Below are 72089 nucleotides of genomic sequence, written 5' to 3' on the forward strand. Positions count from 1 at the left end.
TTGACCTAGGCACCAACACAAGTACACATCAAATATTCTGTGCATAATCCCTACAAATCTCTAAGCAGATACATACTATAGGTCTACTCCATTAAATACTGAAGTAGTACCCATGCAGCGTAGGATACCTCCTGTCATACTCATGCAATTCTTCAATCACTGATCCAGCACTATGTCCTTATTGTATCAGTCTGCCAATACCTAAGCACTAATGGGGCAGATTTACAAACACCCTGGGCCACCAGTACGTCACTTTTTGTAACGTAGTGATGGCGCCAGGCACTCCTACATATTTACAGGAAAGGAAAACCCACCCTGCATGGTTTTTCCTCTCCTTGTAAATACGACCCCTTCATACACAGAACTTTGCGTTGAAGGGGCATTCCATAGGTGTTGCTGTGGGTGTTCCCATGCAACACCCATAGTACGAGACACATCTCCAGATTCATGAGAAATCATAAATCTGGAGATGTGTGTGAATGCTTCGCCATCCTAGAGTTGGTGTAACGAGGAGAATTGTTTTCATTTCTCCTAATTTTTTCCTCTTTCAATGCATGCTGCATTCCACAGCATACATTGAAAGAGGACAATGCCTTTACTGATTGTTTTTGTACAGGAAGGTGTCCCTTCCTATGATGTAATTAAAAAACATGCAGCTGTCTCACACCATACACGGATCCTTCACGACTTTTCTAAAATGGAGGCTAGAATCCGCTCAACCTCCTTGATGTGTACGCTTAGGGTACGTGACTCCAAATTTTTTTAGTAAAAAAAGAAAATAATATAAATATTTTAAAATAATTAAACAAAACATTTTTTAGTTTGACATTTTTTTAAATTTATTTACATTTTTAGAAAAATATATAATGTTATTTCATGAATAAAATATTTATATATAAACAGTTAAAAACTGTAAAAAATCAGTACAAAGAATAGGTATAACTACTATTACACTTAAAAATTAGCATTTAAAAAACCTTTCAAAATCACTGAAAAAACCATAGGTTTCAGAGACGTTATTATTAGAAATTATCATTTAAAAAAAGCTTTGAAATTCACAGAAAAAAACATAGGTTTCAGAGACGTTATAGTTAGAAATTAGCATTTAAAAAACCTTAGAAATTCACAGAAAAAACACAGGTTTAAGGGGTGTTATAGTTAGCTGGACTTCTCACTCGTACAAAACCATAGAAATTCCTCAGTTATAGTTAGTTCTGCTAACTATAACTTCCGCACCCGCAATGCACTGCTGATGATGTCACATATTACATCATTCATGACATGGTCAGTGACATCACAGATGACATCACTGATGACATCTCAAATGACATCTCAGTGCATTGCGGGTGCACAAGTTATAGTTAGCAGAACTAACTATAACAGAAGAATTTCTATGGTTTTGTACGAGTGAAATATTCAGCTAACTATAACACCCCTAAAAGCTATGTTTTTTTTGATGAATATATATATATATTACCTAATGGCGGTCGCCAGTAGGTAGTTATAGTTAGGACCTATTTTCCATAGGAAATCCGCAACATTCTATTTGGAATATCCTTGGCACCGGTTGACGGATCTTCGTAAAATTTTCAAAACTAATGGCCAGCTCCTGAAAGTCTCGGGGTGATTCATCAAGCGGGGGCCATGAAAAAAGAGGGGTCCCATAACATGATTCCCGATGCAATTTTCCATAGGAACCGTTCATCGCTGCTACAGCCAGAACTGCTGAATGGAATTAGACCAAATTTGGCAAAGAGGTAGTCCTTAGTTCAGACTCATGCCTTTTCCTTGAATGGTGTAAATCCGTTCAGTAGTTCCTGAGAAAATGACATTTAAAAATTCATATATATCTATGGCCGCGTTGGATCCGCGCATCCTGAGCGCACCCTAAGCGCACACTCCCGATCGCGCGCTGAATGCTAATTGGCTGGGTAGAAATACCTTGACCCTCTAGACCTGCTTAGGACAAAGTATGGGCGAAATTTGCGAATTTGAGTTCCGCAAATTTGCGCGAAAGCGAATTCGTGGTCCGCGAAATCTGCAAATTTGTGCGAACTTGGTAATTTTATTTTTTTGCCGTGGTCGGGGTTTTTTTTTTCAGCGCGGCTACTGCGAACTTACCCATGCAGTCGTTTTTGGGCACGACCATCTTGTTCGCGGGAGGAAAACAACTTGGCAAACTCAGAATCAAGGTAAGTCAACGCAGCGCGCGTGAGATTGTAACAAACAAGCAAAAAAAAAATTGCGAACTTGCGAATTGCGGATTGTTTGGCAATTTCACGCGACTCGCGGAATGCGAAATTGCCAAAAATCCGCAAATTTCGCGAGCGCAACGAATTTTCAGCCCATGCTTACTTAGGAGGGCCCACAAGGACTCCCAGGGTCCAAAAATGTTTTATTTATTTTTTTAAACGGCAAAGTACTAACCGGCTACATACTATTGATACGCTATTTTAAATACCCAGTTAGTACCTATGCAGTCTAGGAATCCTTCTGTCTGTCCCATGCACTTCTCCATTCACCCATCCAGCACTATCTACGTATCCTATCACTCCACCAATACCTAAGCACTTATAAATTCAGCACGCACTTTCATTGCAAAACTGAAATTTCTCCAGTTATTACTCGTATACTTAAGGAATGGCGTAGTCACTAACACAAGTGCAGGTATAATATTTTGTACACTATGCATGCACACCTCTAACCAGCTACAAACTATTGATACGCTCTTCTAAATACCCAGTTAGTACCTATGCAGTGTAGGAATCCTCCTTTCTGTCCCATGCATTTCTCCAATCACCCATCCAGCAATATCTATTTATCCTATTACTCCACTAATACTTAAGCACTTATGAATTCACTATACACTCTGTTTGAAATACTGTAATTGTTCTAGTTACTAGTCATGAACTTATGGAATGGCTGAGCTACTAACACAATTACAGCTTTAATATTTTGTGCACTTTCCAAGCAGACCTCTAACTAGCTACATACTATTTATACACTCTTCTAAATACCCAGTTAGTACTCATGCAGTGTAGGAACCGTCCAGTCTGTCACATGCACTTCTTTAATCACTTATCTACCACTATCTACTTATCCTATCACTCCACCAATACGTAAGCACTTTTAAATTAAGCGTTCACTCTGTTTGCAGGACTTTCATCATTCCAGTTACTCGTGGTATTCTTATAAATTGACCTAGGCACCAACACAAGTACACATCAAATATTCTGTGCATAATCCCTACAAATCTCTAAGCAGATACATACTATAGGTCTACTCCATTAAATACTGAAGTAGTACCAATGCAGCGTAGGATACCTCCTGTCATACTCATGCAATTCTTCAATCACTGATCCAGCACTATGTCCTTATTGTATCAGTCTGCCAATACCTAAGCACTAATGGGGCAGATTTACAAGCACCCTGGGCCACCAGTACGTCACTTTTTGTAACGTAGTGATGGCGCCAGGCACTCCTACATATTTACAGGAAAGGAAAACCCACCCTGCATGGTTTTTCCTCTCCTTGTAAATACGACCCCTTCATACACAGAACTTTGCGTTGAAGGGGCATTCCATAGGTGTTGCTGTGGGTGTTCCCATGCAACACCCATAGTACGAGACACATCTCCAGATTCATGAGAAATCATAAATCTGGAGATGTGTGTGAATGCTTTGCCATCCTAGAGTTGGTGTAGCAATGCGCAACGAGGAGAATTGTTTTCATTTCTCCTAATTTTTTCCTCTTTCAATGCATGCTGCATTCCACAGCATACATTGAAAGAGGACAATGCCTTTACTGATTGTTTTCGTACAGGAAGGTGTCCCTTCCTATGATGTAATTAAAAAACATGCAGCCGTCTCACACCATACACGGATCCTTCACGACTTTTCTAAAATGGAGGCTAGAATCCGCTCAACCTCCTTGATGTGTACGCTTAGGGTACGTGACTCCAAATTTTTTTAGTAAAAAAAGAAAATAATATAAATATTTAAAAATAATTAAACAAAACATTTTTCAGTTTGAAATTTGTTAATTTTTTTTAAAATTTTTAGAAAAATATATAATGTTATTTCATGAATAAAATATTTATATATAAACAGTTAAAAACTGTAAAAAATCAGTACAAAGAATAGGCATAACTACTATTACACTTAAAAATTAGCATTTAAAAAACCTTTCAAAATCACTGAAAAAACTATAGGTTTCAGAGACGTTATTATTAGAAATTATCATTTAAAAAAAGCTTTGAAATTCACAGAAAAAAACATAGGTTTCAGAGACGTTATAGTTAGAAATTAGCATTTAAAAAACCTTAGAAATTCACAGAAAAAACACAGGTTTAAGGGGTGTTATAGTTAGCTGGACTTCTCACTCGTACAAAACCATAGAAATTCCTCAGTTATAGTTAGTTCTGCTAACTATAACTTCCGCACCCGCAATGCACTGCTGATGATGTCACATATTACATCATTCATGACATGGTCAGTGACATCACAGATGACATCACTGATGACATCTCAAATGACATCTCAGTGCATTGCGGGTGCACAAGTTATAGTTAGCAGAACTAACTATAACAGAAGAATTTCTATGGTTTTGTACGAGTGAAATATTCAGCTAACTATAACACCCCTAAAAGCTATGTTTTTTTTAATGAATATATATATATTACTTAATGGCGGTCGCCAGAAGGTAGATATAGTTAGGACCTATTTTCCATAGGAAATCCGCAACATTCTATTTGGAATATCCTTGGCGCCGGTTGACGGATCTTTGTAAAATTTTCAAAACTAATGGCCAGCTCCTGAAAGTCTCGGGGTGATTCATCAAGCGGGGGCCATGAAAAAAGAGGGGTCCCATAACATGATTCCCCATGCAATTTTCCATAGGAACCGCTCATCGCGGCTACAGCCAGAACTGCTGAATGGAATTAGACCAAATTTGGCAAAGAGGTAGTCCTTAGTTCAGACTCATGCCTTTTCCTTGAATGGTGTAAATCCGTTTAGTAGTTCCTGAGAAAATGACATTTAAAAATTCATATATATCTATGGCCGCGTTGGATCCGCGCATCCTGAGCGCACCCTAAGCGCACACTCCCGATTGCGCGCTGAATGCTAATTGGCTGAGTAGAAATACCTTGACCCTCTAGACCTGCTTAGGACAAAGTATGGGCGAAATTTGCGAATTTGCGTTCCGCGAATTTGCGCAAAAGCGAATTCGTGTTCTGCGAAATCTGCAAATTTGTGCGAACTTGGTAATTTTTTTATTTTGCCGTGGTCGGGGTTTTTTTTTTCAGCGCGGCTACCGCGAACTTACCCATGCAGTCGTTTTTGGGCACGACCATCTTGTTCGCGGGAGGAAAACAACTTGGCAAATTCAGAATCAAGGTAAGTCAACGCAGCGCGCGTGAGATTGTAACAAACAAGCAAAAAAAATTTCGCGAACTTGCGAATTGCGGATTGTTTGGCAATTTCACGCGATTCGCGGAATGCGAAATTGCCAAAAATCCGCAAATTTCGCGAGCGCAACGAATTTTTAGCCCATGCTTACTTAGGAGGGCCCACAAGGACTCCCAGGGTCCAAAAATGTTTTATTTATTTTTTTAAACGGCAAAGTACGTGCAGGGTGCGTGAATCCTGTCGTAAAAAAATAAAAATAAAATGGAGCTTCTTTAATAATTAGCTCCCGAGGGGTCAAATCCTGATGGAAAATTATTAAATTGTATGGGGGGCCCAGAGGGGCCCCCCAGCCCCTGGGACCACCACCCCCGGGGCTACAAAATAAATGGTTGGGGAGGGCTATAAGGCTTCCCATGGTTGGGGGGCTCAATGCCCTCCCAAGCTCTGGGGACCACCACCCCCCGGGGCTTTGTTTATTGTTGGAGGGGGGCCATGGGGCTACCCTCCTGGAGCCTTGTTGTGGCCCTGGGGACCGCCACCCCCCAGGTCCGGCTCCTGCAGTGTCTCGGGGTGCCCACCCAGGGACACTGCTGTTTACTATGGGGGGCGGGATTCGAGGCTTCCGCCCTCCCATAGAAAACTTGGTTTGGATTTTGAAAGAGAGAGCAGGTTTCCCTGCTCTCTCTTTCAAATTCCAAACCAAATTGCTATTCCACACAGGGAGCTGCATGTTAGCAGCTCCCCATGTGGAAAAGCAATGCCAGCTCCCCCCATGGTCCCCAACGTTTTATATAAGCCTCGGGGGATAGGGTCCCCGGGGATAATAGAAATTAGTGATAGGGGCTATTTTTTTCTCTGTAAAATTAGGAGTCGCGCAACCAGCGTGGCGCTCAGCACCGGCCCCTTGGTGTGCACGCAGATGATGCAGGACTCCTAACCTGTAGGGTGCGTGACTCCAGTGCGTTTGGTGCACGACTTCTATGCGTTGGGTGGGTGACTTCAAGCAAAAAAATATATATATTTTTCGGAAATACATCAAGCTTATGTGTTTAGATCTTGGGTGGCTCTAAAAAGAGCCCTTGTGTTTATTTAGAGATTTTGGTACCTACAAGTAAGTACCTATGCAGAGTCTCAAGTTCAAGAGGAAGACTTTGTTACCCTCATCTGTAAAATGTACACCATCTCTCCTATAGATGCCATCCATATTGAAACGCAGATTGTTGTGCTAAATAGACCCCATCTTATAATCTCGGAGAAAAGCAGAAACAGATTTATTGACATGTTTCCTAGCTTTCTCAATCTTTGGACAAAATTTATTGAACCAGTTCCATTTCTGCCTTTGGCGTATGTTAGAATAGACAAAGGCAGTTTGGGGAAAAAGTGAAATCAATTCTGTAAAGGTGTCCTTTATAAGCATTTCCAGACCTACCCCAGTCAAAGTGCCTAGGTCATTGCCACCACAGTGCACAATTATGAGGTCAGGGTGTTGGAGATGCTAAAAGGATTTAACCAGTGGCATCAATTGGTGCCTCTTTAACCCTCTCTGTCCAATCCATTTAATGTCTACATTTGGCAAAGCTAGGTCTTTGTCCATGCCTCAGTTGTCTGCCTACCTTTGGCTCCAAAAAATATAGCTGTGTCCCACAATCCACACTCTAAGCATCTTGAAGGGATGTCTGGACACACTCAGATAGTCTCTGTATGTGAAATAGTAGTTTGAGAAGTGAGATTTTCTAAAATGGTGGATAAGATGCAGTTTTAAAAAAAGAAAAGAAATGATTGGGTGTTTGAGATCATTCTAGTCTGAAAAGTAGGTTGCATGTTTCTGTTTTTTAAAAGCATGTTTCGTATTGGTTAGGAACAACTATTTGAAAGGAACATTACATAGGCTAAGCTGATATTTTAAAAAGTCAGGCACACTTGCTGTTTTGATTAGCAACATTGTGTGCTGAACTTGTGACGTGTGCTCAGTTGAGTGTTGTATGAACTGTTACTATGGTAACAGGCAGTGAGTAGATTGGGGGTAGGGTTCAAACGTATGTCATTTGGAAAGGCCTGGAATGTGTAACCAATATAAATGTGTGTTAGTTTTTTAATTAATGTGGGAAGCAATGTGATTTGATATTTACATGTATATGTGTGCAGAATGAGAGGGAACACTTTTTTTGGTTCTGCTAAGAGCTGCACAGTTCAGAGATTCTGTATAAGAATATCTGGTATGTGACTGACATACTTTTTAATCTACAAACCAATTTGAAAGGTAACATTCATTTGTGAGAGGTTGTATGTGGTGTGTTTGTTTTTAATAAGATTAATGTGTTTCTCTTGGTAATTCCAGGGAGTAGTCTTCTTGTCTAGAATCACTTTGTGAAACTGTGTTCTAATATATGTGGAATGTGTGCAGTCAGTCAGTCATCAAAAATACTTTATTTGGTTAATTTAAAAACTATAAAAGCATTCTATACACAAATTTAAATTAATAAAACAATAATTAGCAGCAAAAATATCAAACATTAAATAATCATCAGAAACGATCAGTGAAATTATAAAAACCTCAAGTTCTTTTAAAATTAATTAATAAAAGCTAGATCATAAAAATCATATACATTTTGTTCTCCTTATTCTAACTCCTGCAGCAAGAAAGCTGGCTATGTTGAAAATCTCCCACACATTGGATAGCAGCTGTTAATACAAAAGTGCTGGTTTAACTTGTAGGAAACCTTTATCTTTTAAGATTGGGAGGATGAAACGCTTCAGAATGTGCAAACAATTATCACAAAAGAAGATAAAGTGCAATGTGTCCTGGGTGGAAAAGTCATCACATGAATATACACCCAAATCCTCCACCCTTCTCCATCCCGGGGGATCAGCAAGGAAAAAATTTAGCTGATTCAACCTAAATCTTACCAGGAGAAAGCCGTGGTTAGGATTCGATACTACATTCAAATAGGGTTCAATTGCACATAATGTATTTAACAATTGGTGAGCCAACTCCCTTTCTTCACTTTCCATAGAAACCATGAATAAATAAGATTCCTTCGCCCATTTCCCATCACCTTTACTAGCCTATCTGGTGAGTTAAATAACTCTGGCTGTCCCAGTTTCACTGCAAGCCTATGGACGTAGCTCAACCAGGGGATACGATTCGCTTGATCTAGGGCCAGACAATCTCTCATGACTTCACGGTTAAATTCTAAGTCAGGGTTTAACCAGGTTGCGATCCATTTCAGAAGAGGTGCAATAGCAATTAGGTCTTCAACAAAACCAGTCCCAGTCTCCTGATGAATTATATAAGCTAGCGTGGATTGTGGGACACTTAACAGGTTTCTTAAAAACGTATTCTCAGCTACTTGAATTTCCCTTGCGTCTCTAAAACCCCAGAAATCTGCACCATATGTTGCAAGAGAAATACATTTTGCTCCATATATTTTTAGCAAACTTGCATTGGTCTGGCCTAAGCATGGGCGTAAAATCCGCTCCGCTCGCGGATTTTTCGGATTTTCGGCAAATCCGCAATCAGCGAACGCTCGCGAATTTGTCGAAAATCCGTGAATCCGCTCGCGGCGGATTTTTTGCTTGGTTGCGGCGCGCGGCGTGGTGCACGGCGTTCACTTTCCGTCATTTTAGCGTTTGCCGAGTTGTTTTTCTTTGCGAGTGACGCGCCATTTTAGATCTTGCTGCGTGTTCCCGCGGGAGTTTGTCGCCCGCGAATACGTACTCGCGGCTTGCCACCTTGCACAGCACACCTCGCGAGAGTTCGCAATTGCGAACACGTAGTTGCGGCGGAAAGGAACAATCTCGCACTTGCGAAATAGAGATTTTGCAATTTCGCACAAGAAAATCACCAGCAAACAGGATAAACCTTCAGAAAATTATGATTTTTATCAGAATCACTCCTCAGGTTGACATTTGCATGGCCTTTTTTTTTTGCAAGGAGTCCATTTTGGGGGGGGGAGGAAGGAAGTGCCCCACAGTCTCCAACTTCCTGTTCCTGTCTAGCAGGCTCCTCCCAGTGCTTTGTCCATCTCCTGGTCACTTTCATTTGGATCTGGAGCTGGAAGGATTACTTTTTGTGGGTGCTGCTGGATATTTGGATTTGAGGCCTTTTTGACTGTCTTTGGATCACTTTTGGATTAGAAATCAACTTTCACAAGTAAGTTTGTTTGGGGCATTACAGTTGCTGCAAGTAAAATTTTGGAACTTTTTCAGAACATTAAATAAATTATATTGTGGGTAGCCACAGTATCCAGTAGGACCAGGGTTGGTTAGGGGTGCATGATACAACTGTTTTGTTGAATTTAAACACCATTTAGGCCATGGATGGGCTGGGATTGTGCTGATTTTTGTCTTTTTTTGGGGACTGCTGGTGGGGCCCTTTGCCCAGGGGTGGTGAGTGTTGCATGGGCCTAGTCTTTCTGTGGGGTGTCTTCTTAAATTTAAACATAATTGAGGCCATGGATGGGCTGGGATTGTGCTTATTTTATTGTTTTTTGTCGTTTTTGGGGGGCTGCTGGTGTGGCCTTTTGCCCAGGGGTGGTGGGTGGTGCATGGACTGAGTGTGCCTGTGGTGTGGTCTCACTCTCTTTAATGTAAACATCATGGATGGCATTGGATTGTGGTGATTTCTGGCTGTTTTTCTGTTTTTTGGGGGTGTACTGTTGATGTGGACTGGCCATGTGGGTGGTGGTGGTGGCCATCTTGAGTGCTGGCTGCTACAGGCAACATGTGCTTGGGGTGTAAGGGGCCATTTTGAGGAGAGGCAGTGTCTGAGGCCTGCACTTATTTTGCCTACTTTTCATCCATTATGCCCAGGGGTAGTGAGTGTTGCATGGGCCTAGTGTGTTTTTGAGGGGTGTCTTCTTGAATTTAAACACCATTGAGGCCATGGATGGGCTGGGATTGTGCTGATTTTATTGTTTTTTGTCGTTTATTTGGGCCTGCTGGTGGGGCCCTTTGCCCAGGGGTGGTGAGTGTTGCATGGGCCTAGTCTTTCTGTGGGGTGTCTTCTTGAATTTAAACATAATAGAGGCCATGGATGGGCTGGGATTGTGCTTATTTTATTGTTTTTTGTCGTTTTTGGGGGGCTGCTGGTGTGGCCTTTTGCCCAGGGGTGGTGGTGCATGGACTGAGTGTGCCTGTGGTGTGGTCTCACTCTCTTTAATGTAAACATCATGGATGGCATTGGATTGTGGTGATTTCTGGCTGTTTTTCTTTTTTTTGGGGGTGTACTGTTGATGTGGACTGGCCATGTGGGTGGTGGTGGTGGCCATCTTGAGTGCTGGCTGCTACAGGCAACATGTGCTTGGGGTGTAAGGGGCCATTTTGAGGAGAGGCAGTGTCTGAGGCCTGCACTTATTTTGCCTACTTTTCATCCATTATGCCCAGGGGTAGTGAGTGTTGCATGGGCCTAGTGTGTTTTTGAGGGGTGTCTTCTTGTATTTAAACACCATTGAGGCCATGGATGGGCTGGGATTGTGCTGATTTTATTGTTTTTTGTCGTTTTTTTGGGCCTGCTGGTGGGGCCCTTTGCCCAGGGGTGGTGAGTGTTGCATGGGCCTAGTCTTTCTGTGGGGTGTCTTCTTGAATTTAAACATAATAGAGGCCATGGATGGGCTGGGATTGTGCTTATTTTATTGTTTTTTGTCGTTTTTGGGGGGCTGCTGGTGTGGCCTTTTGCCCAGGGGTGGTGGTGCATGGACTGAGTGTGCCTGTGGTGTGGTCTCACTCTCTTTAATGTAAACATCATGGATGGCATTGGATTGTGGTGATTTCTGGCTGTTTTTCTGTTTTTTGGGGGTGTACTGTTGATGTGGACTGGCCATGTGGGTGGTGGTGGTGGCCATCTTGAGTGCTGGCTGGTACAGGCAACATGTGCCTGGGGTGTAAGGGGCCATTTTGAGGAGAGGCAGTGTCTGAGGCCTGCACTTATTTTGCCTACTTTTCATCCATTATGCCCAGGGGTAGTGAGTGTTGCATGGGCCTAGTGTTTCTGAGGGGTGTCTTCTTGAATTTAAACACCATTGAGGCCATGGATGGGCTGGGATTGTGCTGATTTTATTGTTTTTTGTCGTTTTTTTGGGCCTGCTGGTGGGGCCCTTTGCCCAGGGGTGGTGAGTGTTGCATGGGCCTAGTCTTTCTGTGGGGTGTCTTCTTGAATTTAAACATAATTGAGGCCATGGATGGGCTGGGATTGGGCTTATTTTATTGTTTTTTGTCGTTTTTGGGGGGCTGCTGGTGTGGCCTTTTGCCCAGGGGTGGTGGGTGGTGCATGGACTGAGTGTGCCTGTGGTGTGGTCTCACTCTCTTTAATGTAAACATCATGGATGGCGTTGGATTGTGGTGATTTCTGGCTGTTTTTCTGTTTTTTGGGGGTGTACTGTTGATGTGGACTGGCCATGTGGGTGGTGGTGGTGGCCATCTTGAGTGCTGGCTGGTACAGGCAACATGTGCCTGGGGTGTAAGGGGCCATTTTGAGGAGAGGCAGTGTCTGAGGCCTGCACTTATTTTGCCTACTTTTCATCCATTATGCCCAGGGGTAGTGAGTGTTGCATGGGCCTAGTGTTTCTGAGGGGTGTCTTCTTGAATTTAAACACCATTGAGGCCATGGATGGGCTGGGATTGTGCTGATTTTATTGTTTTTTGTCGTTTTTTTGGGCCTGCTGGTGGGGCCCTTTGCCCAGGGGTGGTGAGTGTTGCATGGGCCTAGTCTTTCTGTGGGGTGTCTTCTTGAATTTAAACATAATTGAGGCCATGGATGGGCTGGGATTGTGCTTATTTTATTGTTTTTTGTCGTTTTTGGGGGGCTGCTGGTGGGGCCCTTTGCCCAGGGGTGGTGAGTGGTGCATGGACTGAGTGTGCCTGTGGTGTGGTCTCACTCTCTTTAATGTAAACATCATGGATGGCGTTGGATTGTGGTGATTTCTGGCTGTTTTTCTGTTTTTTGGGGGTGTACTGTTGATGTGGACTGGCCATGTGGGTGGTGGTGGTGGCCATCTTGAGTGCTGGCTGGTACAGGCAACATGTGCCTGGGGTGTAAGGGGCCATTTTGAGGAGAGGCAGTGTCTGAGGCCTGCACTTATTTTGCCTACTTTTCATCCATTATGCCCAGGGGTAGTGAGTGTTGCATACTTGCATGTCCGTAGTCTTTCTGTGGGGTGTCTTCAATGTAAACATCAAGGATGGCATGGGATTGTGCTCATTTTTCTGTGTTTTGTCGAATTTTTGGGGTGTATAACTGAACTGATGTTCCTCTGTCTTCCATTGCTTTTAGGTGCACAAGAAGACTCAAGAGAACCACCAGTGCCAGGAAGAAGTCCTGCAGCGGTGTGTGCAGCATAACGTCACGCGACGTCACGTCTGGACACAGAACCCTCTGCAACTCGTGCAACTGCTGCCTGCTGACCTGCTCTGAAGAGGATGGCCCCAAAAAAAGTAACCCGTAGCTCCTCTAGCAAGAAAGGTGCCAGTAAGGAGCAGAAGAAGCAAGTTACCAAGGAGACTGGTGTGCCGCCCGCCCCTTTTTTTGGGAGTAAAAAAAAAAGTATGCCTGCAGCAGCAGCAGCGGGATCTGCTGGGGACCAAGCTGGCAGCACCCCCCCCGCTCCATTGGGCTCAGTGCCACCACCACCACCACCCCAACTTAAGTCCAAGCCCTTGAGTGCTGCAGAGGCAGCCAGTATAGTTCTTCAATCACCATCGACCAGTGATGTTGGCTCATCGCAAGAAAGCAGCAGCAATGTCCCTCAATCAACACAGGTTGTTGTAGCTCATCTGACGAGTGTTGAACAACCACAGCCGCAACAACAATCACATGTGCAAGTACAAGCCCAAGTACATGTGGAAGGAGAGGCAGCGCAAGGAGATGCGCAAGCAGAGGTGCATGGAGGGTCACAAGTGCCCACAATAGTTGTTCCTCCCGAAGTAGGGGCACATCAGGAAATCGACAATCAAGGCGAGGTATCATTTGAGGAAGCCACTCCTCCTGCTGATCCTTCATTGTCTTCCACAACCCTAGCAAGGAAGAGATCAAGGGTGGTGTCTACATCCTCTTCAAGCACACCTCCTTCTGATGATACGGATCAAACTTGGGAACCAGCACCACAGCCGTCTGAGAGTGAGGCACACCATGATCCAACAAAGGTACTTAAGCGTAAAAGGAAGCTCGTCCAAAGTCTCAGACTTATGGAGTGTGATGAGGCTCAACAAGAAGTGGCGGATACTGCTGCTGATGAAGACTCTGCCAACGACGACCCAGTCATCATAAAGGTCACTGCAGCCCCAGCGGGCATGCAGCAAACAGACATTTTGACCCTAGCCCGAAGAGCTGCTGCGCGTGATGATGATGATGATGATGTTGTCGATGAGGAGGCAGTGGAAACACCACAATCATTGGAGTTAAGTAGTACACCAACTCGTCCCGCTTCCATATTTCTTTCTGGCAAGAAGAGACCTGCGTCAACCTCGACCTTAATTAGTGGCGGTGAAAGTGGAAAACGTACAAAAGTTGGGCAATCCAGATCCTCCACTTCATCTGGCATTAGCTTCATGACCACCACCACCAGTATCGCCGCCTCCTCCAGGTCCCACAGACACTTCAAGTCCCCAGTTTGGGACTTCTTTACTGTTTGTCCCAAAAATCCAAAGTTTGCCATTTGTACCCTTTGTAAGCTTGCAGTTAGTCGTGGTAAGTCAGGTACCAACTATGGTACCGGCGGCCAGAGTGGTCATCTTGAGAGAAAGCACGCTGTCCAATGGTTTGCGCACCTAGCTGCGATCAAGAAAGGCCAAAATCAAGGAAACGTTGATGTTTCATCTGATGTTGACGAGCAGGAAGAAGACGTGTCAAACACTTCCCTTACACCCAGTACCCCTGTCAGCAGCACACCCAATGTGAGGCACACTAAGAGTGTTGGAGCGAGTGAGACACCAACGCACAAAAGTTCACCAGCGAGCAAAATTGGGTCAACGAAGTCATTATCAGCCCGTAAATGCTTGGTCCAGGCCAACATTAGAACAATGCTTACTTCAGACGTGCCATATGAACGCAACCACCCACTGACGCGTCTGTATAACACTAAGCTGGCTAAAATGCTAGCTGTGGACCTTCTACCTTTTTCTTTTGTAGAAGCGGTAGGTTTTCTTGAATTAGTTGCAACGCTCTGCCCTAAATGGAAGGTTCCGAGCCGGTTCTATTTTGCCAGAGTTGCGGTTCCAGCACTACATGAAGATGTGCTGCAGGCGATTGGGGCAGCTTTGCAGAAGAGTGCTGTTCACACAATACATCTGACAACAGACATGTGGACCAGTGGCCCAGGCGATGATTACATGTGCATCACTGCACACTGGGTCTCTTTTTCAGGTGTTATAGCAAAGCTAAACGCAGGTGTTGACCCGGACCAAGTTTTCAAAGCTGCTCGGAAACATGCAACACTAGCCATGTTTGGCTTGGAGAAAAGTCACACAGCAGAAAACCTTTTGGAAGAGTTTGACAAAAAGGTCTTGACAATGCTATCCCCCCTAAAACGCAAGATTGGTTATGTTTCCACGGATAATGGCGCCAATGTAGTTAAGGCCATGTTCCTTGGTGACCATGTTAGAGTGCCGTGTTTGGCGCACTGTATCAACCTGGTAGTTCAAAAATTCTTGAGTGATAAAGAGAGTCCAGCGTTCGAGGTAATGGCCACCTGCCGCAAAATGTGCAACCATTTCAGCCATTCTTTTAAGGCCCGGAAGCATCTGCGGAGACTGCTACTTCAACGTGGAATGCCAGTGAAAGCACTCATCCAGGAGGTGGCAACACGTTGGAACTCAACCTTCTACATGCTTGAGCGTCTGCATGAGCAGTATACGGTACTCGATCACTATTTCTTGACAGAGGCTACATCTCAGAAGGAGGACCTGCGGATGAGTAAGGCGCAATGGGACATAGTTAAAAGCCTGACAGACATGCTTCGTCCTTTTGAGTTCTTCACGCGTGCAGTCAGCCAGGAGGACTGTAATTTGGGAAAAGCTATCCCATTGTTGTGCATACTGGAGCACCAACTGATGGCGGTTTCTTCTGAGTTTGCAAAAGATGAAAAAAAAAAAAACCATTTCATTTAGTCTGAGAAATTATTACATCGCCTACGTGGTGATGAACGTCTTCAAAACATCAACTCAGATCAGCATTACATTTGTGCTACTATTCTGGATCCACGCTACAAAAAGGCGCTGGCAGACAACGCATTCTTTCCTTTCGCTGATGCAGATGTTCAAAAGTACAAACATTGGTTAGCCTGGTCAGCCAAGAGGTTTGAAAAAGAACGGCAGGTTATTGAAGGAGAAGCCAGTACATCAGCATCAGCATCAGCAGGCCATCCGCAGTCACAAGAATCCACTTCTGCACCTGTGGCTGGGGCACAAGTGACCTCTCAGCCGTTAAAGACACCGGCAACTGGATCATCTGCACCACACACAATGACAACACTAACAGTGGCTGGGGAGGAGGATTGGCTAAGTTTGATGGGGTATGGTTCTCGAAAAAATGTCACAGGCACAGCAAAAAGTAAGCAAAGTGGAGGAACAGTTGATGACCTTGAGTCGATGGTGCAGGACTATCTGAATGACTCAACAGAGGTCTTCCTTAATGATGAGCCATTGCAGTATTGGCATGGCAAAAAACAATTGTGGCCACAGCTCTTCAACCTGGCTATAAACTATTTGTCTTGCCCACTCGCAAGTGTGTCTTCTGAACGTGTTTTCAGTGCTGCTGGTGGCATTGTAACTCCCAAACGGAGCCGCCTCTCGCCCAAAAATGTGGAGCGGCTGACAATGATCAAGATGAATCAGCACCTCATACCACCAGATTACAAAGTACGAGAAAGCACGCCGCATGAAGACGAGGAGGACAGCAACGTAGATGAGGGGATTTTTTCTCTGTTCGGTGCCACTGACCTCATCCAGCCTGAATTCGCAGAGTATGATGACGAAATCTTGTTCTTATTCCCTGACACCGAGCCCTGAAAATGAGACAATCAATCAAGAACTTTCTTTTTCGTCCTTATTCACTTTTATTCCTGTGTGCTTTGTGTCTCTCTTTCTTTGTTTTGCACAGTTAATTTAATTCAAACTTTAATCACCTAATCCCAAAAACAAGACCATCATCAGAACTGTCTTCACTTGTTTGCTTATTGATTTGAAGGTGCCGCAGTCTACATTCCTCAGGTTCACAAGTTCTGAAGAACATGCTCCTCTATCCTCCTCCTCCAGACTGCGATTTCCCTCCAAGCAGAGTGCTGGATTACGCACAATGAAGAAAGACTCAGCACTTGTGGGGGTGTTGTACTTCTTTGCGGGTGAGTTGACGGTTTTGGGCCCATTGCTGTGAAGCTCTAATAATGGACAAAAGTGTTTTGGACCAAATATGAGGTGGAAATTTCTTGCCGTTTTTGCTGACTTGCTTGCCTTTGAGGTGCTCTTTGGCGGGGTTCCGGGGGTTTGTGTGTAATTTTTGGTGTCTGTCGAAGCACTGCTGCGACAGTCTAATCTTGATTGCATTTGCTTTTCAGGAAATCCGTGGTGGAAAACAGGAGTTATGATGATTGATGATGATGACCTAGCTGAACAGCGCCGCATTTGGAACGAAGGCCGAGAGATATTGTAAGTATGAGATTTAGCTTTTTCGCTGTTTGGGGGTGTTGTCGGGTGTTTTTTTGCGGGTGGGTTGGCGCCGGCGGGTCTTGCCTGGGGCATTCCTGGGAAGGTCTAATACCGGATAGAAGTGTTTTGGACAAAATCCATAAGGAACAGCCTTTTTTTTGCCATTTCTTCAGACATCTTGCTCAATGTAGCGTTTTGGGGGGCTTCCTGCTGTTCGTGGGTGGGTTGCGGCCGGGGTCTCTGTCGAAGCACTGCTGCGACAGTCTAATCTTGATTGCATTTGCTTTTCAGGAAATCCGTGGTGGAAAACAGGAGTTATGATGATTGATGATGACCTAGCTGCACAGCGCGTTACTTTGGACCGAAGGCCGAGAGATATTGTAAGTATGAGATTTAGCTTTTTCGCTGTTTGGGGGTGTTGTCGCGTGTTTTTTTGCGGGTGGGTTGGCGGGTCTTGGCTGGGGCATTCCTGGGAAGGTCTAATGCCGGATAGAAGTGTTTTGGACAAAATCCTTAAGGAAAAGCCTTTTTTTTGCCATTTCTTCAGACATCTTGCTCAATGTAGCGTTTTGGGGGGCTTCCTGCTGTTCGTGGGTGGGTTGCGGCCGGGGTCTCTGTCGAAGCACTGCTGCGACAGTCTAATCTTGATTGCATTTGCTTTTCAGGAAATCCGTGGTGGAAAACAGGAGTTATGATGATTGATGATGATGACGACCTAGCTGCACAGCGCCGCGTTTGGACCGAAGGCCGAGAGACATTGTAAGTATGAGATTTAGCTTTTTCGCTGTTTGGTGGTGTTGTGTCGGGTGTTTTTTTGCGGGTGGGTTGGCGGGTCTTGCCTGGGGCATTCCTGGGAAGGTCTAATACCGGCTAGAAGTTTGTTGGACAAAATCCATAAGGAAACACCAGTTTTGGCACTTTTTGTAAGTTAGGGTTCGTTAGGGTTAGCCCTAGCAGCAGGATTGCATGTGTTTAGGGGGGTTCTATTGCAACGCGGTTCTGTTGTTGTAGAGCACTGTTGGAGCGATGCTGGCTATGGATACTTTTGCTTGCAGGCAAGTGGTTTGAATACAATCCACGGTCTGTATTTGGGCCTACTGTTACTTTCAAAGTACGTTTTGTAACCATTTTTCTGCTAGGCATCGTTTTTGGAGATATGATTGGGTTCTTCTACATTTTTGCGACTGGCTTTAGTAAGGGTCTTGGTGGGAGCATTGCTGGGAAGGTCAAATTTTGTTCTAAAACACAGTAGTACACCCACCTTGAGGGGAAAGATCCGCTATAATATTTTGGCCATACTTATTGATCCTTAAAAAGGTGACTCAGACAGAGCACGCAATTTCAAAAATATTGTACTGTCTATTAGGGAAATCAAAGTGTCACTTTTTGAACCACACAGCGTACATACCTTTTATTTATTTATCAGTGGTATTGTAATAGCACTTCCTGTTTTCCGTTCAATAATTACAGGCCGGGTTTCAGACAACATCCGCCAGGCAGGCAGTGGACAGGGTGTCTCTTCTGTCAGTGGTCACCACCACATTGATGGACGAAGCGTCAGCTGGAATGGAGGAGTGCCGCCAATAAGAGGAATTGTTTGCTGCATGCAACTTACTTACCAATTTCAACAGGACAACTCCAACAACATACGCAATACAGATACAGTATCCATTGTTGTCTTTTATTCTATGAGTGTGACTGCATGTGCTTACCTTTAGTTTGTAACCAAAGATTGTCTGTAAACTCTGTATCTTCAATTATTGTTTGTCCATGCTCTGCTTTTTTTTTCTTCTCTCAACAAAACCTACCCAAAAAGAAACCCCCATTCCCATCCATTTTACAAACCCTAACCCTCTTCCCCCGGGCTGTGTTGTTTTGCTTGATGTCTGACTAAAATGACATCAATAATTCCACACACTTGCTGGGGAGGATAAGGTGATAGCAGCAACAGGCTGGTGAAGGAATACGAGGATATCTTCTAGACTTACTCAGCTTCAGTACTATATCTTCTAGTAGTAGTAGCCAATGTCAAATAAATTCAACGCAAGTACTAGTTATACTTGCAAGCAAATACTTTACCATTTGTTAGGCTACATTATGGCACTGTTCTAGTGTACTGTCACCTGCTATTTTCTCGATCGTACCGTAACCGTTGTAATGCTACAGTAAGGAGGACAAACAAGGTTTCGTTTTCTTTTTTTCCATAGGCATGCAACTGCCACTGTGTCACACCACTAGTACCACCGCAATGAGGAAATGTCACCCGCCCAGGATTGACAACGTTAATCCCCATTTCACCTGGAGCCAGCCCTGGGCCTAGCCCTAATTTCTAACACAAATTACAGGTAAGATAAGCGTTTGGTGGGAGGTAGTATAATGGAGTATTATTTCGGAGTAGACAAGAGATTGACGGTTGTACTACTAAAGTCCTACGACTGTTCAGGAAAACAAAGTTACTGTTACACCCCCGCCCCCCACCCACCAGACTGAAAAGCAGTAAAAAACAGGTATGGTCAGATAAAGTTGAAAAATATATTTATTTAGCCCTAACAAAATAATCTCCCTCACCCACCCTAACCCCAACGATTGTCTCTGAAACGTCCCAAAACGATCCCAACTCCCAAATCCCACCCCCCAAAAGTCTATAAAAAAAGGGCAAGGGACACTCCACTACTGGAGGGTGCTGGTGCTGGTACATGATGCGGCATGGGCATCATACTCCTTGCGGAGGGTGGCAAGCTCGGAGCGGAGGCCCTTAACCAAGTTCTTATACCTCAGGACCTCCTGCTCCAGGTTGGACATGCGGACTCGTAGGCGGCGTTGGCGTTCCTTGCAGCTCCTGTGGGGGGCAGCTGGTATTTCGGTTGCTTGGCGGTGGCGGTCGGCTTTCTTAGCCCGGCTCGGTCCCGCTGGCTTAGTCACGGAGGAGGATGCAGTGGTCACAGTCGAAGATGTTGCCCCGCTCGACTGCGTGTCCTCCTCCTCCTCCAGGGCCACCAGCCGCCGATACTCGGCGACTGTGGCCTCCAGCCTCCGTTGCCGGGCCAATCTAGCCTGCTCCCTCCTTGTTGTTGATTTGGAAGGAGCAACTATATGAAGAAAGAAAGACATAGTCTGTAACCAATGCTCCTTATTAATAACACAAAGTGATTGAGCCAAAAGTTGGGTCACAGAGTACAAGTAGCAAATTGAAAGCACAGTACATAACTATTGAGGACAGTATCTATGTAACCTCCCACTTCTGCATCCTTGCTCTAACAGTAGTGGTAGTTTAATGAACTAATTCTACGACCACTATGGACTTCCATTACAGTCGACTATGACAGTACACCAGTCTTATTCTTCTTCTTCTCTCTTGTTTAGGGAAATGGGTACGTTATCTTATGCAAGCCGGCAGAATGACATGGACACAGCACAGTGAAGTTGCACCCGAGAAAAAAAGTTGCACACCATGATGATGGAGACAGACTTGCGTTACTGTACCGGTCCAGTACATGCAGGTGGTGAAGCTATTACTTTTCTATTACGGGTGGCACTGAGAATACTCTGTTACAAGGGCTACTGCTTAATTAATTTACCTTTCACCCTACAGTGCAAATGAGTACTAGAAAAGGAAACTGAAGAAGCTAACTAATTTGATTATCTATCACTTCACATGGGACGTATTTAATGACAGATGAGATGACTTTAGGTGCTTTGCTTAATATTGAGTGAACAGTGATACACCCACACATGAATGACGTACTACAAGTAAACTAAAGTTATTAAGAGAGGTACGGAGTGTCCACCGTAATAACCAGATATATGCTGTGAATGCAAACGCAATACAAAGTACTGCTACTATTCATGGTAGTATTGGACACATTTACAATTTCTTTTCCTTGCCTTCCCTGCACTGGGACGGACGTGCGGGTGCGGTGGTACATGCTCTTCAAGGTAACACTTACTTCACCTGGCGACCATCTACTCTCTCTAGATACACATGTGCTATGTAAGAGTCAGAGAATACCATGCTCCAGGCATCCATTCAGTCAAAGTATACGCACACATACAGTTTCTGTTTCACCCACCCAGGCTGCTGTCCTTCCACCCATCCTTGCTTCATCATTGACCCAGCCATGCACCATACCATATTCTTTCCTTCCCAGCCACCTCTGGGTCCAAGCAAACACATATCGTTCTTCTTTGCCAGCCATCATACAAGTTCGCGTCCCACTTACTTACACCCTTCTTTCGCTTTTCGTTCATCCCATCCATCACGTTCGTCTAAGAACTTATTGGGATTCTTCTCACCAAAAACTTCACAGCTAAGTCGAAGTACATTTCGAGGAGGCTACTACCTGGTTGATTTGTAATTGTAATACACCCGTGCAGAAAGCACACTATGCAGTCTTCAATCTCAATAAGTAAGGAATATATAGCTTACCTGTTTCCGCCACCACCGTTTGATCCCCCACAGGAACGGCCACCAGCTCTTCTAACGCCGCCTCCTCCCCAGAGGCCTCCGAGTCCAAGTCCAACACAGCCACCTCCGCGCTGGCCCCGTCACCAGATGTTACACCTACAAAGTACATTTAAGAATGTTAGAATACACCACTCACTACTATATAATATTTGGTCTAGGAGAAATGTTAAAAAAACAGAATACAATGTAATAATTTGTGACTGTCTACTCCATAGTAAAAATGTCCCATTTTCCAGGGAAGGCTGTTGTCTTGCTGCACTTTTATGCACAACTGATGAATGCTTGCTTTTGATTTTTAACACGCACCACTTTTTCTCCTAACAGACAGAAGCTTGACTCCTGAGTCCTAAGAACACGACCAGGATCAAGTTCAAACTAGGTGAGAGTTCGGCTCGACCACAAGAAATGTGTCCAATTAATCGTCAGCACTAACCACTTTTCCGTTTACAGTTAAATAGTTTTATGACAAAGTAGATTTTAATAAATGTGTTTACTTTTAATAAAGCTTTTACACTTAAATAGACTCTGTGGTTTTTGTTCCTCTAGACTAGAGTGGATGAGCTAAAGGTTTTGGAATTTTTGCAAGCATGAGTGCCTCTGACACTTCTTGACTGTGCTGTGACTCCGTACTACTCTCTTGTCCTGCGTACGATAATCTAGAGATCATTGGGGATCTATAATCGGTGACTTCGGGAGCTGAATGACTCTGCCACACTATCTAGTCAGTAAGGAGACAGTGCATAGAGGTATTGCTGAATATAATGGGAGTCCAATGGAATTGCCAAATGTCCAATCTTAGTTAGCTACACAGACAGACTAATAAGAATAGTCTAGTAATACCACAGGGAGTCATATTCGAGGCAGGATAAGAATTTATATCCAGTCTACAAGAAGATCAAAGACGATTTAGAAAAAATCGAATGAGGAACGCTAGGAAAAAGTAGGTACTGTTTATTAAAATGTAAACTTACTGGGGCCAGCAAAGGAGCCCTCGCCTGCCCGATCCTGGCCTGCATCCTCAGCACCCTCCTCCTGTGTCCTCTTGCCCTTGGGGGGAGCTGATGTACAACATGAAAGAAAGAAAAACCAGAAAACATGGATGAGATTTTTCAACCAAATCAAACATTTGAAAAGAACAATAACAACATATTTTGGAAAAATAGCAAATAGATAGACAACTATTCCACGGGATCTATCTCATGTGGTATACTACGTTATTCGTATTGCCTGATTTGCGGAACGTTGACTTAGAAAGTTCCTATGTAACTCAAAAAACAGACTACTAAAGAGGTTTGCCTAGGCCTGGCACTGCAGGCAGCAGTGCGCAACACGTGACAGACAAAGTCCATCCTGCTTGCAGATCAGTGAATACTCAAACTATCAATCCACCCGCCACCACCGCCACTATTTCTTCTGATAGCCATGTGACTGTCTAAAGGAAGGACTGGACTTCAGTCTGTTGGGGCTGATTTATAAGTCCCTTGCGGAAGTTGCGGCTGATTTTCCTCCATTGTTGCGTGCCTTTTCTGACGCAGCGGCAGAACAAAAGACTCGCCATGGTGTTGGTGCGGCGTATATATTAAAAAAAAAAACACATATGGGCATATGGGCGATGCATCACGTTGTAAAGCCCTGCGCCATCAGGGGGCGTTCCGGCGCAAGGGAGGGCGTACCTGCGCAGGAACGAATCCTAAAAGTGGCTGAGGGAAATCTACAAGATGTCAATCAGTCACTTTTAGGACAATGATGCATGACTCAAACCCTGCGCGCTTGAAGCCGACGTACGGCTTGATGCATCATTGGGGAGATAGGGTACCCCAGAGCATTGCTGGAGCTGCGCCATCGTTGGCACGCAACTCCAGCAATGCGCTGCCTTTACGGCACAGATGCGTAAGGCTTCTGTGACGTTTTGGGCCAATGGGTGGTGGTGGCATGGCACACAATTACTGCCGCATCCCTGCTACTTTGCAGGGATGCGCCGGTAATTGAAAATATGACCCTTACTGTCTAGCATTACGCAGTTCTTTTCTTTACAGTACACTCATACATAATTTCTCAGGCCAATGAAATGCTTCTGAACACAACATACAAAACAAAGAAGCATAGTAGCAAGCAAGGCTACTGAGAAGGAGAGCAGTGCACCTGAAAATGAAATGCATAGAAGATTTTGAAATATAATTTACCTCAATGTAATCGGCAGCATTATTGCTCTTGGTAAAGAACAAAGATTTGCAAATAACAGAGCAGGATAAAACAGAGTAGTAAATGTACTACTACTACTACTCACCAAGCCCGGGGACCTCTACGCCGAGCGCGTCCAGCAAGTCCCGCTCCCGGTCCATGACATCGGTCCAGCGGTGGGTGGCCTGGTTATATGTGCGCCGGACCCCAGAGATCTTGTACATGGCCCGGCACACCTTCTCCCACCGCTGGCGGCGCTCCCGGATGCCATAGCCGGTCGCGATCTTGCCGCCTCCCAGGATCGTCTTGGGGAGGCGGCGCTGGACGTGGAAGATCAGTGCCGCCACTTCCTCCGCGCTGAAGATCTCCCTCGGGACCACTTGCTCCCCCCTTAAACGCCCGCACGGGAGCCGGGCACGGGGTGCGGGACCCTTCCCCTTCTCAGGGTGCTTCCCGGCTCCCTTTACCATGGTCTGGGCAGAAATAAACTTAAATGATAAAGAAGAAATAGAATAGTGAAGAAGAAAAGAAAAGAGTTTAAAAAAAGTAGTTTAAAAGTAACTAAAAGCTGCAGAAAACACAAAAATATAGAGCTAGAAAAATAGAGGGTTAGATAATAAGTAAAATTAGATCAAAAAAACTTCAAACAAGCAAAGGATGGCAGAGATTGAGAGAGGATAGAGAAAGCATGCCCAGAACCATAGCAATGAATGAGAAACAAGATGGCCGCGCCCGTTCACGACCGCGTGGGTAAGTTCGCGCGAGATTTTCCTTGCGAGTACGCGCGAAATTGTACTAGCGAGCAGCACACTTTGCGAGATTACACATAGCGGGCGGAAACGGAATTACGTCACGCCAACAAGATGGCCGCGCCCGTGTACGACCGATAGGGTAACTTGGCAAACGTATAGCTAGAAGCGCCTCGCGAACACGCGCAAGATCACGCGAACATACACGTCGCAACAAAAACAATTTTGTATTTGCACGTATTCGCGGCTTCCGAAATCGATCTCGCACGGATTCGCGCCCCAAAAAACGCGCGAAATTGCAGAAAAAACGATTTTAGCTAAACTGAAAGCAATGAGCAGGTGCAAAAGTTCAAACTTAACATTAGTAACATTCAAGGTAGTGCTTCCTGATGGGCCCCTCCAGAGTTTGCAACTATTCTATGACCCTGCTATGACCCAAACAGCAGGCTCATAGAATAGCACCATAAAGGTCCTGTGAAAAAAAAATTTCACTGCAACAAAAAGCAAATTACAGATAAGGAAGGAAGCAGGTGCCAGCCAGACTGGAACTTTCAAAATTACTGACACATTAATGAAACACAAATTAATTGATGGCAGTTGAAGAAGGGCAGGTGTGCTTGCTTTTTTCAACCACCATAATCTACAGTGATAAATAAACCTAATAGGTGCCAGTGAGGATGTACTAGAGGGTGGCATGGGTGTCCCAGAGGGTGGCAGTGGTGAAACAGAGGGTGCTGTGAACCTGTGATGATAAACCAGACGTAGAAACAACATAGTCGCGGCCGTTGCAAGCCGAAAAGTAAGTTCGCAATTGCGAACTTGTCCCAAAATCGGCGCGAACACGCGCCAACACAAAAAACGGAAAAATCCGCAAATCCGCTAGAGTTCGCGGATCTTCGCGGATTGCGAATCCGTAAATACGCAAGTTAGCGGATTGCCAATCCGCAAAATCCGCCCATGCTTAAGCCCCTAATCTGCGTGCAAAGCCTAAAACTGCAGATATGGATCTGGCCAAGACATTTCTCTTAGCATGTATTTGCAGAATTCAATTGCCTCAATCATCGAATATAATTCCTAAATAAGGGAAATCAGTGACCCTGGTGATCACATTATCCTCACAATGGAGAGGTTTAACCCTTTTAGGCTTAGGCCAATTATCATAATATGAGATTTTGAAAAATTGACACTTAAGTCCAGGGATTTCATAAAAGCAGCAAAGGTATTTAAAAGGAGTTGTAGCCCAACCGACGTTCTTGGTAAAAGGGCAGTATCGCCCGCGTAAAGAGTGACGGAATCAATCGTTCCCCCACACGCGGAATATCTTAACTTGCTTCTCTTAAAATTTGATCCAAATTATTAATTTAAAGGTTAAAAAGTAAGGGGGGCAAAATGAAACCCTGCCTAACACATTGGCAATACATATTCCCTGAGTGCAATTAGCCTTTTGATCATATCTCACAGTGGCCGTCAGACCTCTATGCAGATCGGAATGGAAATGGACGATATTTAGATCTACACCCAACTTGAGGAGCATAGCCCATAGTTTGGACCTATTCACTCGGTCAAAGGCAAAGGAAAGGTCCATAAACACCAGATAAAGTGTTTCCTTCTTGGCAATGGTATACTTCCCAATTAATAGGTGCAGATTGAGGCATTGATCAGTGGTGCCTCTTCCTTTCCTAAATCCGTATTGCAGATCTGATAGGGTTTTAGATTCAGATAGCCAAACTGTGAGTTTACTGAGTGCCACCCTTCCAAGCACCTTTACAGCAGAGTCAATAAGTGAAATAGGTCTATAGCAGCTTGGGTCCCCTCTGTTGCCTTTTTTAAAGATAGGGACAATCACTGACTCAGACCAAGATCTAGGTAGGCCTATTTTACAAATTCTAGAGTTAAGAACTAATTTTGAGTTTCATGTTGATTAACAAATTTAAAAAGTGACAACAGGTGAAAAGACAGAATACAATGTATTTGCTGTGCTAAGGGTTTGAGCAATATAAATTATCTTGCAAATTGTGGAATAGGCCATGAGGACCTCATTGTACTGGTGTTTTCATCTAGGCAGAGGTTCATCTCCCTTCCAACTACAAGCGACAAGTTCCCCTGAAAATCCCCCGACACTACCAAGCACCATTTAATTCTACGGACCTGGTCTGTGGGTCGTATGTTAAAAATACCAGCCGATCTATTTGGTTTTTGGGTTTTCTTAAATCCTTCTGCCAGTGTCAAACTAATAGGGTTATGGTCACTATACTGGGACCAAGTAGTAGTGGAACCTATTACCCTCGAGGTCAGGGCTGCGCTAATAAAGATATAATCGATGGTCGAATGCATACCTCTGCCTTTAAAAGTCAGAACAACTGAACCATCAGGAAATGTATTGGGATAAATTTGACCATTGTCTGCCACGATGCTCTCCAGCAAAGCTCCCTGTGATGAATGTTCAAAGTGTATCACTAATTGGTCACCAGGACCTAAGCTGTCCCAAACAAAACACTTTAGATGGCAACGATGTACATTAAAATCACCTAAAACAATAACCGCATAAAATGTAGTTTGTTTCTCACTATACAATTCAAGAAAATAATGCAGACTGACCAAATGTTCATTTGTATTAGCTTTGTCAAATGAATTATAAAAATTAACAATATGCAGAATTGGTGCATTAATAAAAGTGATCTGTACCACCAGACAATTTAGTGAGCCAGTGTCCAATTTACAGTGAGTGCCTGCAACTTTCAGGGAAATCAAGGTCAGTAGCCCACCCTTTGCCCTACCCATTACAGAAGCTTTAGCTGGTTCCGTATAGGTGGTATAACCATCCATCCAGAAAATATTATCAGTATCCCAGGTTTCCTGTAGCCCGATGATGTCAAAATCACTTAGAAAATCTTTCCACCTAGCATCATCTGACTTATTTTTTAGTCCTGCTATGTTTCAGCTTAATATCTTAGAACAGTGTCCCAAAATATTCTTCACCCCCTGAGTGGTTTCGCTCAGACATGTCATATTATTTACTCCAACTCCATTCAGCCCTTGAGGACAGGAGTCTAGTCAATCATTATTGTCCAGCTGACTTAATAGGGCAAATCTGTTCGGTGTCACAAACCTACTCTCATTAATCCTGTCATCCACAAGGGTGGTTCCTCTATGATGGTCTCAGGTTTGGCCAACAGTATTTACCCTGGGGAGCTGAACAAGGTTAGGCATTGTTTGAGTGGCGGAGCTGAATAGCCCATTTCCTACCAAATGTCTTTGTGGCCCCTTGCTTTCTCTGCCCCAAGCACCTATGACAGAGGGATAAAAAAGAGCCCAGGGGTAAAGCTTTAATCCCTCTCGATGCTCGATTTAAACTCCCATGGAGAAGCCAACCTGCCACATCCTTCCGGTCAAAATTGATCACTATACAATCGCCATCTTCCGTTTTAAGGAAAGTTCCCACCCAACCAACCCGCCTAGCCATTATGATATGAGTAGATGCTCTTAGACCCCCCTCAGATGCCCTGCTACACCAGAACATGACTTTGCGAATATGCTCCTCAGTTGTCTCAACGCAATTACTTTTATGGGGGGTAGCCCTACTAATACCGCTACTAGGGGGGTGGCCTCTGGTGGCAAGTCCAGCCCCACTTGTTCGGCTCATAAAGGTTTTCGATTTGGCCCTGACGTAGATGGTATATTAGAATTCAGCTGAATAGTGCTTGCGAACCCCTTGACGATACCCCCCATTGGGCCATTACTTACATTATGTTTGCTGAAAGGCCCCGATGGGATCAAGGTCAATGCCCTGTCATTATCATCAGGAACCCTAGCACAAAGTAACTCATACCACCCTCAACATATCCTGAGCTGTTACCCAGAATGTTTACAATAGGGCCAATCTGTTCGGTGTCACAAACCTACTCTCATTAATCCTGTCATCCACAAGGGTGGTTCCGCTAAAGGAAGATTTATTTAAGTATGTTCAATCTGGTTTAGAGCGTGTGTTGGATAGGTTAAATAAAATTGAGTAAAAGCTTGATGGCCACAGCGTGGGAGGGACTCTGGTTCCTAATGTAAACATTCTGGGTAACAGCTCAGGATATGTTGATGGTGGTATGAGTTGCTTTGTGCTAGGGTTCCTGATGATGATGACAGGGCATTGACCTTGATCCCATCGGGGCCTTTCAGCAAACATAATGTAAGTAATGGCCCAATGGGGGGTATCGTCAAGGGGTTCGCAAGCACTATTCAGCTGAAGTCTAATATACCATCTACGTCAGGGCCAAATCGAAAACCTTTATGAGCCGAACAAGTGGGGCTGGACTTGCCACCAGAGGCCACCCCCCTAGTAGCGGTATTAGTAGGGCTACCCCCCTTAAAAGTAATTGCGTTGAGACAACGGAGGAGCATATTCGCAAAGTCATGTTCTGGTGTAGCAGGGCATCTGAGGAGGGCCTAAGAGCCTCTACTCATATCATAATGGCTAGGCGGGTTGGTTGGGTGGGAACTTTCCTTAACACGGAAGATGGCGATTGTATAGTGATCAATTTTGACCGGAAGGATGTTGCAGATTGGCTTCTCCATGGGAGTTTAAATCGAGCATCGAGAGGGATCAAAGCTTTACCCCTGGGCTTTTTTATCCCTCTGTCATAGGTGCTTGGGGCAGAGAAAGCAAGGGGCCACAAAGACATTTGGTAGGAAATGGGCTATTCAGCTCCACCACTCAAACAATGCTTAACCTTGTTCAGCTCCCCAGGATAAATACTGTTGGCCAAACCTGAGACCATCATAGAGAAACCACCCTTGTGGATGACAGGATTAATGAGAGTAGGTTTGTGACACCGAACAGATTTGCCCAATTAAGTCAGCTGGACAATAATGATTGACTAGACTCCTGTCCTCAAGAGCTGAATGGAGTTGGAGTAAATAACATGACATGTCGGAGCAAAACCACTCAGGGGTGAAGAATAATTTGGGACACTGTTCTAAGATATTAAGCTGAAACATAGCAGGACTAAAAAATAAGTCAGATGATGCTAGGTGGAAAGATTTTCCAAGTGATTTTGACATCATCGGGCTACAGGAAACCTGGGATACTGATAATATTTTCTGGATGGATGGTTATACCACCTATACGGAACCAGCTAAAGCTTCTGTAATGGGTAGGGCAAAGGGTGGGCTACTGACCTTGATTTCCCTGAAAGTTGCAGGCACTCACTGTAAATTGGACACTGGCTCACTAAATTGTCTGGTGGTACAGATCACTTTTAATAATGCACCAATTCTGCATATTGTTAATTTTTATAATTCATTTGACAAAGCTAATACAAATGAACATTTGGTCAGTCTGCATTATTTTCTTGAATTGTATAGTGAGAAACAAACTACATTTTATTCGGTTATTGTTTTAGGTGATTTTATTGTACATCGTTGCCATCTAAAGTGTTATGTTTGGGACAGCTTAGGTCCTGGTGACCAATTAGAGATACACTTTGAACATTCATCACAGGGAGCTTTGCTGGAGAGCATTGTGGCAGACAATGGTCAAATTTATCCCTATGCATTTCCTAATGGTTCAGTTGTTCTGACTTTTAAAGGCAGAGGTATGCATTCGACCATCGATTATATCTTTATTAGCGCAGCCCTGACCACGAGGGTAATAGGTTCCACTACTACTTGGTCCCAGTATAGTGACCATAACCCTATTAGTTTGACACTGGCAGAAGGATTTAAGAAAACCCAAAAACCAAATAGATCGGCTGGTATTTTTAACATACGACCCACAGACCAGGTCCGTAGAATTAAATGGTGCTTGGTAGTGCCGGGGGATTTTCAGGGGAACTTGTCGCTTGTAGTTGGAAGGGAGATGAACCTCTGCCTAGATGAAAACACCAGGGACAATGAGGTCCTCATGGCCTATTCCACAATTTGCAAGATAATTTATCTTGATCAAACCCTTAGCACAGCAAATACATTGTATTCTGTCTTTTCACCTGTTGTCACTTTTTAAATTTGTTAATCAACATGAAACTCAAAATTAGTTCTTAACTCTAGAATTTGTAAAATAGGCCTACCTAGATCTTGGTCTGAGTCAGTGATTGTCCCTATCTTTAAAAAAGGCAACAGAGGGGACCCAAGCTGCTATAGACCTATTTCGCTTATTGACTCTGCTGTAAAGGTGCTTGGAAGGGTGGTACTCAGTAAACTCACAGTTTGGCTATCTGAATCTAAAACCCTATCAGATCTGCAATACGGATTTAGGAAAGGAAGAGGCACCACTGATCAATGCCTCAATCTGCACCTATTATTTGGGAAGTATACCATTGCCAAGAAGGAAACACTTTATCTGGCGTTTATGGACCTTTCCTTGGCCTTTGACTGAGTGAATAGGTCTAAACTATGGGCTTTGCTCCTCAAGTTGGGTGTAGATCGAAATATCATCCATTTCCATTCCAATCTGCATAGAGATCTGACGGCCACTGAGAGATATCATCAAAAGGCTAAGTGCACTCAGGGAATATGTATTGCCAATGTGTTAGGCAGGGGTTCATTTTGGCCCCCTTACTTTTTAACCTTTAAATTAATAATTTGGATCAAATTTTAAGAGAAGCAAGTTAAGATATTCCGCGTGTGGGGGAACGATTGATTCCGCCACTCTTTACGCGGGCGATACTGCCCTTTTAGCAAGAACGTCGGTTGGCCATACAACTCCTTTTAAATTCCTTTGCTGCTTTTATAAAATCCCTGGACTTAAGTGTCAATTTTTCAAAATCTCATATTATGATAATTGGCCCTAAGCCTAAAAGGGTTAAAACTCTCCATTGTGAGGATAATGTGATCACCAGGGTCACTGCTTTCCCTTATCTAGGAATTATATTCGATGATTGAGGCAATTGGATTCTGCAAATACATGCTAAGAGAAATGTCTTGGCCAGATCCATATCTGCAGTTTTAGGCTTTGCACGCAGATTAGGGGCCAGACCAATGCAAGTTTGCTAAAAATATATGAAGCAAAATGTATTTCTCTTGCAACATATGGTGCAGATATCTGGGGTTTTAGACACGCAAGGGAAATTCAAGGAGCTGAGAATACGTTTTTAAGAAACCTGTTAAGTGTCCCACAATCCACGCTAGCTTATATAATTCATCAGGAGACTGGGACAGGTTTTGCTGAAGACCTAATTGCTATAGCACCTCTTCTGAAATGGATCGCAACCTGGTTAAACCCTGACTTAGAATTTAACCGTGAAGTCATGAGAGATTGTCTGGCCCTAGATCAAGCGAATCGTATCCCCTGGTTGAGCTACGTCCATAGGCTGGCAGTGAAACTGGGACAGCCAGAGTTATTTAACTCACCAGATGGGCTAGTAAAAGGTGATGGGAAATGGGCGAAGGAATCTTATATATTCATGGTTTCTATGGAAAGTTAAGAAAGGGAGTTGGCTCACCCATTGTTAAATACATTATGTGCAATTGAACCCTATTTGAATGTAGTATCGAATCCTAACCACGGCTTTCTCCTGGTAAGATTTAGGTTGAATCAGCTACATTTTTTCCTTGCTGATCCCCCGGGATGGAGAAGGGTGGAGGATTTGGGTGTATATTCATGTGATGACTTTTCCACCCAGGACACATTGCACTTTATCTTCTTTTGTGAGAATTGTTTACACATTCTGAAGTGTTTCATCCTCCCAATCTTAAAAGATAAAGGTTTCCTACAAGTTAAACCAGCACTTTTGTATTAACAGCTGCTATCCAATGTTTGGGAGATTTTCAACATAGCCAGCTTTCTTGCTGCAGGAGTTAGAATAAGGAGAACAAAATGTATATGATTTTTATGATCTAGCTTATATTAATTAATTTTAAAAGAACTTGAGGTTTTTATAATTTCACTGATCGTTTCTGATGATTATTTAATGTTTGATATTTTTGCTGCTAATTATTGTTTTATTAATCTAAGTTTGTGTATAGAATGCTTTTATAGTTTTTAAATTAACCAAATACTGACTGACTGCACACATTCCACATATATTAGAACACAGTTTCACAAAGTTATTCTAGACAAGCAAGACTACTCCCTGGAATTACCACGAGAAACACATTAATCTTATTAAAAACAAACACACCACATACAACCTCTCACAAATGAATGTTACCTTTCAAATTGAAAAAAGGGAGTAAGCCCGGTCCGGTCTCAGTCGGTCTCTGACGGGCGCGGACGGGCCCGACCTTGGCCCAGACTTTCTCCGGGCAGCGCCGAAGCGCATCCCGTGCTGCGGGAGGGCCGCGCTGAATTTAAAGGCGTCTGGCTCCTTCTGATGACGCCCTCTGCCTGCGCCGCTCAATGCCTGCTGGGAGATGTAGTTACCAGCTTACCTGTGGCAGAGCGGCGTGTGGGCCATCCGTTCCCCTCACGGCAAAGGAGGAGACCAAGTATGCTGCGGTGTTGGCAATGAGAGCAGCCGTTCCCCTTCCGGCATTGTTAAGTGTTTGAGTCCTGCGTCCCGCGCTGCAGGAGGGCCGAGCTGTATTTGAAGGCCTCTGGCACCTTCCGATGATGCCCTCTGCCTGCGCCGTTCACTGCCTGCTGGAAGATGTAGTTACCAGCTTACCCGTGGCCGAGCGGTGTGTGGGCGTTGGGCCAGCCATTCCCCTCACGGCGTTGGTAAGTGTTTGAGTCCTGCGTTCCTGCACTCATCTCACCTGTTCCAGACTATTAAATATTTTTTACCATAGTGCAGTTGGGAAAATTGTGAGAGAAGCATTTGGTTGCTTGATGTGTTTGCAGACACCTATGTACTTAAAAACCTTTCTTGTTAAGTTTTGGTAGAATTAGAAAATAGTCATTGCTTATGTATTTGCAAAATGAGTTAGGCTTTAACACTAAAATGCAGTAATGAAATATCTCGAATGTGTACAGTCACCTTAGTTTTTGTAGATCAGTCAATGTGTTTTGATAAAGTCCAAGGGATAGTCTTGTTTTTCTAGAATCACACTGTGAGTCTGTGTACATTTGGGAACTGTTGTGAGAGAAGCCTGTGGGTATTTCGTGTGCTTACGCATATATAACTGGTTAAAAACGTATCCTGTTGCCAAGTTGTGGTAGAATTTAAAAGCAGTCATTGCTTATGTATTTGCAAAATGAGTAAGGCTTTCACAGTACAGTGCAGTTCTAAAATATGTGGAATATGTGCCGTCATGTCACCTGTTCCAGACTAGTAAATGTTTTTGGTAAAGTGCAAGGGATACTATTATTTGTCTAGAATCACACTGTGAGTTAGTGTGCATTTGGGAAAATTGTGAGAGAAGCATTTGGTTGCTTGATGTGTTTGCAGACACGTAAGTGCTTAAAAACCTTTCTTGTTAAGTTTTGGTAGAATTAGAAAATAGCCATTGCTTATGATTTGCTAAATGAGTTAGGATTGCACACTGAAATGCAGTAATGGAATATGTGGAATATGGGCTGTCACCTTAGTTTTTGTTGATCAGTCAATGTGTTTTGATCAAGTCCAAGGGATAGTCTTGGTTGTCTAAAATCACATTTTGAGTATGTGTACATTTGGGAACTGTTGTGAGAGAAGCCTGTGGGTACTTAATGTGCTTGCAGATATATAACTGGTTAAAAACTTATCATGTTGCCACGTTTTAGAAGAATTTTAAAGCAATCAATGATTATGTATTCTAAAATGTTTGAGGCTTGTACTCTCAAATGTAGTAATGAAATATGTGAAATGTGTGCAATCATCTTAACTCTTCTAGACTAGTGAATAGTATTGCTTCTCTAGAATTACACTGTGAGTGTGTGTTCATTTGTAAAGCAGTGTGAGAGAAGCATTTGGTAACTTTATGTGTGGTTTTACTACTATAATCATTCAGTCATTATCCAAGTACTCATGCAGCGATTCAGGGCCTTAGCACATGTACTGCTTCAAACTCCTATGGACTGCGCATGGAGTAGTCTAACCACCTTCACACTTGTGTTTCAGGCCTACAATTCCCCAGTCAGTATCCACACACTCTAGCAAACACCAAGTGAGTGCTCTTGCAATCCCATAGTGACTCTTTCAGTACCATGTACTAATCCATTCACTAAGGTAAAACTCAACCAATTATGAATTCACCCAGTGTCTCTCTTCTTACAGTACTTTAATCATTCAGTCAGTATGCATGTACTCATGCAGTGATCCAGGCTTTAGGGCACGGAGTGCTTCAAACTCCTATGGACTATGCATGTAGTAGACTAACCACTTTCACACTTCTGTTTCAGGGCTACAATTTCCCAGTTAGTATCCATACACTGCAGCAAACACCCTGTGACTGCTCTTGCAATTCCATAGTGATTCTTTCAGTACCATGTACTAATCCGTTCACTGAAGTAAAACTCAATCAATTATGAATTCACCCAGTGTCTCTTCTTATAGTACTGTAATCATTCAGTCAGTATGCATGTACTCATGCAGTGAGCCAGGCTTTATGGCAAGGAGTGCTTCAAACTTGTATGGACTATGCATGTAGTAGTCTAACCACCTGCACCCTTGTGTTTCAGGTCTACAATTCCCCAGTTAGTATCCATAAACTCCAGCCAACACTCTGTGAGTGCTCTTGCAATCCCATTGTGACTCTTTCAGTACCACGTACTAATCCATTCACTAAAGAAAAACTCAACCAATTATGAATTCACCCAGTGTCTCTTCCTATAGTACTGTAATCATTCAGTCAGTATGAATGTACTCATGCAGTGAGCCGGGCTTTAGGGCACGGAGTGCTTCAAACTCCTATGGACTATGCATGTACTAGTCTAACCACCTTCACACTTGTGTTTCAGGCCTACAATTCCCCAGTTAGTATCCATACACTCGAAGAAACACCCTGTGACTGCTTTTGCAAATCCAGAGTGACTCTTTCAGTACCATGTACTGATCCATTCACTAAAGTAAAACTCAACCAATTATGAATTCACCCAGTGTCACTTCTTGCAGTACTGTAATCAGTCAGTACGCATATACTCATGCAGTGAGTCAGGCTTTTGGGCACGGAGTGCTTCAAACTCCGATGGACTATGCATGTAGTAGACTAACCACCTTCACACTTCTGTTTCAGGCCTACAATTCCCCAGTTAGTATCTATACACTGCAGCAAACACCCTGTGACTGATCTTGCAATCCCATAGTGACTCTTTCAGTACCTTGTACTAATCCATTCACTAAAATAAAACTCAATCAATTATGAATTCAACTAGTGTCTATTCCTATAGTACTGTATCCATTCAGTTAGTATGCATGTACTCATGCAGTGAGTCAGGCTTTAGGCCAAGGAGTGTTTCAAACTCCTATAGCCTCTGCATGTAGTAGTCTAACCACCTTCACACTTGTGTTTCAGGCCTACAATTCTCCAGTTAGTATCCATACACTCCAGCAAACTCCCTGTGAGTGCTCTTGCAATCCCATAGTGACTCTTTCACTACCATGTACTAATCCATTCACTAAAGTAAAACTCAACCAATTATGAATTCACCCAGTATCTCTTCTTATAGTACTGTAATCATTCAGTCAGTGTGCATGTACTCATGCATTGAGCCAGACTTTAGGGCAAGGAGTGCTTCAAACTCCTATAGACTATGCATGTAGTAGTCTAACCACTTTCACACTTGTGTTTCAGGCCTACGATTCCCCAGTTAGTGTCCATACACTCAAGCAAACGCCATGTGAGTGCTCTTGCAATCCCATAGTGACTCTTTCAGTATCATGTACTAATCCATTCCTTAAAGTAAAACTCAACCAATTATGAATTCACCCAGTGTCTCTTCTTATAGTACTTTAATTATTCACTCAGTATGCATGCACTCATGCAGTGAGCCAAGCTTTAGGGCACGCAGTGCTTCAAACTCCTATGCACTATGTACGTAGTAATCTAACCACCTTCACATTTGTGTTTCAGGCCTACAATTCCCCAGTTAGTGTCCATACACTCCAGCAAACACCATGTGAGTGCTCTTGCATTCCCATAGTGACTCTTTCAGTATCATGTACTAATCCGTTCATTAAAGTAAAAATCAACCAATTATGAATTCACCCAGTGTCTCTTCTTATAGTACTTTAAATATTCACTCAGTATGCATGCACTCATGCAGTGAGCCAAGCTTTAGGGCACGGAGTGCTTCAAACTCCTATGCACTATGTACGTAGTAGTCTAACCACCTTCACACTTGTGTTTCAGGCCTACAATTCCCCAGTTAGTGTCCATACACTCCAGCAATCACCATGTGAGTGTTCTTGCAATCCCATAGTGACTCTTTAAGTATCATTTACTAATCCATTAATTAAAGTAAAACTCAACCATTTATGAGTTCACCCGGTGTCTCTGCTTATAGTACTTTAATTATTATCTCAGTATGCATGTACTCATGAAGTGAGCCAGGCTTTAGGGCATGAGATACTTCAAACTCCTATGCACTATGCATGTAGTAGTCTAACCACCTTCACACTTGTATTTAAGGTCTACAATTCATCAGTCAGTATCTATATAGAATGTGTTTGTATAGTAATAGAAAAGTATAATTCATCAAGTTATGAATATACATTTATTTATGTATATTTTTTCAGATATTGTTTATCATCATTAAAATAAAGTTATCATGCCAGAAAAATCAAAAAAGAGAAAAAGAGAGCTAAAGGACAAGTATTGTATGACCAACACAATGTGACTAAAAAGACAAAATGTTCTGGTAAGACCACTAAGGAATTTGTTAAAAATCTTACTAGGCCCAGAAAGAATATTCAGAATGTTAAAACCACTGAAAATGTTCCAACCACAACATATAGTCAAAATAATAGGAAAGGAAAAAAGCCAATGTACAGTCAAAGAATACAACATATAGTAAAAGAAGAGAAAATCTGTATAAAGAAATATGTAAAATATATTTTATAATAGAGTAGTACTTAATTTGCTGAAAGATATGAAGAAATATAAAAAGAGAGCACTGTTTTATAAAAAGAAGATGAATATTGAATCTATTGTTGAAAAAGCTTTTGAAGTAAAGAGGAAATTATTTATTTTAGTTTTAAACAGAATTCGATCACTACATAAACCAATCCATTTAATGAAGGCTCAAAGTAAGAGGAAAAGAGTAATTAATCAAACTAATTTTTGTGATTTTTGGGGGGAATGGAGACACAGTTCAAGTTCAGAGCCTTTCTTTTATCAAGAGAGTTATTTTCAGATCAATGATTTGTTGCATGCAGATTGACACCAGTGGTCGAGCTTATGAGGTTAGAAATGGTTGTCCAATTGATAAAGAGAAAATGGTTCCTAGAAATGATAGCTGATGAAGTTCTAGGCAGACGTCCTAAAGCCCCAGTGTACACTTGGGATTGCAGTAGTATTTGTAGCGTACGACAAGAATCTATTGATCAGTTATGCAATTTCTTACAAGCATATACTAAAAAAAGAGTTAAACAAAAGATTAAGATGTTGCAAGGACTACACCCTTGCAGAGTAGGAAAAAATGCTGGTTTGCAAGGTGATTCTATGGCTTGTCTTTCTAGAAAGGCATGTCAAAGTGTTTTTTCCCCATTTCAGGATGTTGACAGTACATCATACTTAAATGCGGAAGTTAGTCAGAAGATTGTATTATGCAAAAAGTCCAGCACTAAAGTTAAATTAGTTGAACAATGCTCTTTTGCCTGGGTCAGTATCAGATGTGAGGAAGATTTGTGATGAAATTGAATTTTGTTACTTTGGTCCTGAAAAAGAGAGTGCAGAAACCGAGACATTCATAGAAGAAAATGTTGAAGAGAATGTGGAACATACTATTACAAAAAATGTTGATGATCAAATTACAAAGTTTAATGTGATTTCAGGTGAAAGGCCAACTTTTTCTAGTATTTTTTGTTGGCGAACTCACTATAAAAATCACACTAGGAGTGTTGATCTGTATTTAAAAAGTGAAAGAGAAAATAATGATATGTGGAAGGAATTTGCAACGTATTTGTTGGTAGAAAATTGTTTTGATTTGGGTTCTGATCAACGTATTTGTAAATGCTGTTATAAAAAATTAGATGAGAATGAAATGGCCGCTAGAGCTGTCCTTAATAATTTGGAGTTGGTTGCTATTCCTCCAGAACTGATAGATTTAAATACCTATGAGTCTATTCTCATTCAGTGTGTGCACCCGTTTCAGGCTATGGTTCGTCTGGAGCCTAAAACAGGTAAATTGCCTCCTTCAGATTTACAAAGAGGATTAAAAGGAAGAGTTCTGTATTTACCGTTAGATTTAAAGAAAAATATTGAAACTATTGGTGTAGAGAGTGTAGAAAGTGGACCACTAGTTATTCTAGTTAATGGGGTGCCTACTAAGAGTAAGAACATCTGGCAGGAGTTAGTGGATGTTAGGAAAGTATAGAAGGCAACTTTGTATTTGATTAAAAAACAATAAATGCTATAAAAACATTTATATGGGAGAAGATGAAATACTTTTAGAAGAAGATACTGAAACATCAAGTGGACAAATTGAAAAAGTGGACAGGTCAAGAAGTGAAGAAATTTATGAACATTACAGTGTACATCCACTTCATTCAAATGAAGTAATGGGGAACACTATTGAGTTGTTCCAAATGAAAAAAGCAAAGGGAAGTCCCATGAGTGTATGGGAAGAGAGCTTAGAAGCTCGTTGTTTTCCGCAGTTGTTTCCAACAGGAAAAGGTGGACGATATGATGAATGTCCTGTGCAGATTCCTGCATCCGAGTATCAGACAACAAGATTATATGCAGAAGATCCAAGATTTTGACAATGTATTCCTTATATATTTCATCTTTTGTTTGAAAGTGACTTGTCTGGACTTTCGTATGCAGTTAATCACATTTTGAAAGCATGAGTACATCTGCAAAATGTTTCTGCAAAGGATTTTATGGCTAAAGTGCATCAGAGAGATGATCATTTAGAATCTCAGCTGATTAATCTGATGGCATGTCAGCGTGGCACTAATAAATATAGATACAGGCGTCATGGAGAACTTAAATGTATGTTACGGAACTTAGGAACTCCTACATGGTGTCTTACCCTAAGCTGTGCTGAGTATGCTTTGGATGATTTACTTGAATTTCTTTGAGAGGCATATTCCAATATAAAAAATATTGAATACAAGACACCTGGAGAATTGTGCTCTTTGGATCCTGTTAATGTATGCAGGTATTTCAATCTTTTGTTTTTTTCCCTTATTTTTTTATTTTTTTTTATTTTTATTTTTTTTATTTTTTTTTTGTCCTCATAACCTCCGATTGGACCAGTGCCATATAGGAATCGACGGAGAATGACTGACTCAGTTGAGAACTGGTAGGGACACATATCTTGAAGGCCATCTATCCCACAGTCTTTCATCGAACTCCCAGGAGGCACTAAATCCTACTCTGCCATCCCACAGCAGATCACGGAGTAGTTTTGGCAGCCATATAGGGGGCCGGACATAAACCGGATAACAGCTGTTCCAATGGTGCTAAAGACAAAGAGCACCTTAGGATATCAATCATTGGACTCGAAAAAAAAAAAAAAAAAAAAACCCGAATATATCACTGAGACCACTTTATCAGATGCCAAAATGCCCTTTTTCTGCGATTTCCAGATCTAGCCAAATCGATGACTGATGTCCGCAATACAGAGTCTTGCCAGTCTCTAAAGGAAGGAGGTGACGGGTCCTTCCATTTCCTGCAGATCTCTCTTCTTGCGAGCAGGATGGAATAAAAAACTAAACATTTAGGTAGATGTAGTACTCCTTCCAACACTCCAAAGATGATCAAGGACAGATCCAATTTGACAAGATTTCCTAAAGACTCAGTGAGGCAGTTACTGATATTCTGCCAAAAGGTTGTTAGTATCGGGCATTCCCAGAACATATGTGCATCTGTAGCAGCGACTTGACCGCATTTAGCACAAGACACTGTCTGACCTCCTGTAAATTTAGAAAGCCTAGAGGGGGAGTAATATGCTCTATAAAGGGTAAAGACATGATTTCTGCGAAGCCATGATGGCTTAACGATGCTCCACAAAAGCTGGAAAGAAGATTTCCAAAGTGTTTGTAAGTTCACATCCCCAGAACAGAACCCCATACTGACTCTGGTAAAACGAAGTCTCCATCTACCTCGTCCATTATAGAGTTGTACCATCTAGATATTTCTTTCTTTTCTGGCCCTCTACTTAGTAGATCGGAGATAAAGGGGCTTTGACCACCCAGTTTGAACTTATTTTTATTAGCAGGGGACGTTTTATAGGCTGCTGTCCAACTATAAATCTGGATATATTTGAAGCGTGAAAGGTTAGGACCAATCTTGGCTTGCAAATATTCCCATGAGAATAAATCTCCCTCATAAAAAAGGTCCCCCCAAACCTCCATGCCCGCCTCCCTCAAAGGGACTGCCAGGGTGTCATCAAGCCAAACCGGGCTTGCGGGTAGATCCCACAATGGGGTTTTTTCACAAAAGTAATTTACTTTTATAGCTTTCATGATATCTGCCCATGTTCGAGCAAGACCCTGTAGGATCTTCAGTTTAATTTTTTTTTAAAACTTAGGATTTCCAAACTTAAAAAGAAAACTAGAGTGATTGATATTTTCCCCCTCCAACATTGCTGCATACATCATTCCCACCCCCAAGGAGTCGGGATTCTTTAACAACATCCTTGAATGTGATAATTGAAAGGCCCAAGCATAGATTTTTAAATCTGGCGCCGCCAGCCCTCCCTTATCACGTCGCCGTCTTATTTTTTTCCAGGCAATACGTGGGAGATGGTTGTGCCAAATAAAAGAAGAGACGTTTGATTGAAATTTAGCTACAATTTTTTGATCAAAATATAAGGGAATTGTATTAAATAAGAAAGAAATCTTTGGGAGAATAGACATTTTGATAAGATTAACCCTACCTATTAATGAGAGGGGGAGATGCAACCAAGAGTGAAGGAGCTTACGACAGTCTTTAAGCACTTTGGATAGATTAATTTGGACTATTTTATTTATGTCGTTTACAATTGTTAAGCCTAGGTAGCGCATAGAGGTGCTGGGATGAAATTCTATAGGTGGATTCTCATCATTCCAGATAAGTATTTTGGTTTTAGTTGCGTTTATCTCATACCCCGACACTAGTCCAAAGGCGCTAGCCAGCTTCACTATGGCAGGGAGAGCCGTTACGGCCTCTGATGTCAAAATAAGTACATCGTCGGCATATAGTGCCACCTTCCTCATCCAACCTTGATACTGAAAAGGTTTAATGGCGGGCTCCTCCCTTAGACATTGCGCAAAAGGTTCGATGTAAAAATCAAAAAGTAAGGGGGAGAGTGGACAGCCCTGTCGAGTTCCCCTTGAGATAGAAAAGGAGCTTGATAATTCTCCATTAACGAGGAGAGATGCCGAGGGATTGCTGTACAAAAGACTGATCACCCTACGAAACCCACCCCCACACCAAACTTGGCCAGGGCCTCCGACAGGTAAACCCAATTCACCCTGTCGAAGGCCTTGGTTGCATCAAGCGTCATAGCCGCCAGTGGGAGGTTATTAGATGTTGCTATATCTATGGCACCAATTAGATCAAAGGTCAGTTCATATAGTTGTCTTCCCTTTAAGAATCCCTTTTGATCTTGATGAAGGACTGATGGTACGAAATTGGCCAATCTTGATGATAAAACAGTGGCAAAGATTTTATAGTCCACATTCAAAATAGATATTGGCCTGTATGACCCACAATCTTCCATCGGTTTACCTGGTTTTAAGATAAGGGTAATAGAAGCAACATCCCAAGATGTTGGAGGAGACATACCTTCTAAGAGAATTTGGTTAAACAACTTTGTTAGAAAAGGAGCAATCTCTGAGTCTAAGAATTTATATAACTCAGCCGGAAGGCCCTCAGGCCCCGATGCTTTCCCCTTCTTAGATTTCTTAATAGCTGATATCACCTCACTCTCAGTGATGGGGCTGTCCAGATATTGAGATTGTTCCAGAGTGAGGGAAGGTAAGGTGATTTTATCCAACCAGCTCTTAACAGACTCAACCGATATCACTTTGTCTTCTTTATAAATGGCCTGAAATAATTCCCTAAATGCTTTCCTGATATCATCATCGGTAGAGAGATTAGTAGTACCTATTTTTATGGTTGCAATGTTATTCCGGACCTGGTCTACTTTGGTCTTCCAGGCCAGCAATTTGCCTGCACCTTCACTATATTCGAAGTGGGCCAGCTTGCTGGCTTCCCACCTCTGTTGAATTCTCAAACTCAGAGTCGATGCCAGGGTCCCCTTCAGTATCGCCAGTTTGTTATGTAGGGTATCTAATATTGACCTTGAAGATCTATTACTTAGATCTATTTCCTGTTCGATAGCAGCCATATCTGATTCTATAGTTGATATTGTTTCGCTGTAGATCTTTTTCTGAAAGGCTATTTTAGTCACAATCAATCCTCTCAATGTTGCCTTATATGCATCCCAGATAATTTTATCCGATGTTGTACCTTCATTCGATAGGAAGAAGATACGTGTCTCAGTTTTTAAAAACGAAATATCCTCCTCATTGGTAAGTAAGGAACGATCAAAGGACCAAACCGTCGAGGTTTTTTTACTGCGCAAATCCATCACCAATTTAACCGCAGAATGATCTGAAAGGTGTGACGGAAGATATTCTATTGCTCTAACTGAATCGACCAGTCTTTGGGTTATTAAAATGTAGTCTATCCTAGACTTATGGTGATACTTATATTTTCTATAGGAAACCCCCTGTTGGTTTCCTGATCTTTGTCGCCAAACGTCGACAAACCCTTGCTGTCTCATGGCTTCTAACAGAAAGGATCTGGTTTTAGACAAAACCCTGGAACGATTGTTAGGAGACTTATCCAGGATGGGGTCCAAAACAATATTAAAATCACCGGCTAAGATAATGGGCCCCCTCTCTTGGCACTCCCCCTGCTCCCTCCTCCTCTGTTAAAACCCTGGGTATAAAAATCAATTCGCAACTCACCCTTCACTCCCAGGTTAGCTCTGTGGAATCTTCCTCCTTTCTTTCCCTGCGAACTATTCGCAGAGTGTCTTGCTTTTTCACCTTTTCTGCTCTTAAGCTTATAATCCTGGCCATGGTGGTGTCCCGCCTGGATTACGGCAATGCTTTATATGCCGGCATCCCCGCCTACAGCTTGCGGCGTTTACAACAGATTGAGAACCAGGCGGCCCGCCTGGTCTTCAATCTCCCTAAATTCCACCACTCTACCCCCCTCTTGAAATCTCTACACTGGCACCCTGTGGGTGCCAGGGTCCAATTCAAGCTTGCAACTACGACCTTTCTGGCTCGACTCGGACTGGCTCCGGCCTTTATCTCATCCGAGATCACTCCATACATTCCTACTCGGGAACTTCGCTCGTCTTCTCAATCCCTTCTCACTGTTCCCCGTTTCCGGAGAAAGAAGTGGGGTGGATCTAAATTCGCCACCCTTGCCCGACCCTTTGGAACTCCCTTCCCCTTGAACTTCGTACCATTACACAGTACCCTCAATTCCGCAGGCACCTTAAGACTTATCTGTTCAAAAAATCCTTTGATTAATTTTCTCCTACCCCTCTCTGCCTACTAGCTTTGGATCCAGTTAGAGTCAGCGCCAAGAAACCGCTGGTATACGCGCGCTATAGAAATAATTTTAAATCAAATCAAATCATGGGTCCTGGTATTGATAATAACTTCAAAAAAATTGTTTCCAGTATCGTGGGGTCATCCTGGTTTGGGCCATAATAGCCAACTATTGTAATTGATACCCCCGCGATAAGGACTGTCGCAATAGCCCACCTGCCTGAAGAATCCACAACCTTTGAGATTAATTTGGCTTTGGCTCCCTTTTTAAAAATGATTGCAACCCCTCTCGTATGGGATGTGTGTGTGGTAGTGACCATAAAACCAATCCATCTATTCTTTTTAATTATGTCTGACATTTCAGTATGCGTGCGATGGGTTTCCTGCAATACCATGACCTGCACTGCTGATTCTTTCAAATATTGTAGAATTCTATTTGCACGAGGCTTTGTGCGCAGGCCATTGATGGATGCAGGTATTTCAATCTTAGATTTGAAGCTATGATGTCTTTTATATGCAATAAAAAAATCCTCCTCTTGGAGAAGTTGTGGATTTCTTTTGGAGAAAGGAGTATCAAGCAAGAGGTGCTCCTCATATACATATGCTGTTATGGATCAAGGACACCCCCAAATTTGGAACAGATTTGGATGATGCTATTTTGTCATTTATTGAAGCACATGCTACAAGTGCTATACCCAAAAGCACAGAAGAAAATAACTTAAGACAACAAGTCTTTCGATTCCAAAGCCCTCAATGGAGGAAAATACTGTTGACGAAAGTACAAGTCAAAGGATAAGTTCTATACCAAATATCGTTTGGCATTTTCACGTCCTATAATATCCAAAAGAAGAGTGAACAGTTTTATGTCAGCTATGCGACATACCATCACAAGAAAGTCTCCAAAAAATACCTACAATTTAAGAAGAAGCGAAGAATCAAAATACATAAATGACTACAATCCAGTTATTCTGTCCATGTGGAATGCTAATATAGATATTCAGTACGTTGCCGACAATTCCATTTATGTTGCTCGATATGTAACATCCTACATTACAAAATCAGAAAAGACGGAATTGAAAGAAATGTGGGAAGAGATTTCTCACGAGAATACTTTAAGTAAGAAAATATACTGTTTCAGTTTGAAGATGTTATCCCATCGAGAAATGGGAGCATATGAATGCTCAGATCGGTTATCATCTGCAAGTCTATTTTCCAAATCTAGAAGAATAATTTGGGTGAGTCTAGGTCTTGCAGCAATGCGAAATCGGGTACTGAAATCTGTTAAAAAAATTGCATATTTAGCAGATAAAGATCCAGAAAGTACAGATATTTTGAAAACAAATATGTTGGATACATATTACCCAAACAGAAGTCATCATCTTGAGAACATGTGTCTCTATGAAGTGCTGCAAAACGACACTTTTAAACGGAATACTACAGAGAACATCAATGATGGAAAATATGAAGTGATTGGTTCCGAAGGATGTTTGGTGAAACAATCGAAAGGAAATTTGATTAATCACAGGAAGCTGAGTTGCGACACTGCTGATAAAAGGGAATTTTACTATTTAGCTCTTCTGCAACTGTTCAAATCTTGGCGTTCAGAATTGGAATTACTTGGAGAATTCCAGAGCTATGAAGATTCCTTCAATGCTCATAAAGATACCATAGAATGCACTGTTTTTGCAAATTATGTGAAAATGTTGAACAATGAAATTGACCATGAAGTTACTATTGCAGCTGAGATTGCTAGAGACAGTTCTCAAGACTGTCAAAGTTCTGCTACGCTGAGTCACGATCCAATAGGACAACCAATTGTTGAAAATTAAGAAGCAATCACCATGAATGAGGTGAAAGCAGCAATGCATCAAGCTCGAGAAGATGTAACAGACTTAGCAAACTTGGAAGAACAGCTAAATAATGAATAGAAACAAATGTATCAGCAAGTGAGACAACAGATTGACTATAGATTTCTTCATGAAAAGAAAGAATGCACATGCTCATCATTTCAACCTATCTGAATGTATGTGAGTGGACAAGCTGGAACAGGAAAAAGTGTCTTATTTAAAGTAATCACCAGTTATTTACAGAAAACAACTGAGTCACATGTGTCATGTGCTGTAACTGATCCAACTGGGTTTGGTAGCACACAACATTAAAGGAATTACATTACATCATTTACTGATGCTACCTGTGGAACATGAAAACAAATTGGAATATCACAAGCTATCTGGAGAAGCTTGTTGTGAAGTTTCAAGAGTGCTGAAGAAAATTAAACTTCTGAATATTGATGAGGTAAGCATGGTCTCAAACTTAATGATTGCTTTTGCGCATTTAAGAATGCAGCAAATTTTTATGATGTGTTATTTGTAGGAAAACATGTCATAGTTTTTGGAGATCTACTGCAACTTACTCCCATCAAAGGACAACCAGAATTTAAAACACTTGCGCATGAAGACACCAGAAAGTCACTGGGTAGTGTTGGAAACGTTAACATTTGGTCATATTTTGAATACAAAGAACTCATTACATATATGCGACAGGCAAATGATGTTGATTATGGAACTATTCTTCACGCGTCACTCATCAACACCTGGTGCATACGCGAGATGTACGTATAACGTGACGTGAGGGACACATGTTTGCGCACGACATCATAGCATTGTCTGGAAATGTTTCACCTTTACACCAGGCTTACAAAAGGGGACTGCAACAAAAGATACTTGCCGAATATACAATGAAGTGCTTTCAAGGGGAGACCCCCTACAAAAAGTACTTATGTGGAACTGCAAGTATGCGGAAGCACTTGCAATCTAAGCATCTGGTCGCCTTTGCAAAGGAGGAGTTAAGAAGATTGAGAGAGACTCCTCCTGATTCATCAGAAGGCCTGAGTACGAGTGGACCAACACCATCATCCTCTACCCCACACCCTGATATTCGTCCTCAATTTGGGAAACTTAGAATGAGTTGTGTAAAATGTGGACAGCTGATAGCATATGGAGAGCAGTCGGTGGATCTGGTGTGTCAAGCTGTTGACCACCATCATTGTTAGATTTATTTTCTCCTCTCCTCCCAGTTTTTAGTTCTCTTTTCCCAGTTCTCATGCTTTCCCCTGTTTTAAAAAAACAAAAAAATACAAAATCGTTCAAAAATCCCCAAAAAACCAAAACAACAAAAAGAAAAAAAAAGTTATTATCAGGACTAACTACTCAGGTTAAAGAAAGATCTAAACTAGTATGCTAGTGTGTGAACGTTGAGATGAATGTATGTGTAGTGCATAATTGACTGTAAAAATACATTTCTGATGTGTGGTGAATGCATAAGTGCAGAATTATAAGGAAGTGCTGCAGCATGACACTGTAAACTGTTTAACTACAGCGTGCTGTGGTACTTCCGAAGAACAAGGATGTAACATATGTACATAAATATGTTGCAACTCTGTGCTTCCCTCTGCACAGCTGCAGAAACTGCAGGCATGTGGTGACACAGGCACCCTAGCACCATGGTGCAACGATGTCTTGTTTCATGAGTGTTCTGTGCAAACATGCACAACAAAACCTATAGAACACCTTTTCAACGCAAAGTCCTGTGTATAATGAGATTATATTTACATGGAAAAGAAAAGATATACAGAATGCCTTTTCCTCACCTTATAAATAAGAAAGAGAGTTAATGGCTAGGCCAATTGTTATTATAGGAGTACATTTTGGTACTGATAACAGAGAACATATTACATTTACAACTACTTAAGTTTTAGGGAACTGATAGGACATGTTTATATATTACTGAAGGGAAGGGAAGCAACCTAATATGACATTTGCAAAAACACTGACTGATGTGGTTTAAATTAAACAGTTTCATTTCTTTTAATTCTGAAATTATCAAGACCTGCAGAAGAACCATATTAGTCTATTCTGTAGTATACCATATATCTTGCAGACAGGTGTTTGAAGCTGTCCCCTATTTTATACCTTTTTGCATTGCAATTTTCTGACAGAAATCTAGTCCATCTATGTTCCTTTTCTTCCACTGTGTGGAAACACAGTTCATTCTCCATTTTAAGACTTACTAAAACTTACCTCAACAGTAATACACGTAAAAAACAATACACATTTTATTCACTTGTTTTTTATAATCTAAATGGTGGTAAATTTGATATTATAAAATTAAAATCTGTAAAAAAAAAGAAAAAATAGTTAAAACATATAATAATACATTTTTAACAGCACAACATAATTTTAACATTTTACAAAGTAATTTCTTTGCCTTTTTTGCTGTTCTCAGAATATATTGAATTTCACTAGAAACAGTGATTTCAATTGTACCATTAAACATAACAGCAGGCAAAAAAAACCCAATCAATTAGATTGTTTAAAAAAAACAATAATTCATCTATAGAAAAATACTAGATAATACAAATCACACATATATAAAATGATTACTGCTAAGAAAATGGTATAACTTAAATTTATAAACACTATAAATAATGCCACTTAAAATTATACACCGAGACAATGTGCAAAAAAAGTCTATAATTCAAAGAAATACATTTCCTTGAGGCCAAATTGTATTTTTGCAGTAATTTGTATGTCAATTGTTCAATGATAATCCTATAAAATGATAAAAATAAATTCCTCAGAGGCTGAATCATCTTCTCAAAACTTTGGCTTTAAAAATATTAGATAGCAATTTGGCAATTCGAAAGGCAAACGTTGTTTGGAAACCAACTCAGGATCATTACAAAGACTCCAACCTTTCTCACTTTTAAGATATGCAGTGTAATGTCATGATGTTATTGAAGGACCATTGTGGAAAATTATTGCTACTGCTACAAAAGTCCTTCCAGCTATTGATAGTTGTGTAGCAACAAAATGTTTTATTAAAGTGTCCAATTTTCTCCCATCAGCTGTACAACGTTGGATCATTAAAATATATTTTCCATATCTTTGGATATATAATGTTGATAACATTTCTGATTTGCATTGCCTACACTCCATGTTTTGGTTTGCAGCTTTAACTAATTTACTGAAAGACAATGATTTACAGTCCGGTAATGTCAAATATAAAAATCTTTCACTGTCAGTACATACAATTTTCACATTGATGTTCCCATTTTTAACAAATGCCAAACATATTGTCTATGTCTACACCTTCATTTTCCAATTCTGTAAACATATACATTAGAAACTCCTGAGCATCTTGTTGGGTATTTTGTGTAAATTGTGTAGAACCAGAACATACATCCAAAAGATTACGAACATCAGACACGCTTTGTATTTTACTTGTATCTGTTCTCAATTTTTCATAAAGAGAATGTGACAAGCAACAAAATCTTCATAATTTGCTGTTGCAAACCTTCACGAAAAAAAACAACATTGACAACTACATTAGCATAGCAGTTGCCATACCTTCTTTAAACACAGAATTTCCAATGTTCACCAAAGCACTGTCAACACTTGAACCTTGAGATTTATGAATAGTCACTGCATATGCCAGAGAAAATGGAAACTGTTTTCTACGGACATATAAGTCTTTAACAAGCAAAAAACAAACAGAACAATGACCAATTTGTTTCACTTCTTCAATCTGACCAAATTTAATCTTTAAGAATTCAATACCATCTTTATTTTGATAATTAACAAAATCCACAACTTTGCCCATTGCTCCATTAACTAAACCTTTTTCTACATCCAAATTACACCTTAAAATTATCCAACAGTTTCTACATGCATAAAGATTCTTTTCTAAACCAGCAGTTTTAGATATTGATTTTTCTAAAGAATCCAATTTTGTCTTACATTTTTTAGTCAAAATAATAGTGATTCCTTCATGTCTATTTTATCAATGGCTTCCATTTTATTATTTCTTCATTTTCCAGTTTCAAAAAGTTGTTCATTGAATATAGAACACTCACGCAGTGTTGGCATTAAGCAGATTACAGATTTCTTATCTGCAATTTCCATGTATATTTTCTAAGGAACCATTTTTTTAATTTGGAAACCAATTGGAAAGTAATCGAGTCTGTGAAGCTTGTTTGATATGTTCTGTCAGTAGTCCAATTCTTATATCTTGGGGAATAGTTCCATAATCAACATCATTTGCCTGTCGCATATTTGTAATGAGTTCTTTGTATTCAAAATATGACCAAATGTTCATGTTTCCAACACTACCCAGAAACTTTCTGGTGTCTTCATGCGCAAGTGTTTTAAAAACTGGTTGTCCTTTTAGAGGAGTCAGTTGCAGTAGATCTCTATGACGTGTTTTCCTCCAAATAATATGTCATACTCTGTTTTAAGAACTTACTGCATTCTTAAATGCACGAAGGCAAGCAGTAAGTTTGAGACCATGCTTACTTCTTCAATAATGAGAAGTTTCATTTTCTTCAAGACTCTTGAAACTTCATAGCAAGCTTCTCCAGATAGCTTGTGGTATTCCAATTTGTTCTCATGCTCTACTGGTAGTATTAGTAAATGATGTAAAGTAATTCCTTTAATGTTGTGTGCTGCCAACCCAGTTGGGGCAGTGACAACACAAGACAAATGCGACTCAGTTATTTTATGTAGATAACTTGTAATTACTTTAATTAAAAAACGTTGGGGAGGAGCTTGGCGGGCATCCGAGATGGCCGCGTGAGCACAGCGCTCCCCGGACCACCGCCGCTCCCGGCATAATATCCTGCATAAATCCTGATTTTTCACGAGGATTTGTATAGAGGACGTTGGGCTGATCTACCTGGACCTTTCAGAAATTTATTTTGACACCGGGTGCCTGAGTTACGGTGATTCGAACTTTTGGGCTCCGCCCTTGAGGTGCGCCCGGGACTGGGTGAGGTTCAGTGGCCGTCTTGGAGTTGAACAACAACGGCAGGGGGATTGGACTTGTGGGTCCCCTTCTTAAGTTTCGGTTTCGATTCTGCCTCTGACTGGGACATCGGCGAGAGGATCGGGCCAGAGCTGGGTCCAGGGCACGAGTCGGCTGTCGGGCCTTTGGCTGGACTATTCTCCTATTTGGCTGTCCCTATCCTAGTGGTACCCTTGTTGCGGTCCTTTGGTCCCGAGGCCTCCCTTTCTGGTGCCCGGTCCGTTGACCCTGGTGAATCTCCTTGTGACGCATCTCCGAAATGGCGGGCAGAGGGGACCGGGAGACGCGGAAGACGAAGACACCTCTGCGCGGGGGTCCGGTCCAATCTAACGTCATGGACCGTTATACCCACTCTAAGGGGTCCCCCGGAGCTGCCCTGCCCGGTCCCGGTGCGTCTGACCACGTCGTGGATGCATCGACGGAGCCTTCCTTGCAGGACATCATGGGCGCCATTTCTGGCATGAGGGAGTCGATAGGCCAACAATATGAAACCTTGACCCACAAAATTGACACCGTGGCCATCGATGTGAACTTAATTCGAGCCGATCTCTCAAAAACAAACGAAAAGGTGAAGTCACTGGACATCAAATCATCCAGCCTCACGGCGGACGTCTCTGAGATGCAGACGGAGATTGGCAATCTCCGTAGGGTGAACGATTTCATGACCCGGCGCTTAGAAGATTTTGAGAACAGGGCACGTCGCTGTAATGTTCGCGTGGTTGGTGTTCCGGAGAATCCAAAACCCCACTCGGTTGATCTCCTGGTTGAAGACCTGATCCTAAACCACCTTTCTCCGTCTGGCCTTAGTAAATTTTTCACAGTGGAGCGTGCACATCGTGTTCCGGGGGGCCAGGGTAAGCCAGGTGCCCCGTCGAGACCTATTGTCGCAAAACTTTTCCACAATAGGGATCGGGACGCTATCCTGCAGGCCTCACGGGTGAAGGGCCTGGTGGCCTTTGAGAATGCCACGGTGAACTTTTATCCGGACTTTTCCCAACAGGTCCAGAAGCAGCGGATGGGATTTCGTGGTGCCAAGAAGCGTCTTAGGGACATGGGGATGCGCTACGCTATGCTTTTTCCGACCAGGCTGCGGGTTGAGTATAATGACCAAACTTTCTTCTTTGATCGGCCGGATGCTGTGAATGACTGGCTGGACTCCTTGCCTGGCCAACCTCCTGAGACTGAGTCCGATGCCCACCCGGGCGGTGCTGAAGGTGGTGTAGAGAGCTGAACATTTCGTCTTTGCCTGGTGCCTTGTTTTGAATAACTCTTTCCAGGAGTGTATGCCTCCGTTCCTCTACTGCTTATGTGATTTGATGTAGGGTTTTTTTCTCGTTATTGGTCTAGATCGGGGTGGCGGGTGGGACGGAGCCTTTCCTCCTCCGGGGTCTTTGTGTAGAATAGGGGTTCTTGGGCGACAGGCACACTGCAGGTTGGGGTGGCTTTTTAGCTTTTTGCAGGGGTGCAGGGTGGGGGGTGTTTTCTTGTTATTTGGGGGGTGGGCGGTTGGGAAGTTCGTTGTTTGTGTGTTCTGTTTTCAAGGCGACTTTATCCTGTATTTGAAGATGTTTCTTGTGTCCTGCTCATTAGTGGGGGGTTTTGGCTTTGCTGGGTGGGATGGGGGGTAGCGGGTTGAGATTTGTTTCGTGGAACGTTAACGGTCTGGGAGATCGTATCAAACGGAGTGTGGTGTTGAAATGTATACGACGTTTATCTCCTGATATTGTTTTCCTGCAGGAGACTCATTTGGTAGGCAATGTTTGTCATGCGATGAATAGGTGGGGCTATCGCCTCGTGGCACATTCGGGGTTCACCTCGGGTTCTAGGGGTGTGGGTATCCTTGTTCGGGCTTCCCTCCCCCTAGCTATTGATGATGTGATTCAGGATGATCGGGGGCAATATGCTGTCCTTGTGGGTCGCTATGAGGGTCGTGCCCTCTCCCTATTTACTGTTTACGTGCCCCCCGGCTTGCAGACTTCTACCTTTTCCGATTTGGGCCGTGTGTTGTTGGACCTCCCTGATAGTACTCTCTTTCTGGCTGGTGATTTTAATTCGGCGTTCTCCGGTCTCCACGATCGTCACCCCCCTAGGGATACTCCTGCGGCCCAACAGTGGTTGGGTGGGTTTTTGGATACCTTTGGCCTGGTGGATTGCTGGAGGCTTTTGCATCCTACTCAGCTTCAATACACCTTTCACTCTGGGGCCCATGGGAGTCTGTCTAGGCTGGATTATTTCCTGATGCCTGCGGCTCAGTCGCCAGCGGTGCGTGAGATTGTACACCTACCCAGGGGTATTTCTGACCACTCTCCGCTCTGGCTCCGTTTTGAGGTTGGAGTGGAGGCAGTGGGCCGGGTGGCTCCCATCAATCCGTGGTACCTTACCTCCCCCGAGACCCGCAGCCTTTTGCTTCAGTCTTTGGACGCATATTTTCTGGATAACGAGGGGTCGGTTTCCTCAGCTGTGTCCCTGTGGGAGGCCTTTAAGACGGTGATTCGTGGGCAGGCCCTCTCCCTTATTGTTGAAGCTAAGAGGGCGAGGAATGGGGAGGTGGTGGACCTTGAGGGGGAGATTTCTGCATTGGAGGATGCTTTGGAATCTGGTGTCACGTCTGCAAAACTCCACGCCCTGGGTCTGAAACAATTTGCCTATAAATCTATGGTCACGGATGCTGCTAAAGTGATGTTTCGGGAGCAACAGGGTCGTTTGTATGATGTGGGGGACAAAGCGGGTAAATTGCTGGCATGGCTGGATAAGAAGGAGAGAGCTAATCGTGTGGTGCCCGTGATTCAGTCTTCGAGTGGTGAGAGTGTGACGGACCCGATTGGAATAGTTGACTGTTTTGCTGAGTACTTCCGTGTGGTATATACCCCTGTGTCTGTGAGGGATGTGGCTGACTCTCGCCTTCTATTGCGTGATATAGCTCTGCCCAGTGTCTCCGATTTGGATCGTGTAGCGTTGGATTCCCCCTTTACTGTTGATGAGATAGCTACTGCCATCCGTTCACTCCGTTCGGGCAAAGCATTGGGCCCGAACGGGTTGCCAATTGAACTGTACAAGTTGCGTCCCGACAGAGTGGCGCCATATCTTCGCGCCATGTTTCTGGAGTCCCGGGAACGGGGTATTCTCCCATATGATCAGCGACTGGCCACGATAGTTGTCATCCCTAAGGATGGTAAACCGCGGGACCTTTGTTCATCCTATATCAATCAATCAATCAATCAGTGACACTTATATAGCGCGCTACCTACCCGTAGGGTCTCAAGGCGCTGGGGGGGGGGGGGGGTGCCGCTACTGCTTGAACAGCCAGGTCTTCAGCTTCTTCCTGAAGGCGAGGTGGTCTTGGGTCAGGCGCAGGTCGGTCGGGAGGGAGTTCCAGGTCTTGGCGGCCAGGTAGGAGAAGGACCTTCCTCCCGTAGTCGCTCTTCGGATGCGGGGGACGGCGGCGAGGGCGTGGTTGGCTGATCGGAGGTGGCGATTGGGCGCGTAGAAGTTGATTCGGCTGTTGAGGTAGCTCGGACCCTGGTCGTGTAGGGCTTTGTGTGCGTGGGTGAGGAGGCGGAAGGTGATTCTTTTGTTGACGGGGAGCCTGTGGAGGTCTCTCAGATGTCCGGTGATGTGGCTGGTTCGTGGGATGTCGAGGATGAGTCTGGCTGAGGCGTTCTGGATCCGCTGGAGTCTCTTCTGGAGCTTGGCGGTGGTACCGGCGTAGAGGGCGTTGCCGTAGTCCAGTCGGCTGGTGACGAGGGCCTGGGTGACGGTCTTCCTGGTCTCGGTGGGGATCCACCAGAAGATCTTCCGTAGCATGTGTAGGATGTTGAAGCACGCCGAGGAGACGTTGTTGACTTGCCTGGTCATGGAGAGGGAGGAGTCCAGGATGAAGCCCAGGTTGCGTGCATGGTCTGTCGGTTTGGGTGCGGTGCCCAGGGCGGGAGGCCACCAGGAGTCGTCCCAGGCGGAGGGTGAAGAGCCCAGGATGAGGACCTCCGTCTTGTCAGAGTTCAGTTTCAGGCGGCTGGTCGTCATCCACTCGGCTACATCTCTCATCCCTTCGTGCAGGTTAGCTCTGGCGGAGGCGGGGTCGTTGGTCAGGGAGAGGATCAGCTGGGTGTCGTCGGCGTAGGAGATTATGCTGAGGTTGTGTTTGCGTACGATGGCTGCGAGGGGGCTCATGTAGACGTTGAAGAGGGTGGGGCTCAGAGATGACCCTTGAGGGACGCCGCAGATGACTTCGGAGGCCTCTGACTTGTACGGTGGTAGGCGGAAAGTCTGTGTTCATCCGTCGAGGAAGGAGATGATCCATTCCAGCGCCTTGTCCTGGATTCCGACTTTGCAGAGGCGCTGTATTAGGGTGCGGTGGCAGACAGTGTCGAATGCCGCGGAGAGGTCTAGGAGGATGAGGGCCGCTGTTTCTCCCTTGTCCATCAGGGCTCGGATGTCATCGGTGGCGGCGATGAGGGCGGTCTCGGTGCTGTGATTGGCTCGGAAGCCTGACTGTGAGGGGTCGAGGGATCCGTTTGTCTCGAGGAAGGCGGCCATCTGCTTGTTGACGGTCTTCTCGATGACTTTGGCTGGAAACGGGAGGAGCGAGATGGGGCGGTAGTTCTTGAGTTCGGTGGGGTCCGCTGTTGGTTTCTTGAGGAGAGCGCTGAGTTCGGCGTGTTTCCAGCTCTCAGGGAAGGTGGCGGTGTCGAAGGAGGTGTTGATGATGTCCCGCAGGTGGGGTGCGATGACAGCGTCGGCCTTGTTGAAGACGTGGTGAGGGCAGGGGTCGGTCGGTGATCCGGAGTGGATGGAGTTCATTGTGCGTATGGTGTCTTCGGTGCTGATCGGGGTCCAGGCGTGGAGGGTGGTGGTGGGGGGTGGTTGTTCGGTCCTGGTGTGCGTTGGTTGGTTGTTGAAGCTGTTGTGTATGTCCGAGATCTTGTTGTGGAAGTATGAAGCGAGGGAGTTGCAGAGGTCTTGCGATGGGGTGATGTCGTTGTTTCCTGCGCTGGGGTTGGAAAGCTCTTTCACGATGTTGAAGAGTTCCTTGCAGTTGTGTGCGTTGTTGTCCAACCGGTCCCAGGCCCATATCCCTGCTGAATGTTGAGCCCAAGGTATTGGCGAAACTCCTGGCGTCCCGCCTCCTGTCGGTCATTGGTGGCTTGGTCCATCCAGATCAATCCGGATTTATCCCGCATCGCAACACGGCTCTTAACCTACGTCGTCTCCACGGTGCGATTGCGAGGGCGGGGCTTCTGACGGAGCCGGCCATTTTGGCATCGTTGGATGCCTCAATGGCTTTTGACACTGTGGAATGGCCTTATCTTTGGGCGGCTCTTGAGAAATTTGGTTTTGGGCCTGAGTTTATTGGTTGGATCAAGTTATTATATGCTGAACCTCTGGCGCAAGTAGTGGTAAATGGTAGAGTTTCGACCCCTTTCACCCTTGGCAGGGGTACTCGTCAGGGCTGCCCCTTGTCTCCGTTGCTTTTTGCACTCGCCTTGGAACCATTAGCTGCCTGGCTTCGGTGGGAGCCTTCGCTTAAGGGGATTCGCTGGTCACCGGACTTTGAGGACCGCGTCTCGCTTTACGCGGACGACATTCTTTTATATCTCACCTCCCCGCGTAAATCTCTGACTGTTTTATTTGATGTTCTCACTTCATTTGGTGCCAACTCAGGCCTCGTTATTAACTGGGCCAAGTCCTGCGTGTATGTTCTTTCGGGTGTTTTACCCCCATTGCCGAGCAGACTTCCTATCCAGGTGGTCCAGTCTGGCTTCAAATATTTAGGGATTTTCATTACGCTGGACCCCTCGCTCCGATTTGAGCGGAATCTCCTCCCCCCGTTGCTTAGATTGCGACTGGACGTGGCCCGTTGGCGTAAGCTTCCTTTGTCTCCTCTGGGCAGGGCGGCTCTGTTTAAAATGATGTCCTTGCCGCGGTTCCTCTACGCGCTCCAGAATTCCTATGACGATATCCCCAAGACCTATTTCCGAGAGATCGAGAGTCTTCAAAGGCAACTGATTTGGGACGGGCGTCCACGTATTGCCCTCGCGAAGCTCACCATCCCTTGTTACGACGGGGGCATGGCGCTCCCCGACATCAAGCGATATTATTGGGCTTCCCAATTGTCTGCTATTAATCACGTGATGTTTTCACCGGATCGAAATCCTGCATTCGAGATGGATAGACTCCAGCTGCCGGGTGGGGACTTTAATAGAGTGCTTTATTCTCGATCAGCCGGGCGCCATCTTGTGGGCTCGTCCAGGATTGCAGTAACTGTGTGGCAAGCTGCGAATGTGAGTTTGGGATGGGAGGATCGAATGACACTGGCGACGCCGCTTTATGCCTCGGAACGTTTGGGGTGTCTCTGGTCTACTAAGGGCTTTGACCGCTGGGATATGATTGGGATATGTAAGGTGGGTGATGTATGTTCGAAGGGTAGTGTGAAGTGGTTCCAGGCCCTCCAGGCGGAATACGGTTTGAATGGTAGGGAATTTTTTCGTTATCTGCAGGTCCGACACGCCCTCGCCTCAGTCTTGACTCCTGACGAGGCCCTGCCCGAGTCTTCCCCCCTCGAAGATCGTGTCCTTGATGGCCACCTGCCTGATAGCACTATTTCCCTGATCTATAAGAAGCTGATCAATAATCGGGCGGACTTATTGGTCCGACTTCGGGAGGTTTGGGTCGGCGATGGGTTGGAACTGGACGACGAGGATTGGCAATCGGCACTCTCCTCTCCCAAGGAGGTAGCCATTCCTGCCCGTCTCCGTTTGGTTCAACTTAAAATCCTTCATCGAGTGTATGTCACTGGTCCACGTCTGGTGACGATGGGCTTTTCCCTGGATGGGTTATGTAAGCGTGGTTGTGGGTCGAGTGCTACTTTTTTACACATTCTTTGGGAGTGCCCGGTTGTGGCGGCTTACTGGACTGCTGTGCTTGAGGTGATGACTGCTGTGACTGGTGTTGCCTTGCGGCCGGAGCCACGGCGGTGTCTGTTGAATGTGTGGGAGCCCACTGACTACTCTGTAGCCCAGACCAGATGGGCTACCTTGGGTTACATGGTTGCGAAACGGGACATTGCGCAACTTTGGGGCGCATCCAGGCCCCCTGAGGTCTCGAAATGGGAGGACAACATGGACTGGTCCATGTTTCGTGAGAAGACTGTATATGTGGCCAGGGGCAGACCCAGGGCGTGGACGAAGATTTGGGGCCAGTGGAATGAATATCGTGGGGATATCTGTACCCCTCCCCTTGTAGGCACTACTGATGTTGTCCTATCTCCCTAGGCGAGCGTTCCCGGAACCTTTTCATACTGTTTTGTGAATTTCCGATTCTCCCCGCTGCTCCCCCCCCCCGACCTTGTTAGAGCCTCAGGGCTCTTGGTATGTTCTCCTGATTGTAGACCATCCCCTCCGTTCTTTGGGCTGACCTTGATTATTGTGCATTCGCCTTTTTAGTGTTCGTGTTTTTTTTTTTTTTTTTCTTGTTGTATAAAATAACATTTAATATGCTCTGTGATATGTTGGGAGTAATGCTTGGTACTTGATTTGTGCCTGACCACGGGAGTACATTTCTAATTCATGCCTTGTGCCTTATTATTAGCGGCCAGCCCGTGTGGTTGTAGGCCCATTCTTGTATTTTCCTATGCTTGCTCAAATAAAGGTTTTTGAACAAAAAATAAAAAATAAATAAATAAAATAAAAACGTTTTTCTGTTCCATCTTGTCCACTCACATACATTCGGATCGGTTATAATGATGTACATGAGCACTCTTTCTTTTCATGAAGTAATCCATGGTTAATCTGTTGTCTCACTCGCTCATGTATTTGTTTTTGCTCAACATTTAGTTGCTCTTCCAAATTTCCTAAGTTTGTTACATCTTCTTGAACTTGATACATTGCTGTTTCCACCTATTCATGTCGATTACTGCTTTGTTTTTAAGAATTGGTTGTTCTAGTGGATCTTGACTGTCTTGAGAACTGTCTCTAGCAATCTCAGCTGCAATTGTAGCTTCTTGATCAATTTCATCATTCAACATTTTCACATAATTTGCAAAAGCACTACATTGTATGCTATCTTTACAAGCATTAAAAGAATCTTCATAGCTCTGGAAATCTCCAAGTAATTCCAATTCTGAACGCCACGGTTTAAACAGTTGTAAAGGAGCTAAATAGTAAAATTCTCTTTTATCAGCAGTGTCACAACTCAACTTCCTGTGATTAATCAAATATCTTTTGTTTGTTTCACCAAACATCCTTCGGAACCAATCACTTCATATTTTCCATCATTGATGTTCTCTGTAGTATTCCGTTTAAAAGTGTAGTTTTGCAGAACTTCATAGAGACACATGTTCTCAAGATGATGACCTCTGTTTGGGTAATCTGCATCCAACATATTCGTTTTCAAAATATCTGTACTTTCTGGATCTTTTTCTGCTAAATATTAAATTTCTTGAACAGATTTCAGTACCCGATTTCGCATTGCTGCAAGACCTAGACTCACCCAAATGATTACCGATCTGAGCATTCATATCTCCGATTTCTCGATGCGATAACATCTTCAAACTGAAACTGTATAATATCTTACTTAGAGTCTTCTCGTGAGAAATCTCTTCCCACATTTCTTTCAATTCTGTCTTTTCTGATTTTGTAGTATAAGATGTTACATATCGAGCAACAGCAATGGAATTGTCCGCAACGTACTGAATATCCATGTTAGAATTCCACATGAACAAAATGACTGGGTTGTAGTCATTTATGTATTTTGACTCTTCATTTCTTCTTAAGTTATAGGTATTTTTTTAAGACTTTCTTGTGATAGTATGTCGCAAATATGACATAAAACGATTAACTCTTCCTTTCGATATTACAGGACGTGGAAATTCAAAACATTTGGTGTAGAACTTGTCCTTAGATTTGTACTATTGTCAACAGTATTTTCCACATTGGTGGCTTTGGAATCATAAGACTTGAGCTCTTAAGTTGTTGTCTTCTGTTCTTTTGGGTACAGCACATGTTACATATTGTTCAATAAAATTCAAAACAGTATCATCTGCATCTGTTCCAAATTTGGAAGCGTCCCTAATCCATACAGCATATGTATATGAGGAGCACCTCTTGCTTGATACTTCTTTCTCCAAAAGAAATCCACTACTTCTCCAAGAGGAGGATTTTTTTTATTGCAGATAAAAGACATCATAGCCTCAAATCTATAATCGAAATACCTGCATACATTAACAGGATCCAAAGAGCCCAATTCTCCAGGTGACTTGTATTCAATGTTTTTTATATTCGAATTTGCCTTTCGAAGAAATTCTAGTAAATCATCCCAAGCGTACTCAGCACATCTCAGGGTAAGGAACCATGTTGAAATTCCTAAGTTCGGTAGCATATATTTTAGTTCGGCATGACAACGGTACCAATATTCATTAGTCTGAAGCTGACATGCCATTAAATTAATGAGCTGAGATTCTAGATGATCATCTCTCTGGTGCACTTTATCCATAAAATGTTTTGCAGATACATTTTGAAGATGTATTCCAGATTTTAGAATATTGTTGACTGCATATGAAAGTCCAGATATGTCACTTTCAAACAAAAGATGAAATATATAAGGCATACATTGTCGAAATCTTGGATCTTCTGCATATAATCTTGTTGTCCGATATTCAGATGCAAGAATCTGCACAGGACGTTCATCATATCGTCCACTTTTTTCAGTTGGGAACAACTGTGGATAACAACGAGCTTCCAAGCTCTCCTCCCATACACTCATGGGACTTCCTTTTGCCTTTTTCATTTGGAACAAATCAATTGTGGTTCCCATCACTTCTTTTGAATGAAGTGGATGCACACTATAATGTTCATAGATTTCTTCACATCTTAACACTTTTTCAATTTGTCCACTTGACGTTTCAGTATCTTCTTCTAAAAGTATTTCTTCTTCTCCTATATAAACATTTTTATAGTATGTATTGTTTTTTATCAAATACAATGTTGCCTTTTACACTTTCCTAACATCCACTAACTCCTGCCAGATTTTCTTATTCTTAGTCGGCACACCATTAACAAGAATAACTAGAGGTTCTCTTTCTATACTGTCTACACCAATAGCTTCAATATTTTTCTTTAAACCTAACGGTAAATACACCAATCTTCCTTTTAATCCTCTTTGTAAATCTGAAGGAGGCAATTTAATTGTTTTAGGCTCCATATGAACAATAGCCTGAAACGGGTGCTCACACTGAATGAGAATAGACTCATAGGTATTGAGATCTGTCAGTTATGGAGGAATAGCAACTAACTCTAAATTAATATGCACAGCTCTAGCAGGCATTTTATTCTCATCTTACTTGACATAACAATATTTACAAATACACTGATCAGAACCCAAATCCAAACAATTCTCTACCAACAAATAATTTGCAAATTCCTTCCACTTATTATTATTTTCTTTTTCACTTTTTAAATACAGATCAACACTCCTAGTCTGATTTTTGCAGTGAGTTTAGCAACAATAAATACAAGAAAATGTGGCCTTTCACCTGAAATCATCTTAAACTTTGTAATTTCATTTTCAAAATGTTTGGTACAACTATGTTCAACATTCTCTCCAACATTTTCTTCTATTAATGTTTGAGTTTCTTCACTCTCTTCTTCAGGACGAAAGTAACAAAACTCAATATCATCACAAACTTTTTTCACTTCTGATACTGACCCTCGCAAAAGAGCACTGTTCAACTCATTTAAATTTAGTGCTGGACTTTTTGCATAATACAATCTTCTAACTAACTTCTGCATTTGAGTATGATGTACTGTCAACATCCTGAAATGGTGAAAAACACAAGCCAGAGAATGACCTTGCAAATCAGTATGTTTTCTCACGCTGCAAGGGTCTAGTCCTTGCAACAGCTTAATCTTTTGTTTAACACTTTTTCTACAATATGCTTGTAAGAAATTGCGTAATTTATCAATAGATTCTTGTTGTACACTACAAATACTACTACAATCCCAAGTGTACACTGGGGCTTTAGGACGTCTGCCTAGAACTTCATCAGCTATCACTTCTTCTGCATTTCTAGGAACCATTTGCTTTTTCTCAATTGGACAATCATCTCTAACCTCATAAGCTCGACCACTGGTGTCAACTGCATACAACACATTTTTGCTCTGTAAATAACTCTTTTCATTAAAAAAAAGGCTCAGAACTTGAACTGTCTTTCCATTGTCCTAAAAAAAATCACAAAAATTAGTTTTGTTAATTACTCTTTTCCTCTTACTTTTGGCCTTCATTAAATGTATTGGTTTATTGAATGATCAAATTCTCTTCAGTAATTAAATAAAGAGTTTTTGCTTTACTTAAAAAGTATTTTTCAACAATGGATTCAATATGCTTCTTCTTTTTATAAAATTGTGTTCTCTTTCTATATTTTTTTGTGTCTTTCAGTACGTTTTTCACAACTATGTTATAAAAATTTGGTGCATTTCTTTATATTGATTTTCTCTTCTTTTACTATAAGTTGTATCCCTTGTTTTTACATTGCCTTTTTTGCCTTTCCTATTCTTTGCACTTTTTCTTGTGCTTGGAACATTTTCACGGCTCTGCACATTTGTATTTGTTTTTCTCAGTCTACTAATCTTTTTTATAAAGTCTTTTCAAGTCTTACCAGAAATTGTTCTCTTTTTCGCCACATTATGGGGCCGATTAGGATGGCGGACGGATTGCCCCTCCGCAGGCCCGGCGGGGGCAATCCGTCCTCCATCCTGACATAAATGACCCCCCGCCACATTAGGATGGCGGGGGAGTCTTCGCAACCGGCGGAAAAAAGTGCCTACATATGGGCATATTTCAATTACTTCTTCAGCCTCGCTTCTACCGAGGCACAGAATGGCTGCCAGCAGTTCCTGATTTTGAATATTTACAACTTCTTGACAGCCAATTAGAATTGAGCGTGTGATCGGGACGTTGCGCTTATCCTACGAGGCCAATCCTCGCACAATGCGCGTATCCACCGCACCCATAGATATATAAATGACGTTAACCGTAATTTTCAAAGAAACTACTGAACAGATTGACACCAGATATGCGAAAGGCACAAGTCGGAACTGAGGACTACCTCTCTGCCAAATTTGGTGTAATTCCGTTCAGCCGTTCGAGCTGTCGCCATGGCTAAATGTCCTATGGGAAATTGCATGGGGAAAACACGTTTTGGACCCCCTTTTTTCTCCGCCCCTGCTTCACCAATCACTGCCAAAACTTTCAGGGAAGTCGCAACTGAGGAATACCACTCTGCCAAATTTGGTGTAATTCTGTTCAGCCGTTCGAGCTGTAGCCGTGCCTAAAGGTCCTATGGGAAATTGCATGGGGAAAACACGTTTTGGACCCCCCTTTTTTCTTGGCCCCCCCTTCACCAAACTTTGAGGGAAGAAGCGGAACTGAGCTGGCCAAAATTCTGGAAAATTTCAAGAAGATTCATCAATCGACGCCAAAGTTATTGGCAATGGAATGTTGCGGTTTTCCTATGGATAGCAAACGCCAGTAGATAATATATATATATATATATTTTTGGACATTACAAAATTTCTCGCGGGAGTCGCGCAAGCACCGCGTCCAACACGCATATGACGTCACGCGGAACTGCATGACCTTCGTGTTGCGTAATACGTATATGTCGCGTATGCGCCACAAGTCGCGTACCAGTGGCATAGCAGTCGCATAGGAAAATTCGTACCCGTCGCACACCCTACGCAGATCTTGCACAACAATCCTAAAATAGAAGCTAGGTTCCGCGCAGTGATCGTGAATGGTGCGTTTGGGTGCGCAACTCCCAAAAAAATAAATGAAAAAAAAAACAAAGAAAATAATATAAATAAATTTAGAAGAATATAATATCATAAAAAAGTATATATTTTTAATTTAAAAAAATATTTGGATTAAATATGCGTAATGTAATTACAAAAATAAGATATCTAAAAATAAACAGATTTAAAAAAATCATAAAACAATATAAAATAATATAACAATAAATACATTTAAAATGTATCATTTACAAAACCTTTGAAATTCACTGAAAAAAACACATATTGGACCCTTAGAACCAACCATTCAGATCGCTTCTAGACCTGAGGAATACTCAGAAGAAGAACTGCTCTACTGCAGAAAGGACTGTCCAGCTGGTCTGTTGTCCTACTGCTCTGCCTGCAAGAAAGACTGCTGTTTGAGGAAGAAGCACCTTGAACCCAGGGCCACCTGAATGACTCCAAAGGCTCCAACACCATTTAACCCTGCACCTGAATTCTGCTTACTGTGAGTCCCAAGACCAAAGTGGTACCTCCTATGGCCTGGACCCTCAGAAATGGGGATAAAGGTACACTGCCAGCTCAACTAGAGTCCCCATCAGAACAGACGCAGCTCAACACAACCAGATGCAGCCTTTGCAGCTCCCCATCAGAACCGTTGCAGGGATTCTCAACTCACGGCAGACCTCGACTCGTAGCGCATGCAGCTGCTTATTGGACCCGATGCAACTTGACACAGAACCCCTCATCGCTCCTCAGATCCACAGCTGACCAGCAAAAAGTTCTGCATCCAAGACATGAGGTACTTCTCTCAGAGGGCCTAACCTGGTCCTTGTTTCCGGGCCGTGATCCATCTTGGTGATCCGGGCCTTGTGACTCTGTCGTGGTATGGTGTTACCAGATAACCACAGTTGGAGTATGTGCATGTAGGCACTATTTTTACATAAATCTTTATAGTTGTATATCTCCTGTTCTACTATTTGGATTTTTGTCATTTTGGTGTCAAATAATGTTTGTTAGCAATGGGGGTCTCTAGTTGGCAGAGGTTTGCTCCTTTGTCCAAGTAGAGACCCTTCTTCCTAGTCACGGTAAGGGGGATACATTTCTAAAATAACCCCTGCTCACCCCCTTGGTAGCTTGGCACGAGCAGACAGGCTTATCTCAGAGGCAGTGTGTAAACCATGTGTGCACACATACAGTAACACAGTGAAAACACTACAAATTGACACCGCACCAGTTTAGAAAAATAGGCAAACTTTATCTAAACCCACAAGAACAAAAACAACAAAAATCAAACATACATTACTCCTAACAATAGTTACTGTGCAAAATAACCTAAAATTGCCGGAAAAACAGGCACATACAGTTCCTCTGACTCAGAAGCTCCGTCCGGGGCTACCACAATACTGGATATGACAGAGTCTAACAATTGCAGCCAACCGCGTCGATACGGGTTAGCTAAAGCGTCGACAGACAATACCTTTCTTGTTGTGGCCAACACCGTGAAGCAAGTCGGTCGGAGCAACTGTCGTGGTTGCGAGGTGAGATGAAAGCATTGCAGCGTGTGGTGTCCTCATGGCTCGGTCCCGGCAGTGCTCGTTGATGGAGTTGGTGAGACTAAGGCTTGCATTACAGGGTAGGTCAGTGCTCGATGCGGTGCTGACAGGTCACGCTGAGGCGAAGGAGTCGGTCGATGTTCGAGTCGGGCAGTGATGGAGGCGATGACAACAGTGCAGAATGTAGCGAAGCGGTGCAGAGTTCGATGCCCACAGGACAAGGTACAAGTAGCTTCTCATCGACAGAGTCAGTGAGACCAGGGTTACATTGCAAAATGAGGCAGTGCTCTCTACGGGGCCTTCAGGACACGGAATCCTGAGACGGACTTGGTGACTGGGTTGGTTACCATTTTCTTCTGTGGCAATTGAAACCAGCGGTTCAAGAGATGGTGCCCAGACGCTTGGTGATGTCTTTGCTGTTCCTGAGACCTCAAGAACAGGGGCAAGCTCCACTTCATGCCCTTGGAGATCTTCCTCAAGCCGGGGATACACCACACACACAGCAAAGTCCTTCTCCTTTCCTTGGCAGAAACAGCCACTGCAGGCCAACCCCAGATAGCAAACAGCAAAAGGGGCAGTACCCCTCCTCCAGTTTATCCAGCTCTTCTCCATGGCGAAGGTTCCTCTTGATTTCCCAGAAGTGATCTAAAGTTAAGGGGTCTGGGCCCTATCTTTTATACAGCAAAATCCTTTGTTCTCTGGTGTCAGAGAAGCCCTGTGCCCAACCAGAACCAGTTCTGTTCTCTCAGTGTAGCTTTTATGAAGGAAGCAGAGACAGCATCGTCTTTGGCAGACCAGGCCCTTTCAGGTGCGAAAGGAATCTCCTCCTACTCTAAATGCAGCCCAAGTCTATTCAGTCAAGCCCTGACTCATCCAGACTCTCTGGAGCCACTGCATTTCCAAACCCCCTGCCATTTCAAAACCAGACAGTCAATCCACATCCTATCAGAGGTACACTGGATGGCTAAGAAAGAAAATACCTACCTTTTAAAAGTGGTATTTTCATACACAAGATGTCAAAATCACCCTCACTAAAATAAGCATTTTAACATTCTCAGTTCAGGCATATCAAACTTTATTTTCCTATCTTGTTCTCAGAGGTAGGGGTGCTTATAAGATGTTATCAGCAAACTCCACTTTCTATCCTATGGGAACAGATAGCCTTGCAATAGTGAACAATGAAATTGGCAATTCTTCACTATCAGGACATGCCAAACACATCAGGGCATGTCATACCCTTCACATACACTGCACTGTGCCCACAGGGAACCATGGCCTACCTTAGGGGTGACTAACTTGTAAGAGAAGAGAAGGGTAGGGCCTGGCAAGTGGGGTGCACTTGCCAAGTCGATATGGTAGTACTAGACTGCCTACAGACCCTGCTGTGGCAGGTCTGAGTTACCTTTGAAGGGCTGTGTGTGTGGGTGGCACAATCAGTGCTGCAAGCCTACTAGCAGCATTTGATTTACAGGCCCTGGGTACACACAATGCACTGTACTAGGGACAAGCTAGTAAATCAATTCAACCAATTATGGAAACACTCATCCATACGTACAATTTACAGGGAGAGCATATGCACTTTAGCACTGATCAGCAGTGGTAAATCGCCCAGAGTCATAAAACCAACAAAAACAGGTCAGAAACAGAAGGCCACACAGCCAAAAATCGGGGGATAAACCCGCTGTAAAAGCCAGGTCTAACAATGTTCTTACTTTTACTCTAGTTTTCTAAACTAGGGTGGGATTTTTCTTGTAGTTTGTTCTGTCTTTATTACTGTTTAAGTGCTGCATAAATACTTTACACATTACCTTTAAGTTAAACCTGACTGACTGCTATATGCCTAGCTACTAGTGGGTTACGAACAAGTTAAATTTGTGACTGTAGTAGTTAATCCTGATGGGGATTTTGGCTTTTGCTTGAGAAGTGCTCACCAACCAACAACACAGTTTCTGACACTGCAGGATTGGTAAAAATAATCAAAAAGATATTTGGGGGGGTCATTATGATGTCAGGTAGAATCACTTCCGCCTGACACCGCATTAATCATGGGACTGACGACACCCGGTCCGCGGTCCTGACGCCCCATTATGCGACTGAACAATGCTCAATTGCATCCTACATTTTACTCTGGAAGCATGCGTCCGTAAGCCAGCCTCAATGAATGCTCCCATAGAAAAACGGGAGATGCAGTTCACCTTTGCACCCCGTGGCAGGAACCTCAAAGTGCAGGAATCAACCATAGGTCGTGTGTCCAAGGTAGTCCGGCTGGGGGCCCCCAAAGTCGAATTCCAACAGTCTTTCTGTGTCAGAAAGGACGGCACAGAAAGGCTGCCAAAACACAACATTGTAAACTCAAGGGTGGAACGAACTGCCCTTGAGACTACAGGCCACATTCCGACTGGCAGATGGGCTCAGAGAACCCATCAGAAGCCAGCCAGAATGACCGGATGGATTCCTCTATGACCGCCACCATCAAAATGAGGTGGTGGAAAGGAATCCGACTAGCCCATTATGATGTGGCCATAAAGGCTCCAACCGAGGGTCAGAACCTTTTACTGCCACATCGTAATAAGCGCCTTGATGTCAAAAGGAAACCAGTTGTGTTGTATTGAATAAAAAAGTCTTCTGACAGTTTCATGCAGAAAACTAGTCCTGCACTATCTCAAGAGCATTCAACAGTCCATTCTTTGTTAGTTAGCTAGATGGCCCGAAGGACCTCCTACAAGTGCATGTTGCATATGTGCCTTAGTACATCTCACTTTTAATGCACTATATTTAGGACCATGCCACTTATGAATAGCTAATTGAGGGAAAGGATTACAAATAATAGAATTACTTGATTTATTCATGACCTAAAGATAATGGTGTACTAGCAGCAAACAAAAAGCTTACCTTTACCATTTGGCTAAAATCTGTAACATGTAAGAAGCATGACTGCAAATTAGCACCAGAGGTGTAGGAAACATAAAGAGGTTAATTTACAATTGGCTAGGCCTATTGCCTTTTTGCAGCTGTAGTCCAGTAAGTAAGTTTTATTGTATTGATTATTTAAAATCTTACAATATTACATATTCGAGAGAAAAAGAGTCAATAAAAGCTATATTCATACATAAAACAGTTAAAATATCATTCCCAATTTAAATATTTAAAATCGTTACATCTCCTAGTTTCCGTTTAACTATCGTAAGAAATTTTACAAACGTAGCATTTAAAATAATATCATTCGAGTCCAGACACCTTATTAGGGCCTGCCTGCATGTCCTTATGCCTCGTGCATTTAGAAGAATCTTAAGCAAAGTTTTTCTCTCCTGGGAAAGTTCCGGACAAGTACAGAGAAGGTGAAGGATATCCTCCTCATAGGTGTTGCACAATCTACATACAGTTTGCGTTACCGTTCTTACCCAAGGTAGACGATGGCACAGGCCTGGCATTTTGCTAAATCTTGCATTGAGGAGCACCTGTTTGTTTTTTTCCGTCCAGGGAGCCTTTTTGCAGCTGTAGTTTGTAAGTGGAGGGTTTGACCACAGGTGGGGAGAGATACTTACCACGCCGACACTGCCAGGAGTCCACAGAGCAGCCAGGACATCAAGCCGCCACCGCCGAGAGTCACTTAGCCTCCAAGCATCGCGCCGCCGCTCCGGGGGACTACAACACCCGGCAGGCCTCGCGGCAGCGCGCAACTGACGCTGCGAACGTGGCGAGAGAGTGCCAGCAGGCGGGATAAATCTGCAGACACCCCGGCAGAGCGGGGGAGAGCTACTTACCACGCCGACACTGCCAGGAGTCCACAGAGCAGCCAGGACATCAAGCCGCCACCGCCGAGAGTCACTTAGCCTCCAAGCATCGCGCCGCCGCTCCGGGGGACTACAACACCCGGCAGGCCTCGCGGCGGCGCGCAACTGACGCTGCAAACGCGGCGAGAGAGCGCCAGCAGGTGGGATAAATCTGCAGACACCCCGGCAGAGCGGGGGAGAGATACTTACCACGCCGACACTGCCAGGAGTCCACAGAGCAGCCAGGACATCAAGCTGCCACCGCCGAGAGTCACTTAGCCTCCAAGCATCGCGCCGCCGCTCCGGGGGACTACAACACCCGGCAGGCCTCGCGGCGGCGCGCAACTGACGCTGCGAACGCGGCGCGAGAGCGCTAGCAGGCGGGATAAATCTGCAGACACCCCGGCAGAGCGGGGGAGAGATACTTACCACGCCGACACTGCCAGGAGTCCACAGAGCAGCCAGGACATCAAGCCGCCACCGCCGAGAGTCACTTAGCCTCCAAGCATCGCGCCGCCGCTCCGGGGGACTACAACACCCGGCAGGCCTCGCGGCGGCGCGCAACTGATGCTGCGAACGCGGCGAGAGAGCGCCAGCAGGCGGGATAAATCTGCAGATACCCCGGCAGAGCGGGGGTGAGATACTTACCACGCCGACACTGCCAGGAGTCCACAAAGCAGCCAGGACATCAAGCCGCCACCGCCGAGAGTCACTTAGCCTCCAAGCATCGCGCCGCCGCTCCGGGGGACTACAACACCCGGCAGGCCTCGCGGCGGCGCGCAACTGACGCTGCGAACGCGGCGAGAGAGCGCCAGCAGGCGGGATAAATCTGCAGACACCCCCGCGTCGCGGGACGCCCGGGGCTAAGCCCGGGCAAAGGGCGGGCCCTCTACGGCCCTCAGCGGCAGGAAGCGACAGGGCCAGGGCTAGAAACGCTGTTGGATGCTCGAGGTAAACTGGAATAACCAAGTAAGCCATTGTTGTGTTTATATCTACACGTAAGATTGTGGGACTGTTCCCTGGCATCAGGGGCAGGATGCCAAAAAGAAGCGCGGTTACTGCTACAAACACTATGGAAAACTATTTGGTCCAAAGTGTGCAAAAAATAAATATACAGAGAAGAGAATCTTTGGGGTTGAGTCAATCACCAGACCTACAATGCTTGACCCCTAGTATACTTCTTCCCACTGATGATATCATATCCTTGGAAACTGACCCTGAGGTTCGTTTGGCTCTTTCTATTAACCAGGGCAGCTGCAATCTAACTGAGAATACAGTGCCAGCCCCCGAGGTACTTATTGCGGACCCGGTGAACAATATAGACAGTGACTTGGATCAGGAGATACAGTCTTGTCCCTCAGATGAAGATCAGTCCTTATCTGGCCATGCCCCTCGGACAGTATGTTCTGGTGTTAAAACTCAGCCAAAACGGGCAGGGCTAAGGTCGGGGACAAGGAGGAAGAGGGCAAATATTCCAAAGGATAAAACAAAGGAAAATGGAGAGGGGAGAGCAAAACCTAATGTTGATGATGACTTGTTTGTAAAAATTGCTGAGCTGATTGAAAGTAAAATTAAAGCTATTATTAAACCTCTAGTAGCAAAGATAGATAAACTACAAACTGAGGTTAAAAAGTTAGGAGGGCAGCAGAATAAGTTAATGGAGGGAGTTGAAAATATTACCACGCTGGTTGTTGACATGGGCAATAACATTGGTGAGCACGCAGATGTTGACGGTGAAGGAATAGATGATCTGCTGCCTAATAATTCCCCAACACAGTTATCGCTACTAAATGCTAACGAAACAGCTGGTAAAGGGGATGGTCCTTTAACAGTTGAAATCCCCCTAGTACAAGCTCAGACAACGGACCCTTTACAATTTATAGTTGAAGCTTCACCTGTTGTACTAGTAATAGCCAATGTTCCCCCCTTAGAAGCAGGCATAGTAGAATCTTCCACTTCTTTGTCAAATAAGGCATTGCAATGGTTTACAAATAATGTGAGGCTAGCCCGGGGGGGGAGGTCAGCAATTAGCTCAAGAGATTAAGACCGCAAAAAGGGTTTCCTGGCTAGGAAATCGCCCCAAAAAATTTAAAGGGGATTGTGTGGCAGTGAGTTTTTCACATGCAGGCGTCCTACCAAATATCCTCACTAACCTACTTCCGCCCCAACACAGGCAGGGTACTGTTGTCCCATTAACTTTAAAAATTTTCTATGGAGAACAACAGAATGTCACCTACCCCAGGACTCCTGCATTCGGGTGGGACAACAATAGGGACATAAATGATAGATGGGGCCAAGATCATCATCGAAATACTGAATACCACCCACCTCATCCAGTTCATCATAATTCTTTTGCACAACCCCTTTTGCTGTCTAACCGTTATGCTCCTCTATCCTTTTTGGATCAACATGATTGACTTTCGCCTGCACATATATGCCATGAAGAGAAACAAGTACAAGTATTTAGTATGCTTACCTGGAATATTGCAGGAATTAAGTCTAAAGTAGGAAACGTGGCATGGACAGATTTTATGACAAGGTTTGACATAATTGCTTTGCAGGAAACATGGGATATAAATAATAGTTTTTCTTTAGATGGCTATAGTCATTTTTGTATCCCTGCAGTGCCTAGCGCTGCAGGAAGAGCCAAGGGAGGCTTGTTAAGCCTTTTCAAAATAGATATTAATGGTCGACTAAAGAAATGTGATTCTGGCTCCGAACAATGTCTAATAGTTAAACTTTTGTCGGCAGAATCTCCCAATATTTTATTTGTACATTTCTATAACTCCAACGCATCTGACTGTACTTTATATAGCCTAGATAGATTGGACCAGTTTCTGTCAGTCTACAGTGAAAATGTTAATTCTTTTGAAATCATTTTCTTGGGTGATTTTAATATACACCTGTGTTCATTAATGTGTGTTTGCGATGAAGTAGAATCCCCCCGAATTGTTCACCTATCCATCTTCAACATAACAAACAGGGGGAATGTTTAGAGAATTTTTTAGCAAGATGGAACTTATATGAGTCTGGGTGCGGGGAAGGGGGGTTAGGCTCCCTACATTTAAGGGAACAGACAATGGCTCTATTATTGATTACATATTTATTT

Source organism: Lissotriton helveticus, chromosome 1_1 (assembly GCF_964261635.1).
Source record: "Lissotriton helveticus chromosome 1_1, aLisHel1.1, whole genome shotgun sequence".
Lineage (NCBI taxonomy): Eukaryota > Metazoa > Chordata > Amphibia > Caudata > Salamandridae > Lissotriton > Lissotriton helveticus.